General features: G+C 38.2%; 1 protein-coding gene across 16 annotated transcripts; it reads left to right on the top strand.

Moving 5' to 3' along the window:
• The first annotated feature begins 25,100 nt into the window (after nt 1-25,100).
• On the top strand, nt 25,101-64,562 carry LOC105034647 (uncharacterized). 16 transcript variants are annotated; one of them, XR_830187.4, is made up of 7 exons: nt 25,103-25,351; nt 25,437-25,519; nt 26,052-26,104; nt 33,027-33,203; nt 61,159-61,209; nt 64,067-64,210; nt 64,330-64,562. XR_830187.4 is itself a non-coding variant. In XM_010909872.4 (6 exons), the coding sequence occupies exons 1-6, from the start codon at nt 25,231-25,233 to the stop codon at nt 64,346-64,348; spliced, it is 504 nt and encodes a 167-aa protein (XP_010908174.1). In that variant the 5' UTR covers nt 25,103-25,230; the 3' UTR covers nt 64,349-64,562. The 16 variants fall into 16 exon arrangements, 8 of the variants coding, with proteins under 8 accessions (XP_010908174.1, XP_010908169.1, XP_010908173.1 ...); XR_830186.4 differs by having other exon boundaries at nt 64,067-64,232; XR_012142692.1 differs by lacking the exon at nt 64,067-64,210 and adding an exon at nt 60,290-60,408.
• Nucleotides 64,563-72,089: the final 7,527 nt, after the last annotated feature.

Here is a 72,089-nt window from a genome sequence, read left to right as displayed (position 1 = left end):
ATTTTCATATGTTGAAATATATGGTATGCTTCACTTGAAATCTTTGTAGAATAGTTCTATAAACTGAAACACACATTTCACACACTTAATTTTGAATTAAGTTTGAATGATCTAGAATTGAGAATAAAAGATCATTAAGACAGCACATAATATGATGAGCAAAGGGTTAGCATAAATCATATCCTTTTAATGGGTTAGATCTAGGGTTAGGAATACATATGGATCAAGTAGAGAAATTAATTAAATCTAATCAAGGATTGAATTAGATTAGGTCAGTATTTCTCTAAATCAATCTCAATAGTTAAAGTTTGATCAAGTCCATATGTTTGATCCTAATAAATAGACCATGATCATGGCTCCGTAGTTGCGCTTGAATTTTCTGGTGTGCCAAATCGAAACTAATTAACCAGTTGGTGTCTAAAGTAAGTTTGGCAGATTCGATCAAGTGGTTTTTAATTAGGAGCTATTCATCTAGATGCGTCTACGGTGAGTTAAGGGTAGATCCCTCCCACTGATCTCACTTACCTGGCCAACATGGTAGATTATGTTTTGATTAGGTCATTAGTCGATTCGTGCAGACCCATGCCATTAAGATAAATCAGTGTGACTGATTTAGGTATCTTTAGACCAGCTTGTGTTTAATCTATTACATGACTTGGTGAAGTCAGTGGAAGGATTTGCAGCTTGCAGGTCGACTTCTTCTCTTATTCTTAGGTCAATGAAATCAAATCTTCTAAATTATTAGGTCCATAAAGTGATAAAGTTATGAGATAACTTGATCATTGCCTCTCATTAAGGTGTGTCATAATAAGTTTAATATTCCAAATAGACATTAGAGGTGCCACATGCCTGGTGTCTATTACGTATTGAAATTATCATTCATCATATGACTATCATGATGTACCTTCAGATCAATGTTCAAGTTGGTCGAGTCATACTCGAGCTTGGACATCCATTTGTTGGATGCACTTGATGTGTCATATTAATGGTTAGACCTAACCATAATTTTTAGTGGAGGTGCCACACGCCTGCTGAAGAAAAGTTTGGGGCAAAACCCAATGCTAAAAGTTGTTTGGAGAAACAATTGATTATAAACCTACCCATAGATGCACTAGGGTTGGCCGAGCTACACTTGGGCCCGAATGCAGTCCGTATGGATTCTAGTACCTGCTAAGAAATTAATGTAATTCTTCGAGTTAGAGGTAGAGGCTACCAATTCGCAAAAAATAATGGGAGACCTTTAGACTAAAGTCTATATCTTCAAGATTAAAAAAATAATTCATATACCAATAGGCTAATATTTTCTCCTTTCAGTTATGGCCAACACACTATCCCTCCATTCGCTGTTGGATAGTGACAAGCTTATCGGACCCAACTTTGATAATTGGTATCGAAAGTTGAAGATTGTGTTGGAACATGAGAAGATTTTGTATGTCCTTACGGATCAGGCATCTGAAGAACTTTCAACCAATGCTCTTCATGTTGCGAGAGACACTTACATGAAGTGGCTCAATGATCGCACGATTGTGCATTGCGTGATGAGGACAGCTATGAACGATGAACTTAGTCATAAGTTCGAGGATACGCAGCCTGAGGAGATGATTCAAATATTGAATGAGTCCTTTGGCACTTTTGAGAATGCGAAGAGACATAAAATCTCCTGCACAGTGTTCAATGCCTGTATGCGAGAGGGAGCTTCAGTCACCGATCATGTATTATACATGATTAAGCAGATTGAATGCCTTAGCAAACTTAGCTTTCTATTGCATGAACAGTTAGGCAAGGATGTTATCCTCAATTCACTATCGAAATCCTACCTACCATTTCTCAGTCATTATAGAATGATGAAGCATGTAGTAAACTACTATGGTTTGCTAGAATTATTACAGACTTTTAAGAAGGATCACTAGTACAAAAAGAGTCGGTGAATTTAGTTGGAGGTTCATCTGCAAGGCATCGATCCTCTAGGAGAGAAAATAAAAAAAAGTACAAAAATCTCGTGCCACCGATCCCAAGCAGAGCAAACCGTCAAAAATTGATAAGAACCAGGCGGAATGCTTCTTCTGTAAGAAGCTGGATCATTGGAAAAGAAATTATCCTGCTTATATAGCCACCCTTGACCCAAACAGGCCTAAGAACAAGAGAAAGAGGCAAGTGGTTGCTTCACAAGGTATTTATATGATAACACCTTGTAATTTCTCTGTTTGTGATACTACTACCTAGGTATTGGATACCGAAAGTCTTATTAATATATGCAATTCATTGCAGAGACTGCAGGTAAGTAGAAAATTTTGAGAGGGCGCCTTGAGAACTTTACAGCTTGTCTTCGAATCTAGCAGTATCATGTTAGATGATTGTCATTATTATCTCTCTTTTACGATGAATGTCATCTCTGTAGGCCTTTTGGCTAAACTGGGTTACAAGTTTATAATAAAGGATGATTTTTATAATATCATTATGAATGATACTACAACTATGCATGGACAATTAAAACATGGCATATACATAATATTACGGCCTGTTAGTCTAATGTACACACCTAGTAAACGCTCCAAAATAGATAATGTCAGTGAATCCTACCTTTGATATTGTAGGCTTGGTCATGTGAACAAGAATAGGATTGACAGGTTGATCAAGAAATGTATCCTTGAGATAGATGATCATGAATTATTGCCTATCTGTGAATCTTATCTACTTAATAAGATGACTAAGTCAGCTTTTAAAGGAAAAGGTGAAAGAGCCAGTGATGTTCTAGGTCTAAAACATACTGATGTATGTGGGCCTATAAATATAAGTATTAGAGGAGGATATTACTACTTCATTACATTTACAGATGACCTATTGAGGTATGGGTATGTCTATCTTATGAAGCATAAGTCAGAATCATTTGAAATATTCAAATGATTCTATGCTGAAGTAGAGAAACAAACTGAAAAGAGTATTAAGATACTTCGATCAGATCGAAGAGATGAATACCTCACCAGTAAGTTTCTGACATATCTGAAAGAGAATGGGATTCTCTCACAATGGATCCCTCCTGAAACACCACAATATAATGGTGTGTCTGAGAGGAGGAATCGAACCTTGTTAGACATGGTTTGATCCATGATGGGTTTTTTTCAGTCTGTCAATATCTTTTTGGGGATATGCTCTAGAGACTGCCTGCTATATTTTGAATAAGGTGCCCAGCAAGTCTGTCGATAAAACTCCATATAAGATATGGACTGGACGTAAGTCGATGCTCTCACATCTTAGGGTCTGGGGGTGTCCAGCTTATGTCAAGTATTTAAAGACAGATAAGATTGGATCAAAGTTTGATAAATGATTGTTCGTAGGATATCCAAAGAAAACTAAAGGGTACTACTTCTACCTTGCTGTAGAATAAAGGTGTTTGTCAGCAGTCAGACAATCTTTTTGGAAAAAGTTCTTTGGTGAAGAAGCTAATGTTTGTAAAATTAAACTTAATGAAGTTCATGAGATGGAAGGACCAACAAATACAGAATTGGATTTGATTAGTGAATCGAATTCAAAGTCAGTAGAGGCATCATTAAGGAGATCTGATAGAATACCGCATCAGTCAGACAGATACTATGATTTTCTGATCCGAAATGATGATCCTATTGAACTTGATGAGAATGATGAGGATCTGATCACCTATATGAAGGCCATGCAAAGGTCTGACTCCTAAAAATAGCTTGAGGCCATAAAGTTTGAGATGGAGTCCATAGAGATCAATAATGTCTAGACACTAGTTGATCCGCCCGAAGGAATAAAATCCATAGGGTGTAAATAGATTTTCAAGAGAAAAAGAGGAGCAGACGGAAAGGTAGAGACCTATAAATCCCTTCTAGTTGCTAAGGGTTACCGTCAACATTATGGTATTGACTCTGACGAGATGTTCTCTCCTGTGGCAATGCTCAAGTCCATCCGGATTATGCTTGCTGTCGCTACACACTTAGATTATGAGATCTGACAGATGGATATCAAAATTGCTTTTCCTAATGGAGAGCTGGAAGAAGAGGTGTATATGATACAACCTGAAGGATTCACATCCACAAACGAGTCGAAAGTGTGCAAGCTGAAAAGGTCAATTTATGGATTTAAGTAGGTATCGAGGAGTTGGAACATGCATTTTGATAAAGTAATCAAAACATATGACTTCATTAGGAATGGAGAAGAGCCTTGCATCTACAAATGGACTTGCGATTTTGTGGTCATTTTTCTTGTGCTGTATGTGGATGACATACTATTACTAGGAAATGACATCCCAACTTTGCAGAGTATGAAGCTATGGTTATCATCACAGTTCTCCATGAAGGACTTGAGAGAAGCATCCTACATCTTAGGGATGAAGATCTATAGGGATAGATCTAGAAGATTGCTTAGATTGTCCCAATCCACGTATATTGACATCTTGTTGAAGCGGTTCAATATGAATAATTTCAAAAAAGGTTATCTTCTAATAGGCTATGGAATTACTCTTTCCAAGAAGGATTATCTGATAACTCCTAAGGAGAGAGAGCAGATGAGTAAAATATCATATACTTTAGCAGTGGGATCTATCATATATGCTATGACATATGCAAGACCGGATGTGGCCTATTCACTAGGGGTAGTGAGTAGGTACCAGTCAGATCCAGATGAGAAGCATTGGAAGATTGCAAAAATAATTCTTAAGTATTTGAGAAATACTAAAGACCAATAGCTTATCTATGGAGATTTTGATCTAAAATTTGTGGGATATACTGATTCTAATTTTTAATTAGATTGTGATGACAGCAAAAGCATGTCGAGCTACGTATTTACCTTGAATGAAGGAGCTATTTGCTAAAAAAATTTCAAGCAACATACTGTGATCGATTCTATATGCGAAGTGGAATACATTGCTGCATCGGATGCTGTAAAAGAGATGGTGTAGTTGTGAAAGTTTATTATTGAGCTGAGAGTTGTACCTTCCATTGATGGTCCTGTCCTGCTGTATTGTAACAGCTCCAATGCCATAGCTCAGGCGAAAGAACCTAAGTCGCACCATCGCACTAAACATATTCTGTGCCGCTATCACCTAGTGCGAGAGATCGTGAACCGAGGTGACATCAAGCTTCAGAAGATCAACGAAAAGGAGAACCTAGCCGACCCCTTCACTAAAACTCTCAGGATCAAAGAGTTCGATGACTTCAAATGGAAGATGGGTATAAGATACTGCTCTGAATGGCTTTAGTCTAAGTGAGAGCTATTGGAAATTGTATCCTAAAACCAATCATATAACGATTGAGTTCATCCTTGTATATGAATTATTGATTATTGAATAATAGTTGTTCTGATATTTTTCATCACAAAGTGACATCTTCCTTAAACTCTTGTACTGTGATGAAGTCCTTAGAACTATACCAGTGTACGATAAAGAGAGGATTTATCATATAGTTCTTAAACAAGCTCGCGACCAAATGATACATCATTACAAGATGATGACGTTTATCGAGTGAAGATCATTGTGTGCCATATGGGTTGGTTGTCCTCTTAACCAAAGAGTATGGTGATACTGGCATGGCATACAAGTGAGTGTAAGGGTACATCGTCATTGAACAAGTGACTCACCTGTTGAGCATTTTGCTATCAAGAGCTGCTCACAAAATACATGAGTATAAATATCCTTCAGACCTGAGATCATCATGGTGACTTGCAAGCAACTCACTGTACTTTGTGTTGAACTACCTAGATTTTTAATGCAGGAATGGAAGGCTACTGGATACAGTCAAATACTTGCGAAGTCTATGTGTGGATCAAAATGGGATTGATCCCTTCAGATTATTAAAGTTGATGTATCGCTGTATTTCAATTTAGTAAAGCCTTGACCAGGGTAATCCATGAGATGTATTTGAAAGGTTGAAATACAATGTGGATGAAACAATCTCGGTTGACAGTTAACCTCAGACCATCCTAGAGCATCCAGGGTCAAAAGGATGAATTATATGGTAACCATGAGTATAGGTTCTGAAATATTCTTTTTTGATAATTCAATCTATTTGGATGTCGAAAACTATTGCTAGATGGTATCTCGATTAGTGCAGAAATTGATTCCTATGCTATCGACTTAGTGTTTGAACCTATGGAGTCACACACACAAGTCAGACAAAGTAGGAAGGAATTGACCTATGTTTATATATCCAATCTGAAAGTACTTGACTTAATTGAACATATAAGCTAACTTGATTGAGAATTAAGTTATAGGTCAAATGGGATTGAAGAGTTGACTATGTCTAGCTAGCACTACATATGAGGTTCAGGGTCAATCTCGAGGATGAACAATTTCTATTTATGATCCATGGAACATATGAAAGATTGAATTTAAGTACTAATTAATTTTATATTAGATCTAAATTAATTATACTTAAATAGGTCTAAAATCTAAGTTAGACTTAGTATAAAAGTCCTAAAGAGTTTAGGATTGACAGTCTTTCAAAATTATTTCAAACCGGCTTCGAATCGGACTCAAATCGGATCTATTTTGGATGAGATATGAGTATTCCTACTTGCACTAAGAATATCGACTCATGAAGCATGACTAAAAATTAGTTTGCTGCTTATTAGAGGCATCCCAAGTACGTGTGGGAGTGGGTGCAAAATAGATGTCATAAGTGATGGCAATTATATCTCATGTAGGAGTTCTTCTTTCATGAGTATTGGATCAATTCAAATCAGATTTGAATAAAGAGTCCTTCTCTCATTGGGTCATGAGAATCATCTATAAATAGAGAGGGTCTTTCTTATGGATAGAGAAGAGAATAAAATAGCAAACAAATCAAATTGAGAGAAGAAAAAAAGAGAGAGAGATAGGTGTGTGAAGAGAGAGGTCCTTCATCTTCTACATCTCTCCTTTTGTTGCTGCCTCCTCTCCTTGGGTGTAGATCCCTTTTAGGCATCCTACCTACTGGTGTGAGATGTCACATCATCACATCTCATCCCTCGATTGATTGAGTTGTGAAGTCAATTGGATTGGAGTTCATTCTACTTTCCTACAGCATCTGATGTGCATACGAAGTAGAGGGTCTGCATATCCAGACCTTCACGAAGATTTATATCAGATAATTTGAGATTTGTTCCCTAGTTCTGCTATAATTCATGTAGGGATTTGATCCATAAATAAGTAGAATATTAGAAAAAAATTTAGATGCAACCTGGGCATTCTAGAGGGAAACTGTTCTCTTTCCTTCATAGTGTATCACTTAGGTATGAGTTTATTATTGAGAATGACAACACAACCCACATCATTGAAAATGATGAGCCTATGATCTATTCGAAAACTGTCATGAGTAATGACTCTGATAAGTGGCTCAATGTCATGAAATCCAAAATAGACTCTATGTATGCCAATCAAGTTTGGATGTTGGTTGATGCTTCTGAGGGTGTGACCCCAATAGGCTGCAAATGGGTCTTTAAAAAAAAATTAGAGCAGATAGCCAGGTAGAGATCTATAAGGCCAGATTTATAGCAAAAGATTTCAAACAAAACAAAGTGTTGATTATGAAAAAAATTTTCACTGGTAGCCATGCTCAAGTTTATTCGGATAATGCTTGCTATTACAGTATACCATAACTATGAGATCTGGCAGATAGATGTCAAGACTGTCTTCCTCAATGAAAACCTTGAGAAGAAGTCTATATGACTCAGCCAATGAGATTTATCTCAAGTGGGAGAGCAAATCAGGTATGCAAACTAAATAGATCCATGTATAGATTAAAGCAAGCATCGAGGAGCTGGAACATCCATTTTGAAGAGATAGTCAAATCGTTTGACTTCATCAAAAATATGGATGAACCTTATGTGCACAAGAAGAGTAGTGGGAGTGCTATTATCTTCTTGACCTTGTATGTGGATGACATACTTCTTATTGGGAATGATATCCCGATGTTGCAAACGGTCAAGACTTGGCTATCACAAAAGTTTTTCATGAAAGACTTGATGAAGCATCCTATATACTTGGTATAAAGAACATCACTGGCTCGTTTATCTTTTCCAATAAAAGATGACTTGATCATCTTTCCAAGCAAACAAGACTCACAGGTGGGTAATGATTTATAATCATATTCATCAAAAATTTATTCTTGAGCCAACTTATTCATCATGTTCTTGTTGATATGACCTAGTCTACAATGCCACAGGTAGGTATATGTGATATCATCTATTCTAGGATGTTTATTTGAAATATACATTATATTAGGCCTAGATACAATATAGATGCCATTGTTCAACTGTCATGTAAAATTGTAACACCATTCAAAATGATATCACAAATTTTTTTTATTAATATTTTATAATTTAAATTGGTCTAAAGGCTTATAGAAATAATATTTAAAAAAAAACTAGAATAGTAATAATACTCATTAAGAATAATATACTGAAACTCGAATATAAGCTTGATGATTCTTAAAGCTAGAACTGGAATTGATCTTCTATCTCCAACATTCATGAATCTCTCTCTTCTCTAAATCTTCTAGTAACCTGAAGACCCTGCAACGAATTATAAATATGAATAGAGCTTTCAGTATCCAATATCTAGGTCATTGTATCTATAAGAGAGAAGTTATAAGGTGTCATCACATAAGTATCTTATCCAGTAACTGATTGCTTCTTCTTCTTTGGCCTGTTCGAGTCAAGAAAAGCGATATACTGAGGAAATTCCTCTTCCAGTGATCCTGCTTTTTGCAAAAAAAGTACTCTGCTTGATTTTGATCAGCCTTAAACTTGGATTTCTGGGACTGACTCCCAGCACCAGGCACCTTCTTATTCTTTTTCTTTTTTTCTTTCTTAAAAGGACGACGACTACTCGAAGAAGATCCTCCCACTAGATTCACTGTCTCCTTATGGAGCTGGTGATCTTTCTCAAAAGTCTGTAGTAACCCCAATAGACCGTGATAGTTGACTACAGATTTGTCATTCTGAAATGACTGAGGAATGACAGGTAGGACTTGGGAAGAGAGTTCACGATTGCATCTCTTTCCATCTATTCATGTAAAGAAAAGCTGAGTTTGTCAATTTTCAATCTACTCGATCATGTACAATACATGATTGGTAACAGATGCACCCTCCCTCATCCGAATATTGAAAATGGTGTAACTAGTCTTGTGCCACTCAACATCGTCATGAGTACCAAAAAAATCTCTCAACACTTGAAGCATTTCTCTGGCTGAGCTTCTTCAAACTTTCGACTGAACTCAGCATTCATGGAGGCCCGCATGATGCAACGAACTATGGTGTGGTCGTTGAGCCACTTCAAATAAGTGTCTCGGACCACTCCTTGGGCGTTAGGAGCAGCTCCTCAGATATCGGATCTGTTATCATATAAAGGATCTGCTCGTGCTCCAGGACAATCTTTAATTTTCGATATCAATTATCAAAATTCGATCTGATAAGTTTTTCACTGTCCAATAATGATCGGAGTGACAAATTTAAGGCAATATCTGCACACACATAGAAAAAACAAAGCCTAATTAGTATATGAATTTATTAATTCTAAAAATTTAGACTTTAGTCTAAAGGTCCTCTCATTATTTTATATGAATTGGTAGCCTCTACCTCCAATTCGAAGAATTACCTTAATTTCTTAGCGGGTACTAGAATCTACACAGACTACATATAGATCCGAAGATGACTCGATCAACCCATATGCACCTATGGTAGTTCTTAATCAATTATTTCTTCAAATAACTTCTAGTATTTAATTTAGCCTCAGATTTTATTTCAGTAGGTGATGGGCCTCCACTGAAAGTTTCAGTTAGGTCAAACTATTAACATAAACCTACTCAATGATTTTACCTAATGAGTGATCAAGCCTGAGGATGGCTCGATCAATCCAACCATCATCAGATAGTTCATCAGAGTCATCATATGATGAATGATAATTCCATCATTCAGAGAGAACATCAGATGGATGGTGCCTGCAATGTCAATCAGAAATAATGAACCCATTATCACTCACCTTAATGGAGGTTATGATCTAGTTATCATCATAACCAGCTCATTTTAAAGACCTAATAATTTATAAGATTTAATCGATTTAGAGAAGAGAGAAGAGAAGAAAAGATCAATCAATAGATCATAATCCTTCCACTGACTTCACCAAATCACTGAATCGGATTAGGTCATGCTGATTGAACTGGTACCTAGATCAGTCACACTGATCCAGCTTAATGGCATGGACTAACTCGAATTACTTAACGATCTAATCAAAATCTAGTTCATCAAATTGATCAGGTAAGTGAGATCGATGGGAGGGTCTACTAAACTTGCCTTAGACGCCATCGAAATGACCAGATAAGCTGCTCCCAATTAAAAACCACCGATCGAAATGCCAAACTTATCTTAGACATCAATTGATTAATTAATTTTGATTGGACCAACTTAATGATTCGGATTCAACAACTGAGCCACAATCAAGATCCATTTGGTCTAATCAAAGATATGAACTTGACCATCTATAACTATTGTACTAAAAAATTCTGATTAATCTAATTCAATATTTGATTAGACTTACTCAATTTCTCTACATGATCAATTAATTCTTTGATTCTAACTTTAGGTCTAACCCAATTAGAGAGAAGGACCTGATTTGAGCTAACCCATGCCTCATTTTTATGCAATGTCATTAGATCTAAATTACAATTTTAAATTCGATTAGCTTAATACTTAATTAAGTTTTGCATCAACATGGTTAAGGTTTCGAAAATAATTTTTTATATAAATTTTTTACATCAAGTCATAAAATTTTTTAGATCAAATTTAAATTTTTTATGATTTTAGATCAAAATAATTTGGCTAAACAAGATTAGATGTAACTAACTATCTTTGCAACTTGCATCACATACAACAACACTTAGAGTTTCAAGATCTAAGATTTTACAAGAAAGTAATTTTTTTTTCACTTTATTCTTCATGGGACCTCACAATGGCACCCCTACATGTCATGAAGAGTATCCCATTGAATGGGAGGAGAGAGTCATGAAACCCTACTTACTCCTATGACCGGATGACCTGGTGATTACTCAATCCGAGTACTTTGCTATTCAGAACATCTAATCTAAATAAATAATAATCAGATTTAAAAATAAATTAATTTAGATCTAATCTAAATCATAAATAATCAGATCTAATAATAAAAAATTAGATCTAAAGTCATATTAATTTATATCAAAACAACCTTGCTCTGATACTAGTTGAAGAAAATTTGCGGTAGTACAGTACATGCAATTAAAAAATTTTGTACAGTAGAAATAATAGATTAAATAATTTAATCTTAATCACATGTATAAGATCTAATCTTAGACTATCACATCAGATCTTTGATATGAAAAATATGTACTTTAGATCTGAAAATAAAAATCACATCGATCTCATCGATGTTGAAATTCTAGATCTAACTATTAGATCTACCATAGGAATCAAAATAAGTTAGAGATCATTACCAAAAAATTTTGATCTTGATCTCCTTTGATCCAATGGTTGGAGAGGGTATTCCTCAGATCACTCATAGCTATACAAAGTTATCTAACCTCTATAGAAAAATTCATGTGAAGACTGGCGCAGATCAGGGGCTTGAAGATGCTAGTCTGTGAACAACTTCGACAGCTAACCTCTTCCTTCTTCTACAAGCATCTTGGATACTCCAAAGTGATAGAAGATCTGGAGGAGGAAGAGAGGAGGAGGAGAAGAGGCTCTGAAAATAAAAAATCTATAAGAGAATTGATTATGGGATGTCCAAGAGAGGGGTCCCCTTTTTATAGACTAGAAATTAGGAATTTCCAAGAAAGGATGCCATGAATCAATGCCAAAACCCCTTTTTAGCATCCTCAAAAATTTTAAAAAAATTATTAAGATATGGAGAAGAAATTTGGAGTCTCACATGCCAAAGATTCTTTAAGAAAAATAAGAAAAAAAATAATATGGCTTCAATAAGAAATTTGCATCTCATCTCTAATTCTGATCGTATTCGAATTAGACAAGAGATAATATTATGACTCATCAACTATAATCAACCACTCTTTTCGGAAGAGGTTTCTTCTTTTTGGAATTTTCGTCGGGGCGTGGCTCTAGGTACGCATAATAATGACTCTGTCAGCTGTCAGCCATTCCCAACAGTCTGTCGAGGTGAGTGGGACATGTGGTGAGTGCAGGCTAGCTAGAGGAGATCCGCAATCATTATTGCAGCGGATCCCGGGGTCTATTTAAATACATTCTCCTCCTTCAGGGGTTCCACCTTACTCGAGAGAATCCCTCGTTCTCCTCTTCTTCTCCGAGAGCTCCAGCTTCCTCTAGCATCCTTCCCGGCCTTAGGCATCCTCTGAGTCGACCTCCATCATCCTTGCCATCTCCTGCACTTCTGGGATCAATCTAGGTCAGTTCCGAAACTTCTGATATTTTTCCACCTTTTTTTTCATATTCTGTTCGTTTAGCTTTCTCGGGGACCTATTTGCTATTTTTCCCAATTTTTTGAGATTTTTGTGGCTTCCATTTGATCCAAAATGTCCTTCGATATCTCCTCTTCTAGCAGTTCTAGGAGTTCGTCAGCCCCAGTTTCCCATAGTACTAGTACCGTAGATGAATCCGTAGCTAGGACCAAATCCTGTCTGGCCTTTGCGCGAACACCATCCCCGGCTCCTTGACTCGGATGAACTCTCACTGATAAGGATTCAGTATGGAGTTCCTCGAAGTACGAGCTGGAGCTTCCTAGGCCATCTGATCGGACTAGCGCCCCTCCTCCTGGCCGCTTCTGCCTATACCAGGAGGCCTTCCGTACGAACTTCGGCTTCCGCTGCTGTCCTTTGTCGTTGCTCTCTTTTGTTTTCTGAATATTTCTCTAGTTTCCGTCGTGCCGAACTCCTTTAGGTTTTTGATAGGGTTTCTTTCTCTTTGTAGTTTAGCCGAAGTTCGGCCGACTCTTTCTTTGTTTAGAACTTCTACACCTTCAAGCGCCATCCTCGGTAAAGATTGGTGGTACTTCTCTCCCCAGTTCGTAGAAAGGGTTGCGAAAGGCGCCCCCTCTTCTGTCCATAATTGGAAGAAGAAGTTCTTCTATGTCCGATGCCCGACCTTGGAGCTAGGATTACCCCCTTGGGGCTTCTTGAGGGATTCCGTCTATCGGGCTTCTACCCTGGAAAGGGACGACCTCGAGGCCTCCAAAAAGCTCGAGGCCTATCAAGCCCCCCTCCTCCCTGACCTTCTGAGGGAACAACTTTTGTTCAACGTCGGCCTGAGCCCCCTTAACCCTACCGGTATCTCTCCCTCTCTCTCTCTTTTTTTTTTTTTTTTTGCTTCCCCTTTTCCTGTTCCATTTCGGAGCTATGCTGATTTTCTTTTATCGCAGACATGGATGCAAGCATGGCTCGGAGGTTAGCCCAGGGTCTCAAGACCTACAAGAGAAAAGATGCCTCAACTTCGGGGTCGGTGAAGAAAGCCAGGACAGAAGGGACAAGCTCGGCCGCACCTACTCTGATGCCCGTCGTCGTCGAAGCCCCTTCCGACGTCGAACCCGAAGTCTCCCGAGCCCCTTCACAGAGCCCCCCGGCTGAGGGTCCCATTTCGGAGGTTCGTCCCGAGGGGGCACCGAGGCTGAAGGGAGGAGGAGAAAGAAGACCCTGGTCGGAGGAGTCGCAATCACAAAGCTGCCGCGAGGGGGCCGACGGCTCCGAGGAAGACCTGGGGAAAAATCCTTCAATAATAAGACTTAATAAAGAGGCTCGTCGAAGGATGCATTCTGCCCGAGATAGTTGAGAGGATCATCCTCGTTGATCTTGAGCTGCGGGTCTGGGACTCTTTGGGATCTTTCCTCGAAGTAGGTTAACTCATCCTTTTCCTTCTTTCCCTTCTTTAATTTATTCTTCAGCCCTTATGTCGACTCTCCGACCCTTCTTGCAGATTGGGCACCAGCTCGTCGCCAACGTCAGGTGGCGAAGATCGCCAAAAAGGAGGTAGCTCAGACAGAAGAGGGTCGCCTAGCCGGGGCCGCCCGCCTTGAGGAGAAGATCGTCGAGGTCCTAAGCCTCAAGAGACACTGGAAAAGGAGGGACAAATCTCGTCTGATCTGAGGACCGTCTTGGAGGAGGAGAGAGGGAAGGCTGAGGTCGAGGTCTCCGCATTAAGGGCACAGGTCTCCGAGTTGAAGGAGCAGGTTTTTGAGTTGAAAGTGTGGATTCCGTCTCTGGTCTAGAGGCAAGGGCTCGAGCAGTGGAGGAGTTCAAAGCCTCCCCCGAGATGAAGGATCTGAAGGTCCAGTTCGGCCAAGATGCCTTCATCAAGGGATTCGAGCTCTGCCAAGAGAAGGTGGCTGGGAGGTTTTTCGAGTTGGATCTAGCTTCCTGGACGAGACGTCCGATGATCAATTCGGACCATCCAAAGTTGCTGCCGGTCCTCTTCCAGTCGGGACCTCATCGATTGCCGTGGCCACCGCTGATGATCTTCTGGGGACATTGACCCCCTTTACTTCTGCCCCAGAGGTCCGGAACCTCTAGTTTTGTATTTTTTTCTTTGTAGTGATTTTTTCCTCATTCTCTTTACTTGAAATTTATTTGATCAATGAAGCCGGATTCATCTTTACGGAGAGTCCCTCCTTTTTTTTGTATTCTTTTCCTTCTTTTTTCTCCTTGCATTAATTTGAGTCGTGGCGCTCTTGTCTTCCAACGACAGTGTCTTACCGAAGTCTTCCCCTGTCGAAGGATATTCCCTTGAAGTCGATAATACGAGACCTCCAAAAGGAAGTTCGTCAGTTGACAAGGAAATCTAAGAAGCTGAAAGACGAACTTTACCGGCTGAAGGAGAGCCATTCAGAGGCCACCACGGAGGCTACTCGCTTTCGGGACCTCCACAAGAAAAGTTTCATGGAATACACCAAAAGGAAAGCCGACTTCATTACGGAGCTTGAGGAACTCCGAAAATGCCAGCAACCAGTCTTAGACTCAGGCTTCCAAGATCAGCTCCCTTAAAGTCGAGCTGGCGGCCGCACGGAAGAAGATCGGTCGGTTGGAAGGAAGCTCATCCCGGCTCACAGTCCAGACTGACCGCGACCAAGACTGGTCAAAGAGGTTCTCCGACCTTCAAAAATAGCTGTAGGACGTCGAGGTGACTTATGATGCCTATCGAGTCGGTTGGAGCAGACAAGTAGAGGACTACCGAAGGAGGCTCCAGACGGCGACTGACGAAGTTGTCCGCCTTCAGAGGTGGCTGTCCGAGAGGGTCCGCCTGTCCCTGCACAAGGTTCTGATGAGCTTTGCTCCTTGAGGGAGACTATGGCAGAACTGTCTGTAGCCTTTGGATGGGAGAAAGCCGAATTACGGTGGCTGAAAGTTCAACTGGTCCACGAGCAGCAGGCAGTCAAGGATGCTGAGATGGAGTCTGAGGTCTTGAGGAGGAGGCTTCAAGAGTCAGAGGACGAGCGTCGGCGATTCCACCGGATGTTCCAGGATATGCTGCTGAAAAAGATGGAACTAGAAGAGGAAGTCGAAAATTTAAGGCAATCCATAGCAAGGGCCGGAATCGAGAGCTCGAAGTCGGAAGAAACTGGGCTTCCTTAGAGCCTCTTTTTCTTCTTTCTTTTTTTGCTTTTTGGCCTTTAAGGCTTTGTAACGTGTACTTCACCAACAAAATGAAAATGAAATTACCTATTACCTTGTCCATTCTAATATTAAATGGTTGTTTACCAAACTCCATCTGTCTTCCGTCTTGTTTGGCGTCGACGTAGTTTGAAGGTTTCTGATCGTCGTCGTGTCGATTTGCCCTTAGGGACTAGAGATTTTCGACAAGAGTTTTCTCTCTCGTCGGGACGAGGTCCCTTGTGCCTTTGATATAGTTCGTTTTTCACTTATCGTCAGTGTAGTTTGTCGCTTTTTCTTTTCGTCTCTCCTTTTCTTCTATGTTTGAGTGAGGGTCTTCCCTCTGCTCTTGATGGGGTCGTGAGAGTGTAGAAGAGTCATTGAGGAAGCTTTCCTCCTTGTCGATCAATCGAGTCTTTGTTTGCGTCGGGATGAGGTCCTCCCTTATTCCCGACGGTCGGTTTCAGTTCGTGTCAGGACGAGGTTCTCCTCTTATTTCTAACAAGACTGTCGGGGCACATAAGGGCCGTTGTGAGGGCCTTTCCCTCCATCCGATCTTTAGGAAATCGAGTCTTCGACTTTGCTCATGTTAGGATGAGGTTCTCCTCCTGTTCCTAACAAGACTGTGGGGGCACATAAGGCCGTTGTAAGGGCCTCTCCCCCATCCGATCTTTAAAAAATGAGCCTTCAGCTTTGCTCATGCTAGGACGAGGTTCTCCTCCTGTTCCTAACAAGACTGTAGGGGCACATAAGGGCCGTTGTAAGGGCCTCTCCCCCCATCCGTCTTTAAAAAATCGGATCTTCGGCTTTGCTCATGCTAGGACGAGGTTCTCCTCCTGTTCCTAACAAGGCTGTGGGGGCACATAAGGGCCATTGTAAGGGCCTCTCCCTCCATCCGATCTTTAAGAAATCGGGTCTTTGGCTTTGCTCATGCTAGGACGAGGTTCTCCTCCTGTTCCTAACAAGGCTGTGGGGGCACATAAGGGCCTCTCCCCCATCCGATCTTTAAGAAATCAGGCCTTCGGCTTTGCTCATATTAGGATGAGGTTCTCCTCCTATTCCTAACAAGGCTGTGAGGGCACATAAGGGCCGTTGTAAGGGCCTCTCCTCCCATCCGATCTTTAAAAAATCGAGCCTTAGGCTTTGCTCATGTTAGGACGAGGTTCTCCTCCTGTTCCTAACGTGCTTAATTTCGTTTGTATGGGGAGTTATCTCCCGTCGTTATAAGCTCATATCAAAAGAAAGAATGTGCAAATATGAAGAGAATTTTCATTCAGGGCAAAGTTATTGGTAATACATTCATAGATTTTTCGAACCTTATAACCGCAGAAGGTCTGCTCCCCACCAGGATCCCCCCGAGATGGAGTTGATAATCTTAATTGGAGGCCGATCTTCTGACTGCTCCTCCCTCCTTGGCGGTTCCGGCTGCGGCAGGGTCCTAGGCCGATCTTCCCTTCCTTTAGGTCGACGTCGAATGAATCTGTCAAGCCGACCTCATCTGATGAGCTCCTCGATCTTATCTCAGAGCTGAATACACTCCTCCGTATCATGGCCATGGTCATGATGATAGAGGCAGAATTTGTTCGGGTTGCACTTTCTGGGGTGCGAACGCATCCTCTTCGGCCTTGGGAGCTGCTTCCTAATCTCCATCAGCACTTGAGTTTTCGATGCATTGAGAGGGGCGTAGCTGTGGAATCTCCCGGGAGGAGAGCCTCATCGAACTCGACGGTTTGGGCTTCTCTGTTTATGAGCTCAGAGAGGAGTCCAGGTGTGCCTGTGCCCGGGAGGAGTTCGAGAGCGTGGCCGAGCTTCACTCGGCTCTTTTTCAACTGCGGGCTTGCTCGAGTCTCTCGCCTGTCACTCTCTCGCGGTTTCCTCGTCCTTCATCTTGAAGGCTTCTTCTGCTTGGGCATATCCTTCGGTCCGAGCCAGCAAATCGGCAAAATTCCTGGGTACTTCTTTTCCAAGGAGAACAGAAGGTCGTTCTTCTGAAAGCCACCTTTCAGAGCGGCCATCACGATCGATTGGTCCAAATTTCGGACCTCCAACGCAGCGACGTTGAAACGGTTGACGTAAGCCCGAATGGATTCCCCCTCCCTTTGCTTGATGTTGATGAGGGACTCCGAACCTCTCCGGGAATGCTGGCTGCTAATAAAATGAGCCACGAACTGGTGGCTCATCTGATCGAAGGAAAAGATGGTACCCGACTTCAACGTCGAGTATCAGTTTCTTGTTGCTCCCTTCAGGGTGGATGGAAAAGCTTGGCACAGAATGACGTCTGCGTGCCATGGAGCAGCATCATTGTCCGAAAGGCCTCCAGGTGGTCGATCGGGTCCGAGATCCCGTCATAGCTTTCGAATTGAGGGAGCTTGAAGTTTGGCGGGATCGTTCCTGCATGATCATTTGAGAAAAGGGAGGGTCAGTACAGATGTCCTCACCATAAGCAGGGGAGGTGGTGGAGTTCTTCGATCCGCCGGTTCATCTCTTGGAGCCTTCAATCCAGAAAGTCCTCTCAACTGCGGGTCTCAAGGGTCTTCGGGCAGAATGGAGGTAGAGATCCTCCGGGAGTAGAATCATGATCGGACTAAGGCTCTCCACCTTCGGATTTGTCTTTCCGGAAAAGACGGGGCGACTAGCCCAAGTGGCCCGCCCTACCGTCGGATTTTGGAATTTCGATGATGTTCTCTCCAACCGCACCGACGCCTGCAGCTGTTGTTGCTGTTGCATGGCCTGCACCGCTTCAGTGAGGCCTTTGACCTGCTGAACTAGCAGATCGAATTACTCCGCACCGACCACCGTTGCCGGAGGAGGAGGAGGAGCCTGAGAAACTGGAGGTGAGGCCAAGCTTAAGATCTGACCGTGGAGGCCGTGGATCGCCTAGTGGATACTTTGCGGGGAGGCATCGGGTGAAGATCTAGTAGAAGAAGGAGAAGAGGATATCGAAGAAGATGATTGGAATCAGTTCCGTTGAGCACTCCTTTAAGAACAAGGGTACTGCAAAGACACACACCCTCCTTCTAGCGTCAATTCTGTTGGTGCAGAATTCGTCGAAGTCGGAGAAGCCGGAGCTGGGATGATCGCGCCGCCATCGAGACCTGCAAAGAAAGTCTAAACCAGAGTTGGGGGTACTCCGGCAAGACCCTCCGACACTCAAGTCAGTACTCTGCTTCAACAGAAATGGAGTACTCGAGTAAAATTTTGACAAAGTTTTGAGATAGAGTTACCAGCCTCCGGAAGAACGTATCTGGGGGTCCTTATTTATAGATGGAGGGTGTAACTAACCGATAGCGACGTCTGTAACCGTCTGGTAGTGGATCGCTCAAAGCCGCATGGAGTTTGTTATGGAGAGTAGTGGCATCAGGGGTCGTTCAGGCCACGTGGAGCTTGTTGCGGAGAGTGGAGCGGTGTCCATTGTCGGGACTTGTCAGAGAGTGGTGGAGCTGCATAGAATCCGTTGCAGAGAATGGAGCAGGATGGCGGCTCTTGTCGTGGCTTGTCAGAGAGTGGTGGAACCGCATGGAATCCGTTACAGCGAGTGGGGTAAGGTAGTGGCCCTTGTTGTGGCTTGCCAGAGAATTTGGATCCGTCGGCTGAAGCTCGATTGGGATACCTGATGGAGCAAAATGGCTCTTTACATTGTCGTTTTAGGAGAGGCTCGGATGTTTCGAGGTCACTGACCTTTCAGGCAGGAGTCACCTACCGTAGGAGCTCGGATGGAGATTTTTTATTGACGAAGTTCGGAGAATCCGATCGCTAGGGAAGTCTGTCTGAATTTATCTGATGTGGAAGCTCATCCGAAGATCATCCATCGGGGAAGTCGATTTTATGGAGAGCTGGTAGGAGGTCGGCCGGCGATGGACTTCGGATAGCGCTGGGGAGGCTCGACAGACATCGGAGGCGATCGGCTATCACAAGGACCAGTTGCTGAAGCTCGTCCGTCATAGAAGCTCGTCTGGAATCCATCCGCTGGAGAAGTTTGAACGGGCTTCGGTTCTTACGAGAGGTCGAAAGGGGGCCGTTTATTGTAGGAGCTCGGCAAGGATCAGTTGTCGTGGAAGCTCGGAGTAGTTCCCGCTGTACAAGTTCGTCCAGAGCCCACTCGCTACGGAGTAGCTCGACTGGAGTCTACCTGTAACAGAAGTTTGGAAGAAATTTGCTTACAGTAGATATCTGGGGTAGACAGCTCGCTGTAGGAGTTCGGAGTAGACCGTTCGTAGAAGAAGTTCGGCTCTTACGGGAGCTCGATTAGGATTCGGGAGGCGGTCGATCACCGTAGAAACTTGGGTAGAGTCTGGTTACTATAGAAATCTCGTTGTCGGGGAAGCTCGGATGCTGACGAAGCCCGGAAGAAGTTCGGAGTAGGGTGTCCGTGGCGGAAGAAGTCCAGGAGAGACTCGGGGAATGGTTGGCTGCTGTAGGAGGTCGACTGTCAGTGAGGCCCAGAGGGCCTTTCGGCGCCCCGATGGGTGAACGCAGAAGTCCATTGTCGGAGAAGTTCGGACGGCCGAGAGAGTTTGGAGAGGTGCCACATACAAGGTCGGGAGCTGGAAAAGCCCCGAAGGATCGATCTTTTATAAACTTCGGCCGGGGGGGTATTTTATATCCAACAATCATATAAGCAAACCATCTATAAGAGGAATTGGATTTATCCAGGTGCTAGCAAGGTTAACATGAACCCAATAGGATTTCTCTAAATCCATATAAATTGGTGCTTCATAAGTCTAATTATAACTAATCCAAATCTTCTTTCTTTATGTGTACCCTATAAGTTTAATTTTGTCTGGTAATGAGACATATCATGATCTCTATTATAGATATCACTGAAATTCTTTTCAATAAATCAGAACAATTTTACTCTAATTCGATAAGGATCATTGATCTAAAATGATCCTATTGAGCTCTCACAATCTACCAGTGACATTTAGCAATATGTGGTGGTAATTCAGTAAAACTAAAATAAAATCTCTAGGTGTAGCTAATGTATAATACAGTCTTTTTATCGTGAGTTTTGATTAGATGTAAGTTATGGATAAATTGTCAAACCTCATCATCAGTCATATGATAGATCCAATCAGCTCAAGTTCAATAGTGATTCCAAATAAAAATTCTTTTTTATCAATCATACTGCTATGGTCATAGATTTGTGGACTCAGCTTCTCAAATCTTATAAGACTACTCCTCTCTATCAAGATCGATAGATCCCATCTAGATACATATATTGCTCCCATAGCTCAACCACCTAAAGCCAATATCTATCACAAAAACTCATAATTGAGTCAATACTTATATGTATTCAAACTACAATAATCTTACTATAAGTAACTGTGACACCGCAGATCAAAGGACCAGTTACACAACTACATTATCGAGATGATCACTGACGATTGGATAGAAATCCATATGATCTCTCGTATGGTCACACTCAGTACTAGTTGTTTTCTATCAACTATTCATACTTACCGCTCAATGTCTCTGCACTGTAGATTAGAGACTCATCTATCCCGAAGGAAACGAATCGTGCATCATCTATCTGAATCAATCACCATCTCCATAACTATCCTATGATCGAGAGTAATTTAGAAATCGATTATACATGCCTCTAATTCTCAACACTTGAGAATATGTATCATAATATCAATTTCAAGGATGATTCAAGGATACTTAATACTTGAATGAAAAAAGAAAACTTATCTTTTATTGATTAAATTAATAGTTTAAAGTATAAATTTGTGCCATATAATGAATAGTATGTCAACTAACAATTGACTTCTAGGACATATATCTAACACCTACGATTAGAAATATTTTAGACTGAGACTATCAAGATTTTTGGTCTCACTGTATGATGTCATTATGTCCTAAAATATTGTCCTAATCTATAGAGTTCGTCATAATTATAATAATATGATATAGCAAATAATGAAACATAATATCTCATATATATATAAAATAATTAATATCATACAAATGAATAGGAAGATGATACAGATTAGTCCCATCGCATCATCCATGTGATTGACTTGTAGGATACTATTCTTTCATGTGCATTAATTGAGTAAGCTTCCGAGGAAACATCCATAAACACCAAGTCTTTATTCACTTAAGCATCAAAGAAGAGAAGCTTATGCATTGAAAAGCAACTGCCTTGACTTCCACTATGCTTCAACAAGTTTTATTTTTAGCTCACGAAGGAACTTTTGTTTAAATTATTATTCCTTCTTATATATCTTTGTTTTATTTGTAATAAGTTTCAAGGTAGTGAAACTTGAGAGATAGATTCATCCAAACTTTGAATTGGATGTTGTATTAAAACTTCACTAAGAGGAGATTTAGTTGAAAAGATTTTGATTAATTTTTTGTGCAAAATCTATTGAATTGATTGTGAGCCTATATAAAATAATTGAAGAGTAATTAAGGTTGATTATAGTTGAATTTTCATGAAAAGATACTTGGGGAGTAGATATAGCTATGAGTTTAGCACCGAACCATCATAAAAATTATAGTATTTAATATGCTTGTCTTTTGTGCTCTTGCATTTATATATAGCTGCATATAATTATCTTCATATATTGCATTTCACTATACTTTTATTTAATAATTTTAAGTGATTAAAGTGCACATATCTGCTTTAAATTTTTAAAACCTAATTTATCTATCCCTCTCTTGGGTTACATATCTGGGCAATAGTCTTCATTCCTAATACTTCTGGTTAGTACCATCAATCATCTTTCCACTACGCATAAGCATAACCATTTTGCAACTATTAGACTAATAGTCATGCCTTATCAACTTTCAATTTATCCTTTTATAGCTTGTGTTGACTATCTCCCTTATTCACCTATAAGAAATCCTCTATTCTTGGAAATTTGAGACTGATGTGCTCACCTAAGTCTTTTGTCGGCCATCTTTTACATCCAAGACTTGACCTTTTAACTTATTTCTCCAAATTATGGCTGAATTCTATGTGTTTGGCCTAGGCTTCTACCTTAATTATGATTTCATAGCCAAATTTCATATAGGCTTAGCAAGAGCTGTATAATTCTTATCTACTTTGATTTAATCAACGTAATCCATAGGGCACTTGTTATTGGTTACTATCTAGATTGTTGAGATGTGGTGTAAATATATACTCAAAGAAAAGAAAAGACAAGGTATCATATTTTTTTTCTTTGATCTCTTCATACACGTGATGGACATCAATAAAAATATTGAAAGAGAAGACTTGGAATAAGAACAACTTTTGCAAATGTATAGCCCTTCTTTCTTAAGAAAAATTAAAATAAAGAAGTATTATAAGAGTAATGTTTCATTTGAAAAATCTATGCTTTATTTGTAGTGTAAGCCATTATAGCTTATTTAAATACTCATCCTCACAAACAACTGGATTGCCTAGTATCAAGTAAAATAAATGTTAAAATAAAATGACTAATATAAATATTAAACTTTTAAAAAGTCCAAATAAAATAATGCAAATATAAAAGATTATAACATTTTACTACTCTTTATCTGATAAATTGAATATATGGATGAAAAAAGATTGAATGTTATTGGATTTGTAAGTATTTCATGAATATAGTATATGTATATGGATATCAATTAGATGTCAAAATTTATATCCATATTTGTTTAAAGTGGATAGGATACAAAGATAATATGGATATAAATATATAGATAATTTTTTTAAGACTATCAAATCAAAGATATGAGTATATAAAAAATAAACATAGTTATAGACGAGTTAATATTGGACCTTATTTTCTTCTAAAATTTATAGGGGTTGTATTAAACTAAATGTGATTGCAAATTGTAAGTACAAGTATAAATATAAATATAAATATAAATACAAACATAAATATAATATAAATATAATATAGATATAAATATAAATATATTTATATGTATATAGATATAAATAGTAATCGGATACTTAAATTTATTTCCATATCTATATTAGACAAGAGTGATATTGGCATGATGTAGTTTTTCTAATATTTTTCTTCTAATTTTTTTAAATTTTGGAGAGAGATTGAGTTTTCTTTCTCCTACTCATTTAATATATACGGAGACAGGAATTCAAATTATTTTGATTTTTTTATTTTTCATGCATGGAATTAGTTAATTGAACTCTCAAATAACTCTAAATTCATATTTTTTTTTTGTGGGCAACATCTAAATAGCTAGTATTTGAATTTTTCTATCATTTTTTTCCTTTGCATGCATCAAGAAAAATATTTGTGAAAAGCTGCTGTATTCAATTTTTTTTATGCATGGGCTTTAAATGACCAATATTTTAAAAGAGTTAAGATGGGCCCTACTTAAATTTCAAGTTATTTCAAATATTTCAAAATCCTTTTTCTTTGCATGCGTGGAATTAGTCAATGGCTTTATAACATGACCCTAAATTTTATCTTTTTCTAGCATAATTAGGAGTCTCTCTATATACATAAATTTTTTTTTTTGAATTTATTTTTTTTGTGCATGAACTCTAAATGGTCAATAATTTTTTTAAAAATAATCTAAATTTAATTTCTTTCTTAAATTAGTTAAAAAAATATTATGATATTTATTTCAATATTTTTTTCACTTTGTGTATGGAAAGAAAATATTCCTAAATAGAACATGGTTTCCTTTTTTTTCCTAGACATCTTTTCATGCATTCTTTTTTATTTCTTTTTTATGGTGCATGGTTTCTAAATAATCAACATATATTGTCATTTTTTTTTTTCCCATGCATGCATGGAAAAAAATATTTTTTAAAGAGATAATTTTATTTTCCACGCATTTTAATTTCTCGCGTGGATGTTTTTAACATATTTGGATAACTTGTTAAATTATATGAGTATTTCAGATTTTTTAGATTTTTTTTTAATTTTTTTAAATTTCATTAGGATTGAGTTTTTTCTTTCTCTTTTTATTTAATTAAATTTTTTATAGAATTAAGAGAAATATTGGCTCTCTTTCTTTCCTGCTCCACGGTGATTTTTAATATATATAGATCAAAATTTTTTATCAATTTAATATTAATTTTAAAAAAATTATTATAATAATATTTTTTAAAATTATTTATCAAAATATTATTTAAAACAAAATCATCCTGTGATAGAATAATTTTTCATCCTGACTCATCACTCTTATCATCAACTAAGAACAGTTTGTAGGATGACTCTATAGGTCGTTCTATGATAGAACGATTCTATAAATAATGAAAAAAGAGAGATGACAGAGATCGAGAATCAATGAGGGAGAGAGAAGAGGGAGGGATGAGTTTGGGAGATAGGAGAGAGTAGGTCTATCATAAGATAGCTTTGTAAGTTATCTTATCATAATGTGCTATTGAGCTTGCACCTCTTTCCTTTCTACTTTAGCTTCTGGACGATCACATGCCAAATAAAATCACTCGGAGATAAAACGATTTTCTGGTCGGCAATATTTTTATAAATAATTACACAAAATATTATTTATATAAATATTTTTAAAATTAACAATATTTTTGTAAAATAGTCTATATATCACATTCACCCCCACCGGAACGCCGGAACCGCACTGTCACCGGAATACACCTCTTTGTCGAGATTTCTTGACCGCTTCGCTAGCCTCTCTTCTCTCCGCGCGAAGTCGAAGAGAAAAGAATAAAAGATTGGTCGATGATGCCATGGAGAGCAGGCGGGCGAAGCCCTTCCATTCCTCCCTCCTCATCGGCTCATCCGCCCCAACCAGCGGACGAGGAAGAGGAAGCCGCTTTCGCCACCTCCGATCAGAGGACTCTCTACCTCGTCTGTAACCCTAAATCCTGACCCGAGCCCTCTCTTTCTATTCTCAACTTCTTCTTCTCGTTCTCCTCTTAACAATCCTTTTTAGGTCAATATTTTCATTGGCAACACCGCACGCTTCCTCAACAACTTCGCCGACGTCTGTCAGGACAAGCTCGCCAACGTCCACAGGTACTCACTCCACTCATTCTCTCCGTCTCACCCGTTGATCGATTCAACTTTCTCTTCGTAATGTTGTACAACGATAATCTCGGAAATCCCTTTGCTATCCAGAGTTGGAACCACTGCAGTCCTGTAAGATAGGTCTAGTTCTCTCTGTACACGGTTTTTGGTTAAATTGTGATCTAATGGAGGGAAAAGATTAGGTTTTTCGGCACAAGATGACTTAGTGAGGGTAAAACAATCTCAGGGGTGTCCTTTCCTATCAAGTTATTGCGGAATAAGAATAATTGTGATCAGTTTGTAATATGATTTCGATAGAGTTCAAGAACGGATACAGAAGGATGAATTTTAGGAACTCATGTCTGAGAAAGGAGTAGTCCCGTGGATGTCTTTTCGTATTAAAATCTTCCCTTTTATTTTGCTTCTTCCTTTCTCTTGCTAATTTTTTACTCTGAGGATGTTTTTCCCCTTCATTCTAACGAAGTATGATTTTTCATCTTCTTCCTTACTAACTTGAACTGACACTCTGACCATACTGAAGTGTAATGCATGTTGGCGATTGGACCTACGAGTTGCAAAGTGCCTGCAGCAATGGTTAGCCTTAAGCCCATATCTCTTCATACTTGTCATTGATCTATTGACTGCAAAATGTTTAGCTTAGGTCCACTCTTCTGTATGATAGGACAAGATGATGAATTCTATATGACTGCATACGAATATTTTTAAGCATTCCAAAATTCAGTTAATAGAATAATAATCCATACCATATGGGATGCATGGATAGATTACATATGAAAATGATTTCCTTGACAAAATTTGGGCATGAAGTGCAGTCGAACAATTGTCTTTTGTGCTTTCAAAAATATAACACAGTTGGTCAGGGGATAGGTAAAGGCATGTCTGCAAAAACAAGGTGGGATGGATAGAGCTTGGCAAAATCATGGCGCAACGATATAAGCAGGGGAAGATTATACATGACAATGATATATTTGGCAGTGTTTTATGGTTCAAAATGTTGGGTATTGAAGGATATTTTGTCACATAAAATTAGCATTTTCAAGCGAAGCATATATTAGTGGACAAAATAGCCAATTTCTTACGTTTATGTAGAATAACATCCTTAAAGGAAATAGCATACTCTAACTAAATATTGTAACATGAACATTGATAAGATCCATCACTAAATCATTGTTCAAATTTATAAACAACCAATAATACTCCATGCCAATGTTTTAAAACTTGGACTATTCATGGAAATATTTTAATGACTGCTCATGTCAGCTGGAAATGAACCTGACATCATCATGATAATATATACACACACATATACACATACTTGATAGTATAAGCAAACTAAATCTGTAGATATATATAATTGTTTAAAAAATATTTTATAAAGATTAACACCATCCTTTGTGCTTTTTCACCACTATAATCAAGGCGTGATGGTTCAACCAGATCAAAAGTTAATTGGGATTTTCCTCTCAAGTTTGTCTACTAATGATGTTATGTGCTTGCCACTTTACCATGACATTAGGAAATTGTAGAACCATGAAATGAAATAAACAAGAAATGGAAAGATTATTTCAATGTAACTCTTTGAATCTCCAGTTCTCAATTTCAATGAAAGGTTTTCTTAAGAAAAAAGGAAAAAGGATGGTAGGAGTGCATGGGTTGGGCTGTGTTTAAGGTATATTTCTCCTTTTATTGAATCCTAGCTAGAGGGTCTTATCAAAATGTTAAATAGAAAAGGAAATAAGAAAAACCCTACTAGAGTATAATAGATTAGAATGGACTCTTGAATTTGATCTCCAATTATATCACATCAATCCATTTTTTCAGGAGAGAGATAACCAAAGGACTGGAGTCCAGAGCGTCAGAGTTGGAGGTTGAAGGAATTAAGGGAGAGCTGCTGCATGGTTTTTATGACCCTCACTAAAGGAAGAAAGGATGTTTGGGAGGAACATGGTGTGTGAAGTGTCAAATGCTGGGGAGAAGTGTGGTGTGAAGTGTCAAACCCTTAGTTGTTTTGGAAAAACCCTAGGTGCTGCGGCAATGTGGCGAATGAAAGGGGCTTTTGTAATGTGGAAAACCAGCTGGATCATGAAAACCTAGGATGGTTCACATGGCCTGTCATTTTAATTGATGGTGCAGATGCTTTTACATTTAAAAAGGTGGCACAGTGCATGAGGATCTTACCACTACAAGGTCTGGAAGTGTCAAATGTATGCAGTCTTACTCCTCTATGTAGAGAGGTTGTCTACGTTATACACTTTTTTTTGGCTTAACAGCTTTAGAAGTCTATCCAAACTATAGACTTGACCAATTGATGATCCCACCAGTTGGTCTGATCTAATTTCTAAAATGTTACTCCATATATTGGTATCAATGCTCCACTTTGTAATTGAATATCCATTATGTCCATCATTAAGAGCTCAACTTTAACAAAAAAAGAAAGTCCTCCTTAACTTTGGGAAGTACCTTGGACTTATTTGAGAAGTATTAGGATTTTTGATAATTCAAAAATCGGATATCTAAAATGTATCTTTATGTATTCAAGTCATATCTGACTAGTGTTGGCATCAAGGATTGCCACTCGGAATCGGACTTCATGTCGGTAGATCGATGGTATGAGTCGGTACATCCCTGTATCAGATCCTATTAGGTTTGAACCGACATAAAAATGAGGGATGAATCGAGGAGAAAAAGAGAGAGAAAGAGAGAGCGGGAGGGAGGGAACGAAAAGGAGGCTAGCAGAGATACTGGCGGTGGCTATCGGAGGGCCATGGAGGCCTTCGGAGGGCCGCTAAAGCCTTCTAGGCTTCATGGTCCTCTGCGAGAGGAAATGAGAGTAGAGAGAGGAAAAGAGAGAGAAGAGGAGTGAGGGGAAGGCGGCAGGGAGGCCATCGTGGCTATTGAATGGCCCAAATCTGCCTCACGGTTGCCATGGATTTGAAACATGGGTGTTCCTGTTTCATCGTTTGTTTCTAAAAATGCGATAAATAGTGAAGCTAGCAATGAATTTTTATCACGTTTTAAAAAAATCCATTGCCGGCTTCATTATTTATCATATTTTTTTAAAAGAAAACGTGATGGCATAGGGAACGCTCTTGTTTTGCACCCATAGCAACCGTGGGGTGGATTTGGGCTGTTTGACGGCCACCTGATGGTCCTCCCACGGCCCTCCCACTGCCTTCCCTCACTCCTCTTCTCTTCCTTCCGTCCTTTATTTGTCTCTCTCTCTCTCTTCTTTCATCTTGCAGAGGATCGCGGAGCTCCGGAGTCCTCGGCGGGCCATTGCCAGCCTTTCCCTCTCCTTCTCTCCCCTCCTCTCTCTCTTCTTTTCTTTTCTTCTTCTTTGTTTCGTTTTCGCTAGTGTTTCGAATCGAACTCCCGAACCATGCTAGTTAGCGATCGCTATGGTTTGGTATTCCCCGAATTGCTCGATTTGGAGCAGTTTGCAAACCATGGTTGGCATCCTATACGTATGACATATATGCATGACATGCAATTTGAAGTATGTGTATACTAGGTAAAGCTATAAAAGATAGGGCATCATAAGCTTTAGATCGCACCAAGAAGTTTGTGTGACTGAGAGTCATTTAAATGTTGGGACACATGCAATAAAAATTTCAAATTTTTCGGTGAGGTCTCATAGAGAGATGGGAAACTCAGTTTGAGTTTTGGCAGGGTCTATGGGGTTTTTATTTTAGTATTTTTAGTGGTTTTAGAAGCTTGACTTCAAGATTTTTGAGTTTCAGTCAAACAATCAGAAAAATCAAAAGAAAAGAAATAATAGAAGAAAAACAAAAGAAGCCAAGATGACTATTCATAGCATTTTATAGTGTTCCATATCACATTGATTCTTTGTTTGTAGCTGTGATAATGTTATGCAGAACTTAATATTGCATGTAAGTGATCCTTGTTAAGTATTTCAGCACTTTGTAGGGTGAATATGAACTTCTGCTATTTGAAAACTCATAATATTTATCAATTTTTGAGTTTTCTGAAGTGCTAAGTGCATCTAATTTTTTTCACCATTATTTAGTACAACGCACTAATACATTGAATTTGGGCATTTCTTTCTTATCACTTTTGATGTTAATTGACTATCTAACTGGATGATTCTATTGTAGTTGTATTTATGGTTTTGTTTCTTTAAAAATTAGTAAAATACCACGTGGAGATTGATGTTGAAGATAGCATTTTCATAGTGCTACTCTTCCTTGCTTTTATTTTCACTCTTTTGGAAAAACTTTGCTATCAAAAGTTCTAAAGATTTTACAAACAATTAAAACAACTAAAGGATTTCATTATATATATTATTCAATTTGCTTAAATTTTCCTCTCAGGTTTTTGAAAACAAAAAGAGAACCAAATTGATATCAAATGGTTCTAATTAAATGTCTGTAATTATAGAATATTTAATGTATATAAAAGAGATGTAACTCTTGCAAAATATCTTGTCTATAGTCATTCACATTAGTTTCTTCTATAGTTCTACAGTAAGAGCCTTCTTGGAGGCTTTGGCACCTCAAGGTTTTGATTAATATCTATCTCCTTTAACTCCAGATTAAAAAAAAAAAAAATTATTGGAAATTGACACTTTATAGCTTATGTAGTTAATGATTTCAGCTGAAACTAATCAAAATCCAAAACTAAGTGGTTGCTTGTTTGATCATAGTTGAAAGCATTCGTCGAATCATCCCGAATCGGATGGTTCAGGTTGTGTTGACCGTATTGGTGGGATACCGGTCCGGTTCCAGCGTACAAAACATCACAGTAGCCATCTTGGAGGGAGGGAGAAGAAAGAGAGGAAGAGAGAGAGAGGGGGAGAGAAGGAGAGGGAGAGGAAGAAAGGGCCTCCGACGACTGTCGCAGGCCAATCCAAGCTCTTGTCTAGCTCGGCAAGGATGGATGGAGGGAAGGAGAGAGACAGAGAGATGCTTACTGGGCTATTGGAGGCCTCCGGATGGATGGCAATGTTGTCGTGACCTCTCCTACGGATGTCGAGCCAGTGCCAAGGGGAGCTGAGGGCGGCCAAGGTCGGAGAAGCGCTTCCATCCCCTTCAGTTTGAAATAGGGGTTCACCTCTGTTTCATTTTTTTTCGTTTTTATTGGGTGAAGTCATTGCCGACTTGATCGTATTTTGTTTTTTTATAATTTTGGGAGAAGTCGGCAAATGGCAAACCGTTTGCCGACTTCTCTCGAAATTATAAAAAAATAAAAAAAATAAAATAGGGGCGAACCTTTATTTCAAATTGGAGGAGGGCGGAGGTCCTCATCCGGCCTTGGCCGCCTCAACCCCCCTCGGTGTTAGCACGCTGGCTATCGAAGAGGTCACGGTGGCTTTGCCATCCGTTTGGAGGCCTTTGAGGGCCTCCGATGATCCAGTAAGTATCTCCATCTCTCTATCCTTCTCTTTCTTCGCTCTTATCGAGCTCGATAAGAGCTTGGATGGCCTTCAATGGCCTTTGATGGCTCCTCTCCCTCTCCTTCTATCCCGCTCTCTCTCTTCCTCTCTTTCTTCTCTCTCTCTCCCCTTCTTTGCCCTATTGATTCGGCCTAGCAAGGAGTGGTATGGATCCATACCAAATTGTACCATCGGTCAGCTAGCATGGGTTCCGGTTTCGGTTCCGGTTCGGCAGTCCTTGGTTGAAACTGCTCCATTTAGGCAAACTTAAGACTTTTGTCTGAGATAAATTTTTGACATGTGGTAATAGATGAGGGAAAGTAGGATATGAGAGTGCTTGTGGTTACCATAACTCATACTTTGGAAAATAAAGATGTGCAAAAAAGTCTAGAAAACTCGATGTGGAATAGTTGAGACATTGATATGGTCATTGACTTTTTTATGAAGAAAGTTAAAGTCCTATAAGGCTTTTAGTGGCTCTAGATTAAGAATTTAGGCCTGCAAATGGGTTGGTCTTGAACCGACCTTGTGAGGCTCAGTTTGGCTCGACCGTTTAGAATCCATGAGTTAGTTTTGGGCTTGAAACGTGACCTATTTGAAAGTCCCTGTCAAGTCTAGATCATTTCTCTAACTTGACTGGTCTGACCAGAATCATGTATCAATTGGGATAAAACTGATCAAGTATTTGATGACTTGACCAACCGTGTTTGGCTCTTTCTAACTCAGCTCCAAAACCCATGAGTTTGAAATCCCTACCGGCCTAGCCTCTATCACTCACCCTATTGTACTGTTTAGTTTGTAGGCTAGGTATTAGGACCGTTATTTGTTGATTGAATGCTCAATTAAATTTGAACCCTGTATTTGTCTCAGCACTAGTGGTAGCATTTGGCATCTATACCCTTTTATTTTTCTCTTCACTTGTCATCTATTTTATTTTTCATTTTTTCTTTATACATAAAATACATATCATACTTCTCCTTTATCTTGTAGTGAGCCTGGACCTACAGCAAGATCTGATCTGGATCCAACTGCAATGTATTGGGTTTGTGACATGCTTGATGCTGCCTGACCTGATGGAACTGATTAGTTTAAAAATTTCCATGGAGCCAACCAGCCTGATCTGGCTAGCCTTAGGCTAATGGTTTGGGTCCTGGTTTAAAATCATGAGCTGAATGGAAATAGAGTCAGGTCTCATCATGCTTTCCCCAGTGCGTACGTGGCCCAGTTGCAGGCCTAGCTAATATTAATCATCATGATGAATATGTGTTTCTGCAACTTTTTTTTTTCAATATCTTTTAGAGTTGTGATTAAAATGAAAAAAATACAAAAGTTCCATCAAAATGATTCAACAACAAATACATATATACTTAGTGCAGCAGCTGCCCTGGTATTAAAATAGATACTGAACCTTAGATATCCACAAATCATCAAAGCAAAAGCCCAAGATCTTATAAGGTGGACTCTTTCAAATTTTGTTGGTATTTTGGGGATATTGGGAATATAAATAGGCCAACCAGTCAGCCTTAGAACACTCTTTCCTTTTGTGTTTAACCATCTCAGTTGAAAATATTCTTTGGCAAGAGCATTATTCCTTTGGTGTTGATTGACAAGAATACATGTGACTCTGAGTTCATAGTGTAAATCTCATCTCACTCATAGTGTAAACATTTCCGATTAATAATGAGAGAATATAATATGGTAACTGTTGCTTCTTTTGAAGTCTCTGTGTTGATCTTTGGGAAAACCCATTCTATCCAAAATTGACATTCAACTACATTTCAACCTATGCAAGTATCTGTTGCATTGCCATTTTCTTTGCACATGATTGACAGCATAATCACATTGCACTTGCTAAGATAATTGAAGCCCTCCAAAGTTGGCTGGCACTAGGTTCTGCTTGCAGATTCCATCAGATTATATCATTTCCTTGTAATGTAGGCAGCTAGTCTCATTTTACATTGTTGGATAATATTCTTGAATATATGACATACCTATGACACTGCTATTGACCTAATTGAATTTCATGGCACTTGTTCTAGTTTTTTGTTTTATGTTTTTGATTGAGTCTGCTGATGCCTATCAATTTCAATATGGTATGTTCAGGAGAATCTTGCGGTTAGATGCAAGTCTTACTCTTTTAGAAGCAAAGTTAAGGAGCACATGTCCCAAGCAAGAGTTTGAGGATGACAGTGGCTTCAAAACCATGGGTTCTATTCTTTCTAACCTGTTGCCACTTGATAATTCATTATATTCACCTCGTGTATCCAGTGAATCTTTAAGGTTAGTGTATCTTGTTACATGTACCATCTTTTCCCCTTCTCTCTATTGTTGTGATATTATCCCATTCCTTGCTTTTACTTGTTTTTAGGGGGGCTACTTGACCTGATCTTGATTGAGCCTAGGACCAATCAAGTTTGGCTTGAAATATTTTTGGGCCTGAATTTTGATATCATCATCCATAGTTCAATTGAACCTGACTCAACCATAAATTCACATTGAGTTGAACATTAGGCTAATTGATCAGCTTGATAACCTCAAATGGAGCTCAAATTAGTTCAGGATTGTATTTAGCTTGAATGAAACTTGATTCAAATTCTATTCAAAAGTTGAATTAAAGATTTATTTGATATTGAAATGTAGCAAAAAATTAGTATTTAATTTAAAAAATAAAGTTAGAAAAATTATCAAATATACTAATGAAATATATTATCAGTTATCACTCCATTAGACATAATATTAACTAAGCCATCAAGCATGACTTGTATATGGTAGTATATTATATAAAATATGTTATTCTGTTTGTTTTCAAGCTTTATTGTGCTGGATTGATTTTTGGCTTGGCTTGAAATTAATTTCCAGCCTATGAGTCACGTTCAATCTTTGTTCAATTAAATTTTAGCCAAGCTTGATTCAAGCCTTATTTAGTCTGAGCTTTCACTTCTCAAATCAATTGACAACCATATATGTGTTTTATTTGTATTGTATATATTTCTAGATTGCATGCATTTTTTTGTACCCCTTTGAGGTATTGCAAGTGATTGCTTCTCCATAACTACGATTCATAACCTCTATCATAAGGAACGATAAGCAATAAGCATTGTTCCAATTACATGCTCTTAACTTTATAAAAGATCTTCATTTCCAATGACACTGTGAGGATGACATCCCAACACCCTCTCACAGTGCGAGGCTTTTGGAAACTTCGCACAACTCCCATCTATTTCTGTTCTTCCTTGAACACTTGGTACAAGTATTATCATGTAAATCTAATGGAGACATTGAGGTTGGCACATTTGCTTTATTGTTCTGCTTCCTTTTTTTTCTTTTACTTTGTTATTAATGCTTAATTACTCCTTTCTGTTTTTTGGATTGGTTCTTGTATAGATTACAAGAATTATAAACAATTTACTTATAATCATTTTGCTGGACATTTTTACCATAACTGATAACTTCTACTGTTATTCTAGTGATTATTAATTAGTTTTATAAAAAAGAGTTTGCCTATGGGTTTTTAAATACTTCATTTCCTACGTTCTTACAGAGCTGCTTTCTGTGTCAATGCAAAGTGAATAAATCCTTTGAACATCCAAGTTATCTTTATTCTGCTTCATTCTCTTAAAATTTTCTATATAATCTGGCTTTTACTTTTCATGCATTTTTAAAGGCTTGACACATATTGCACATGGCCACAATGTGACGTTTTTTTTTGTTTTTTTTAATTTAATTTTTATTTTTTTTTAAAATTCGGTGTCAACTGATACAATTAGTGTCTTCATTTCAAACTTCTGACTTAGTTTTTATCACAATCCTTGGAAACATTTTTCATCACTTTGTTTCTTTAAGTATGTGCAAGCCTTCTCTTATTGGACAACATTTTGAATATATATCATGTTAGGAAATCCATCACATGGGTTTTCAGTTGCACACAGAAATTTCAAAAATTTAAAACCTAGCGGAATAGAAATTTCAAAAACTATTTCAATACTTTCAACATTGTTCTAGGACAACCATATAACATAACGTTTCAATATTATACGAGAGCAACTTTATGTCAGAACGATGTTAAAATTAATCTTTAATTAGATCTAATTTAATCTAGCATGTATAGAGGTCATATCTCAACATAAATTCAGACATCATCATATGTACAAGATTAAGATCTACGCAAAAATAAAAATCTGATTTTTACCTTTACGCAGATAGATATTCACCGCAATCCGATTATCCGTGGATATCTTCAAGATCCGTTGAAGCCGCAGTCTGATGATCTGTGGATGTTTTCAAGGTCCGTTGAAGCCGCACAAGTGTCTGACTTCTACAGATATCCATTCGAGGTTGATCTGATCAGGAGATCTCGATCTCATCGGAGTGCTAGCTCCCTTGCAGAGATCGCTCTTTGGATTATCGAATCTTTTCTCCTTTTTAATTCTCTTCTCAAGGAAACCAAAGATCTGTAGAAGGAACAAGAAATCAGATCTAAATCTGATTTCTTTTTCTCTATTCTCTTCTCGAGAGAAGAAAAAAATCTAGATAAAGAGGAAGATGAGAGATCGAATCTCTTTTCTTTTTGATTTGTTCAACACTTGGACTGAATCTGGAGGAGATGAAGATGGCTTGTCCAACTCTTGGACCAAAGAAAGAGGAAGAGGAAAGGAAAGGGGTCCAACTCTTTGGACGTTTGGAAGAGCAAGAGGGAGAGAGATGAAAGGGGAGAGGCGTCCAGCTCTTGTAGCGCCCCATGTGTATGCTAATTTGATTTTTTCTCTCATGATTCCTCACGGATGCCCTCTTTTTCTCTCTTTTCTTCATGCCACACCTCACATAATTTGCTATATGGAGGTGCCTTCCTTATCCCCTTTTAAACCATAACACTTAGGGTTAGTTAGGGTTGTTAGCATAGAGTCCATTCTCTAGTTGCTGCCCCTCTTTTGCGTGCCATTCTTTCTCCACGCACAAAAATAATTTGGCATGATGTTTTATGGGGTGAGGCTCTCTTGAGGCATGGAAAAGGAAAGAGAGTCCCAGTCTAATGGGACTCTAAATCCTAACCCAATTCTAATGCGATTCGAATCCAATTCGAATCTAATTGGAGTCAAATCCAATTAGGGATTAAGTCCAAATTTTATTTGGACTAGAAATCAAATTAAATCAGATCCAATCAGATTAAATCTAATTTCTCTTGAGGCGTGATTTCTCTTGGATCAAGTCAAACACTTGGTCCAAGTCTTATTGGCTTCAGGTCCAAATCCTAATTGGTTTAGGTTTCATAATGAGTCAACAATTGATCTAGTCTAAACCCTTTAGACCAATGAAACCCAATTCGATTCAAAATCAAATCAAGTCCAATCAAATTAAATCTGAATTTAGTTTGATTAGGACTCGACCCCATTATTTGATCAAATCAAATAATCTAGCAACAATTACAAACCAGTCATCCTTTAACTTACTAACTCTTAGCAAGTCCTCTATATAACTTTTACATAATCATCCAATCATCAATCAAATTGATAATTGAATCTTTTTGCGATTCTAAATCGCAATTCAACAATCTGACAAGTCAGGATCTCTTTTGTATGTGATCCCTTAGATTCTATTTTGTCTGCTAGTGAGATATATTTGATCTTCATCAAAATATCATCGAAATTTTTTTTAATAGATTGGAATAATTCCAACTCACCAATTGAGAATTATTAACCATCAAAATGATTCTCTTTAGTTTCACAATTCATCAGTGACACCTAGCAGTATGTAGTGGCAATCCAGCAGAACAGAAGGAATGAACCTCTAGGTGTAGTTACCGTGTGATTCAGTTTTTTTATTGTGAGTCCCGACAAGATGGAGATTATGAAAAATTTGTCAAATCTCATCATGTGTCATATGTAAGATTTATTCGACTTGAGTTCTTATGTGAAAACTATGGAAATACTTTTTCATCATTCACTCTACCCTGACCAAGGTCTTCTGAACTCAGTCTCATAAATCACATAGGACTTCTTATCTATTGATGTCGATAGATTCCATCTAGGTGCACATCCTACAACAAAAAATCTACTGCAGTTAATCTGTACCGCAAGTATCCGAATGGTTAGGGACTAAGTGTATGTACAGTCAAACTATAGCAACCTCATTGTGAATAATCGAGGCACCGCAGGTCAAAGAACTAGTCATGCCACTGCAGCATCGAGAGAGTCATTGATGAGTGAGTAGACATCCAAGTGACTCGTGTTGGTCATGCTCGATACATTTGTTCTCTAACAAACATCTGCACTTTTATTTCAGTGTTTCAGACTGTAGACTTGAGACTCGTCTATTCAAAGGAAAGTTATCTGTGCATCAATCTAACTGGATCAATCATTGTTCCCGTGATGATCCATCGATCGAAAGCAATTTAGGAATTAACTACCGATGACACATGTCTCAAATTCTCAACTTTTAAGAATATGTGTCATCATCTTATTAATTTTTTTGATGATTTATGGACATATACACTACATGAATAGAAATTAATTATCCTAATTAATTAGGTGAAGTACAAAATTATGTCTTAGAAAGAATTAATGTGTCAGTCTAATTGGCTTCTAGGGCATACATTTAACAATCTCCCACTTGTATTAAAACTAATCTGCCATAGATCTAAGCCCTATCTTCTCAAGATGAGTTTTGGTCCTCTACTGGCAAGATGGTTTAGTCTATGGACTTGCCACATTTTCGTGGGGTCTACTCTCTGATCCTCGAAGTCTTATTTTTCGAAATAGCCGTGAATAGTTAAAAATTATCGTACTTATGTATTAAGAATTCTGGTGAGATCTAAGCTCCTTAGCTAGAGCTATGGTGCTTATGTTGTCGCAGTACAGTATTGTACCATCTGATGACATTACACCCACCTCTGCAAAAAATCTTTTTGAACCAGAAGGCTTTCCTAGTTTCATCATAAGCAGCGACATATATGGCTTCTAGAATTTGTAATGATTGGTTGTTTGGAACTTTTTCAATTTATCGAATCTTCATTATATAAGGAAACACATCTTGATGTAGACTCTTTACCATCAACATCAGATATGAAGTCTAAATCTGTAAATCCTAGTAGTATCCTCAATTTTTCTTCTCTAAAGACTATGAACATATCCTAAGTACTTCTCAAGTACTTAAAAATATTTTCACAGCTATTTAGTATTCTTAGTCTGAATTTAATCGATATTTGCTCGTAATACTCACAGCAATAGATATATCAGTCTGTGTATATAGGATGGCATACATGAGGCCCTCTATAGCTGAAGCATAAGGGATCCAGCTCATGTGCTGTATTTTCACAAATGTGTCAGGATACATCTTTTGGGGATATTAATCTCATGCCTGAAGGATAGAAATCTCTCTTGGAGTTTTCATGCTGAACCTCTTCAGCACCTTTATGTGCATCTTCTATGAAAGATCTAGTATCCTTTTAGATCTATCTCATAGACCTTTATAGAGTGTTTTCCAAAGGTCTCTTATGGAGAATATCTTTAGACAATCAAAATTTTTAACCAAAGTCAGCATAGGAACACAATTTCTAATTAGGAGGATGTTATTCACGTACAATATGAGGAACATGACAGCGCTCCCACTGATCCTTTTACAAAGATATGTTTTCTCGTTCTTGGTGAGATCAAACTATTTGATCACATCAAGTATTCCAATTCTGAGATACTTGCTTTAAAGGTCTCGACCTTTACATCTCTTCCTTTTGTGGATCCATTTGAATTCAATAGGTAGTTTACCTACCGGTGGATCTATTAAGGTCTAGATTTGGTTGGAATGCATCGAGTCAACTTTTGACTTTATTGCATTCTATCACTTCTCGGAATTGATGTTTGACATTACCTTATAGTAGTTTTTCGAGATCATCTTTATGTTTCCTATCTTCCATGAGGAATATTTTCTCTACATCCTCTATTAGAATACTTAAGTATCTTTCAATAGGATGAGAGATCCTACTCGACCTATGAGGTGGAGGAGGTACTACATGTACTGGCCTAATATGAATAGGTTCTTTAGGTTCTATTGCTCTTAGAGACTTTTTCCTTGAGCTCAAATTTTCTCCCATTATCTCCATTTTGGATAAATTATTTCTCCAAGAATATAGCATGTTGGGTCACAATCATATTGTAATCCTTTGAAAAGTAAAAGTAGTATCTTCTAAACTCTTTAAGATACCTTAGAAACGAGTTCTCATAGATCTAACCTCTAATTTGTTCGTCTGTTGTTGCTTGACATGGATCTGACATCCTTATCATGTCTCACATCTCATACGGTGTGATAGAAATAGACTTAGAAGGAACTATTCAGTAGTAAAGTTTATCCCCAAAGAAATAAGGAAAGATTAGTGATGTTTATCATGGATTAGACTATATCAAATAGGATCCCTTTCTTTCTTTTTGACATCTCGTTGAATTGAGGTGCACCAAGAAGAGTCCATTGTGTGGCTATGCAGTTTTTCTTGAGATGGGTTAGGAACTTTCACTAAGATATATACCTCCTCGATCTCATCGAAGAACCTTCAGGGTTTTCTAATTTACTTCTTTATCTCATATATGAATTCTTTGAATTTTTCAAGATTTCAAATGTGTCTTACATATATATCCATATCGTGAAAAGGCATCGGTAAAAGTAACGAAGTAAAGATAACTACCTTTGACTTGCACATCAAATGGGCTACACAGATCAATGTATATCAGGGCAAGTATCTTAGTGATTCTCTCTCCTTGTCCTACAAAGGGTAGTTTGGTCATTTTTTCTTGAAGATAGAATTTACAAACCGAAAATGACTCGAGAGTCGATGAACTTAAAAGCTCATACCATTTCAATTTATTTATCCTGTTCTCTCCAAGATCAAACCTGAGGTGCCACAAATACTTTGGGTTTATCTCATCTCTGGATCTCTCAGATCCTACGGCATTCACTATCTACTCAAATATCATATCGAGTAGATCGAACATATCTTCTGAAGGCATGTCACCTTTTTCTTTTTTTTAGGCTCTCTAGGTATAAGGATAGTTTCTTTTAATAGTTGTCAACATTACAGAGTCAGGAGCCTTCTTAGGAGCTTCCTTCTCTGGCTTGCTCTCGGACTTATGTTTCTTCACGGATTTCTTCTTCTTCCAAGTAGACCTTCTCTTGAAAGTAGAAGCCTGCTTCATAGTGCCTCTTGAATTTTCAAGGTTCCATTGGTAGTCACCAACATATTCAAAAATTTAACCAAGGTGCAATCGATCTAATTCATGTGGTAGTTTACTATAAACTGTCCATATGAATTAGTAAGGAATTGCAGGATCAAATCCATTCGTAATTTCTTGTGCATGGTCGAGCTTCTCAAGCTCATCCAAATCTTTGATCATTGTTGAACAATGATCATGAACTAATTGCTCTTTGGTCAATTATCGGACGGTTTGGTAACATAGGGATATTCTGGTCATGAAATTAGCTTAATTTTTTAGAACCTAAAACTTCTTTTTTTGGTTCTTAAGCCAGTCTTTATAACTTGTTCGGTTAATCAATTGGTTGATGAGCTAGAGGATTGGAAGCCGATATCTTATGCTTTCAGAGAGTAGGGATTCTAGTTAGATATCCGTACTTAATTTTAAAAATTTATTCTAAGATCTTTTAAAACAAATATGCCTCCCACTATTTTTTTGAATCTCTTACACTCAAATAGAGAGACGAAAGCCCTTCACGACGAGGATTTCAGGTGGGTACTGCGGTCCCACTGATATACGTGCACCTCATCTGTCAGATATTGGTAACTCGTAAACAATGAGCGGATAACTTTTATCCAATGCTTCTCAAGCAAGTTGCAGCGATTCGGTCTCTAAATCATGTAGGCCTTACCTGACAGATATTGGCTCCATTTCTTAATTAAGTCAGACCTACCGTTCAATGCAAGAGCAAAGCCATTATTGGATCCTCACCTGATAGATATTGGATCTAACTCCATCTTTACCCCACAGCATCTCATGCTAATAGAGTGGTTGCATCTTTTCGATACAATTCAATCATTGTATCTAGCTAAGAACAGTCAACGCCAGTAAGACGTCCGCATATCTACAACGGGGGGAGATCGCTCGACTTAATATGTGAGAGGAGATTTAATTTAGGTCTCTTCTTTTAATTGTTTTAATTTACATCTTATGTAAATCTATAATTATCAAAGATCCAATTGAAAGATCCTCACTTGGTTCACCAAGATTGGAACCATGGTGCAAATGCAACATGTATAGTGAATTCAACACTAGGCACCCAAAAAAAACTTAATCGACCAAATTGATCAGGTAAGTTCAAGATTGGTGGGAGGCTCCCTGTGCATAAGCAACGGTTCTAATTAAGTAACCACCGTTCTATCACTTCTTTTAGACACCAATCGATCAATTAGTTCCAAATTGGTTCAGCCCATTGGTTTCTGCCACCACAGATTGCAAAATTGCAAATTAATTAGACATGTATTCATGATACAACTCTACTTCTAGAGTTTGTAGTGATTCATGGAGATCACTACATGTATCCATGAAAAACACTTGTATAACTATCATATAGTTCTTATATTCATGCTAAATTTCTAATGATGTTTTATATATTAATCTCTTTTCATCTTAAGACAATTTTAGATATTCGTACTTAATTTTAAAAATTTATTCTAAGATCTTTTAAAACAAATATGCCTCCCACTATTTTCTTGAATCTCTTACACTCAAATAGAGAGACGAAAGCCCTTCATGATTAGGATTTAGGTGGGTACTGCGGTCCTACTGATATACGTGCACCTCATCTGTTAGATATTGGTAACTCGTAAATCAATGAGCGGACAACTCTTATCCAATACTTCTCAAGCAAGTTGCAGCGATTCGGTCTCTAAATCATGTAGGCCTTACCTGACAGATATTGGCTCCATTTCTTAGTTAAGTCAGACCCACCGTTCAATGCAAGAGCAAAGTCATCATTGGATCCCTCACCTGATAGATATTGGATCCAACTCCATCTATACCCCACAGCATCTCATGCTAATAGAGTGGGCATCTTTCCGATGCAATTCAATCATTGTATCTAGCTAAGAACAGTCAACGCCAATAGGACGTCCGCACATCTACAATGGGGGAAGACCGCTCGACTTAATATGTGCGAGGAGATTTAATTTAGGTCTCTTCTTTTAATTGTTTTAATTTACATCTTATGTAAATCTACAATTATCAAGGATCCAATTGAAAGATCCTCACTTGGTTCACCAAGATTGGAACCATGGTGCAGATGCAACATGTATAGTGAATTCAACACTAGGCACCCAAAAAAAACTTAATCGACCAAATTGATCAGGTAAGTTCAAGATTGGTGGGAGGCTCCCTGTGCATAAGCAACAGTCCTAATTAAGTAACCATCGTTCTATCACTTGTTTTAGACACCAATCGATTAATTAGTTTCAAATTGGTTTAGCCCATTGGTTTTTGCCACCACAGATTGCAAAATTGCAAATTAATTAGACATGTATTCATGATACAACTCTACTTCTAGAGTTTGTAGTGATTCATGGAGATCACTATATGTATCCATGAAAAACACTCGTATAACTATCACATAGTTCTTATATTCATGCTAAATTTCTTATGATGTTTTATATATTAATCTCTTTTCATCTTAGGACAATCTTAGATATTCGTACTTAATTTTAAAAATTTATTCTAAGATCTTTTAAAACAAATATGCCTCCCACTATTTTCTTGAATCTCTTACACTCAAATAGAGAGACGAAAGCCCTTCACGACTAGGATTTCAGATGGGTACTGCGGTCCCACTGATATACGTGCACCTCATCTATCAGATATTAGTAACTCGTAAATCAATGAGCGGACAACTTTTATCCAATGCTTCTCAAGCAAGTTGTAACGATTCGATTTCTAAATCATATAGGCCTTATCTGACAGATATTGGCTCCATTTCTTAGTTAAGTCAGACCCATCGTTCAATGCAAGAGTAAAGCCATCATTGGATCCCTCACCTGATAGATATTGGATCCAACTCCATCTTTACCCCACAGCATCTCATGCTAATAGAGTGGTTGCATCTTTTCGATGCAATTCAATCATTGTATCTAGCTAAGAACAGTCAACGCCAGTAGGACGTCGCACATCTACAATGGGGGAAGACCGCTCGACTTAATATGTGCAAGGAGATTTAATTTAGGTCTCTTCTTTTAATTGTTTTAATTTACATCTTATGTAAATCTACAATTATCAAGGATTCAATTGAAAGATCCTCACTTGGTTCACCAAGATTGGAACTATGGTGCAGATGCAACATGTATAGTGAATTCAACACTAGGCATCCAAAAAAAACTTAATCGACCAAATTGATCAGGTAAGTTTAAGATTGGTGGGAGGCTCCCTGTGCATAAGCAACGATTCTAATTAAGTAACCACCGTTCTATCATTTGTCTTAGACACCAATCGATCAATTAGTTTCAAATTGGTTCAGTCCATTGGTTTCTGCCACCACAGATTGCAAAATTGCAAATTAATTAGACATGTATTCATGATACAACTCTACTTCTAGAGTTTGTAGTGATTCATGGAGATCACTATATGTATCCATGAAAAACACTCGTATAACTATCATATAGTTCTAATATTCATGCTAAATTTCTTATGATATTTTATATATTAATCTCTTTTCATCTTAGGACAATCTTATAGTATAACGATCCTCATTATGCCAGGCAATCTTATGTCAGGATGATCCAAGATTGAGTTATAAAACCTAATCTTACGTTCAATCAAATTACATTAATTTGAAAGCATCCATATCATCACAGATCACATTAAGATGAATCTCTATCTATGAACGTCATCTCATGCATGAACATATAATAAAGATAAAATTCAGATTTAATAAAATTCAGATCATATGAAAATCAGATACAGAATTTTAGATGCATGAACATAAGAAATCAGATTTTCAGATCTAAAAATAAATTTTCAGATCATGAAATCCATCGCATGAATTTCAACTATTCAGATTTTAGATCATGAAAACAGATTTTCAGATCTGGAAATCTATCTTCTTTCCTCAAGCATTTGTAATTTCAGATTTGAAAATAATTTTTGGATCTGAAATCTAGATCTTAATCTTGCAATTATGAGATGGCTCTGATACCACTGTTAGAAATCCATCACTTGGGTTTTCGGTTGCATGCAGAAAGTTCAAAAATTTAAAATGCAGTAGAATAGAAATTTCAAAAATTATTTTCAAAACTTTTAACATCGTTTTAGGATAACCATATAACATAACGTTTCAACGTTATGCCAAAGCAACCTTATGTCAGAACGATATTAAAATTATCTTTAATTAGATCTAATTTAATTTAGCATGTATAGAGATCATATCTCGACATAAATTCAGGCATCATCATATGTATAAGATTAATATCTACGCAGAAATAAAAATCTGATTTTTATCTTTGCACGGCTAGATTTTTACCGCAATCCGATGATCCGCAGATGTCTTCAAGGTCTGTTGAAGCTGTGATCCGATAAGCTGTGGATATCTTCAAAGTCCATTGAAGTCGCACAAGCATCCGATCTCTATCGGTAACCACTTGAGGTTGATCTGATTAGGAGATTCCGATCTTATCGAGGTGCTAGCTCCTTTGTAGAGATCGCCTTTTGGATTGTCGAATCTTTTTTTTTTTGATTCTCTTCTCAAGAGAGCTAAATAGATCTATAAGAGGAACAAGAAATCAGAACTAATCTGATTATTTTTCCTTTTTTCTTCTCAAGAGAAAAGAAGATCTAGATAAGGAGGAAGAGAGAGATCAAATCTTTCTTTTTTTTGATTGGTCCAACACTTGGACTGAATCTAGAGGAGAAGGAGATGAAGATGGCTTGTCCAACTCTTGGACCAAAGAAAGAGGAAGAGGAAGGGAAAGGCATCCAACTCTTTGGACGTTTGGAAGAGCAAGAGGGAGAGAGATGAAAGGAGAGAGGCGTCTAACTCTTGGAGCGTCCCATGTGTACGCTAATATGATTTTTCCTCTCATGATTCCTCATGCACTCCCTCTTTTTCTCTCTTTTCTTCACGTCACACCTCACATAATTTGCTATATGGAGACACCCTCCTTATCTCCTTTTAAACCATAATAATTAGGGTTAGTTAGGGTTGTTAGGATAGAGTTCGTAAAGAGGACTCTAATTGCCGCCCCTCCTCTTTTGCGCGCCATTCTTTCTCCATGCACAAAAATAATTTGGTGTGATGTTTTATGGGGCGTGAGGCTCTCTTTAGGCATGAATAAGGAAAGAGAGTCCCAGTCTAATAGGATTTTGAAATTCTAACCCAATTTCAATGTGATCGAGTTCAATTCAAATCTGATTTGAGTTAAATCCAATTAGGGATTAAGTCTAAATCCTATTTAGATTAGGAAACCAAATTAAATCAGATCCAATCAGATTAAATCTGATTTTCCTTGAGGCGTGATCTCCCTTGGATTAAGTCAAACACTTGGTCCAAGTCCTATTGGCTTTAGGTCCAAATCTTAATTGGTTTAGGTTTCATAATGAGTCAACAATTGATTTAGTCTAAACCTTTTAGACCAATGAAACCCAATCTGATTCAAAATCAAATCAAGTCCAATCAAATTAATCTGAATTTAATTTGATTACAACTCAACTTCATTATTTGATCAAACCAAATAATTTAGCAACAATTGCAAATTAGTCATCCTTTAACTTACTAACTCTTGGCTAAGTCCTTCACGTAACTTTTACATAATCATCCATTCATCAATCAAATTGATAATTGAATCATTTTGCGATTCTAAATCGCAATTCAATAATCTGATCAGTCAGGACCTCTTCTATGTGTGACTCTATAGGTTTTATTCTGTCTGGTAGTGAAATATATTTGATCTCCATCAATATTATCGAAACTCCTTCAATGGATTGAAACAATTCCAACTCATCAATTGAGAATTATTAACTATCAAAATAATTTTTTTTGATCCCACAATCCACTAATGATACCTAGCAGTATATAGTAGCAATCCAGTAGAACAGAAGGAATGAACTTCTAGGTGTAGTTACCGTGTGATTCAGTTCTTCTATTGTGAGTTTCGACAAGATGGAGGTTATGAAAAACTCGTCAAATTTCATCATCTGTTATATATAAGATTTATTCAATTTGAGTTCTTATGTAAAAATTATGGAAACATTTTTTCATCGTTTACTCTGTCTTGGTCAGAGTCTTCTAAACTCAGTCTTATAAATCACATAGGACTTTTCCTTATCTACCAAGGTCGATAGATCCTATCTAGGTGCATACCCTACTCCTATAACATACCTACTGTAGCCAATCTATACCGCAAGGATCTGAATGGCTAGGGATCAAGTGTGTGTACAGTTAAACTACAGCAATTTCATTGTGAATAATCAGGCATCGCAGGTTAAAGAATTAGTCATACCACTACAGCATCGAGAGAGTCATTGACGAGTGAGTAGACATCCAGATAACTTCTCATGTTGGTCATGCTCGGTATTTTTATTCTTTAACAAACACTTGCACTTTCGTTTCAGTGTCTCCATACTGTAGACTCGAGATTCGTCTATTCAAAGGAAAGCGATCCATATACCAATCTAACCGGATCAATCACCGTCTCCGTGATGATCAATCGATTGGGAGCAATTTAGGAATTAACAACCAATGATAAATGTCTCAAGTTTTCAACTCTTGAGAATATGTATCATCATCTTATTATTTTTCTAGACGATTCACGGACACATACACTACATGAATGAAAATTAACTGTTCTAATTAATTAGGTCAAGTATGAAATTATGTCCTAAAAAGAATTAATGTGTCAGTCCGATTGACTTTTAGGGCATACATCTAACACATCATTGCTCGCTCTTGCGATCTTGTATTTTTTTTTTCTTTATTGACCTTTATCCACTAAATAATGAATAACAAGCCTTACAATTCAAAAACTATATGAACACCTTGTAAGATCCAAATGCTTTGGTTTACAATCCAATATTTAGATTGTGATGGATGAACTCTGTTTATAAACTATATTTTGTTCCTTTCTGGTTTGTTGATTTTGGTTTCTAATATGTCATTTTGGAAGCAATGTGCAGTACTTAAAGTTATTTGTTATATAATAAATTTGATAATATGCATGTAGATGCATTGATGAACATTCAAAGTATATATTACCAAATTGTTGACTTCTACTTCACAAGAACCATATAAACTAAAGCTAGAGGTGATTGGGCATGAGAAATTATGAGGGATCAAAGAATTAAAGAAAAAATGTGGACCTACATCATTACTTATCCTCTCCATAGCACTGTTCTAGAAAAAATTTACATTCTATTGGATCCCCATAATTGTGACTCTGAGGGTGGGACTATATCTCACATAACTCAGATTTCAATTTCTCTTAGTTTTGCAACAAGACTCTACTTTCTATGTTCCTAAAAGCCATTGTTTAAGCAGAGTTAATTTTGGAGCCAATCATATCAAGTCATTTAACATCCCTCATCCACTGAGCTAATGACTTCCAGCAATATGGGGATTTTTGTCTTGAAGAAAACAATTTCAATTCTCAGACAGTCTTCACTTATTGAGGTTTTGTGCACCTATTAACCACCCTTCTCTCTCACACACGTACGGTTGTCATCTCTTTAGGAGTCCCATCCCTTCATTGTGAAATAGTGACTCAATTACAAATATCAACTTAAAAAAGAAAAATCCCTTGAGCTTTAATCTGTGAATCCGTGCTCATGCATTTTGATCTCCTACTCATGCAGAATCCTTTTGTTTGCTCATTCCATTATGAAACAAAGCCATTGGACATGTATATGCCCCAATGGATTCTATTTCACATAAGCCTCATCATTTTGCTCACTTCATCATGAAATCATAGCCATTTCACATCTCCCACCCTATCAATTCTATCTTGCAACAATCTCAAAATTTCGGTCTCAAGTATCCACTTCATTGCAAACATCACAAAATCACAAACTTTTCTGTTGGTTCTCTTGCATAAAAGAGTTGGTTTAGGGCTGTTGAATCACAATTGAGTAGCCATAGCTATTGGGCCACATCTTAATGTCTTGCATCCATCCTATTGAACCCTATCATAACTCATCACCTAATGAGAATGATGAATAATGCTCCATGCTAGCAAAGTTCATTCATGGCAAACCTTTGAAAATACATAACTATGATAGAACCTAAGGTAAATGCTGGAGAGAGTTAAGAACATTGAGTATAGGTTCACTATATTATGATAGACATAAAGTACTGAATATTAGAATATCTACAACATATTAAAATGTATCCAGCATATTGAAATATTTACAGCATTGTTGTTTTCATTGTTCTTTGCCTTGTGATAAGAAAGTTTTTTTGCATATATATGCTGCCCAAGACTCACTGTCTTGGTATCGGACCAGTACTATGCTAGTATAGCATTGGTTCACTTGGTATAGGGTTCAATTTAGCTTACCAAGACTCGATACGCCTCCTATATTGAATCTCGATTTGGTATTGATAAGGTATGGTATTGCCTGCTACAGAGCTGTATGCATCAGTGCGGTGAACCTTTTATTGCCATTTCAAACATCACAAATGTGATGGTTGTTATGACAAAAGAAATAATATAATTCAAAAAATAATCCTTGAAGAAAAAATTAGGTTAATATTGGTTTTTTTCAATGTCATAATAATGCATGACACTTTGGGTTATTGACAATTATAAGGGTATATAACAATGTTTACTAAAGCCATAAATTAGACTCCCATGCAGGATAGTTCCATTGGCTTTCTCAAAGTATTATTTTATTAAAGAATGTCATGTGAATTACAATAGTGGTTTGGTAAAGTCGATTTGTATATATACTAATGGATTCAAATCCCATTGGAGTGAGACAGTATTGGTAGTACGATGTTGTTTTGACACAAAACCAGCATCGCTACAAGGGTCACTTTGCTGAAATCAAGTGGTACCCACTATTAATGAGTACTTGGAGGAGTATGCATTAATACCAGCATTGGTTCGACCAATATTGAACCAATAGTTAATGGGGTAGTAGAAGTGACAATCTATTGTGTGTATATATATTTCTGTCAGGAGATCGATGACATGGTGCAAACCCTTAATTGCTGAAATGGATTCTCACTTGAGATGATGATGGTTTTCGATCGGTCCTCCGATGGGTTTTGCAAGGTGACGATGACGGAGGAGGTGTCCAGGAGGGAGATGGATGCATTGGGGAGGTAGAAGGGAGGTGGGCATGGGCGGAAGATGCACATAGTGACGTGGTCTTTGGATCCTTATAGAATTCAGGGAATGTTGAAGAGATATTTATGGGTAGAGTGCATGGTGGTCTAGTTTGGGTATTGATCAGGGCTTTTGGATCCGCATTAAGATGCATGTTCACCTCCTGCAATTAACAATGCTATTATTCTTTTCGGTCGTATTGAAAGTTCTTAAGACTCTAAAAGCCATCTTATTTCTTTCTTTTTTTGTAAGCTTAGCATCCCAAAGCCATGGCATTTGCACCCACCAATGCCATCCTCCCTCTTTTACTGCCATGGTTGAGCTCCTTGGCCTCCTTCATCTTCCTAACTCCGCCTCCCTTGTCTCCTTCAAGCCGTTGTGGTCTCCATCATAGCTTCATGTCTTTTTTTGATGGACTTGATCTTGGTTTCTTGACTTGAGATTCCATGTGGACACCAAGATCTCATCTTTGCATGGAGTAGAGGGATCTCCAAATTAAAGAAATGGTGGTATATGGGCCAAGATCAATGGTGTTCCTGGAAGAGAAGCTAGGGTTGGAGGGGTTGGAGATGCTATAGGGTCCATGTACTTGGACTGCGTGCAGTGGCAGGATGTCCCTCATATTGTGAGTTAAGAATGATGGATTTTAGGTATTTTGCATGCAGATTTCAAAATAATTTTAAATTTAAGTAGCAGAAGTCAAGATTAAAACAATTTTAATTATACGCATGCATAGATCAAAATCTTATACCTATTGATTTAGTTCATATGATGATAAATAAGACATAAAACATCTGATTTCAGAGGTTAAAAATTTATTTATGATCGAATCACATACATGAATCGCAGAATTTCTTTTTGAATCCGGATCTGTGGATGCCTTCAGTTTCTGACGTAGCCGCGCACATGTTCGGCCTTTACAGATATCCATACGAGGCCTGATGTGATTAGAGGTTTTATATTTTTTTCGGAGTGCTAGCTTCCTTATGGAGAATGCTTTCTTGATGGTTGAACAAAATCTCCTTCAATCTCCAAGATAATCTTAAGAAGGAAGAAGACAATGTGTAGGAGGAAGAAAATTTGGAGAAGAGAGAACCTTTCTCTCTCTCATTAGAATTTTCCCATGCTCTCAAAAAGAACTCACACCCAAAAGAAGGTTTTCATATGCTTCTCCACGTCCCAATGCTCTTTTATTTAAATAGGAAGCATCCAAGGGTGATAAGGCTAGAGTTTGTATAAGACTAGGTTTGACAGGATCAAATCCAAGCAAATTGAGAGTCCTGTTTTGATCCAATCAAAATTAGATCAAATCAGATTTGATCTCAAACAAAAATGGACATAAGAGAGGTGGTGTGGAGGTGCTTGGGTTGGTCCAACCACACGCCAAATCAAATTTGGCGTTGGGCTTAGGTGGCGCAAAAAGAGAGGTGGCGCCAAGGAGAAATCGTAGTCTAATTAGGATTCATTTGTTTGCTGATTTAAATCCAATTTAAATCTGATTTAATCCTAACCAATTTAGGATTAGTTAGCAGCCAAATTAAGTTAATTCTTTGTCCAATTAGGAACTCAATTAAATCTGGATTAAATCCTAATCTAATTAGAAAATGGATTCAATCAAGTCCTAGTTAAAGTAGGAATTGTTCTTATGCAATTGGGTTATCTCATAAATCAATTAGGTTTGATCTAATCAAATCCAAATCAATCTAAATTGAATCTAATTCAATTAGATTAGATTTGAATCCCATAGTTCAATCAGATTGAGCCAGATAGCAATTTAATTGCTAATTGATCCTTTTATAATTTACTAACACTTAATGAATGTTTCAATTATAACTTTTGCAATCATCAATCACATTGATAATTAAATTTTATTGTGATTTATATTCGCAACTCAATCATCTGATCAGTCAGAAATCTCTATTGTAGGTGACTCCATATGTTCTATTTTGTCTGGTAGTGAGATATATCATGATCTCTATCATAGTATCATTGAAACTCTTTTCAATGGATCGGAACGATTTCACTCATTAAGGATTGTCGATCTAAAATAATCTTAGTGAGCTTTCACAATCCATTAGTGATACCTAGCAGTATGTAGTAGCAGTCCAGTAGAATAAAAGTGATGAACCTTTAGGTATAGTTACCATGTGATTCAGTCCATCTATCGTGAGTTTCAATCAGATGGCAGATCATGGATAAATCATCAAATCTCAACATCGTTCATATGATAAGTTCAATTAGCTCGAGTCTAACGGTGATTTTCGTAAAAACTCTTCCTATCAATTACACTACTATGGTCATAGATTTAAGGACAGCCTCTCAAATCTCATAGGATTATTTTTTTCTGCTAAGGTCGATAGATCCTATCTGGATGTGCATCCTGCTCGCATAGTGGACCAACTGTCGTCTACAGCCACTACAAGGACTCATTGAGGTAATGTTTCTGTGTAGTCAAACTCCAGCACCTCACTGTGAGTAGACATTTATGTGACTTCTCGTGTTGGTCACACTCAGTGCTAGTTCTCTAATAATCATCTATACTTTCATTCCAGTGTCTCTACACTGCAGACTCGAGACTCATCTGTTCGAAGGAAGCGATTCGTGCATCAATCTATCCGGATCAATCACCATCCTCATGATGATCTTACGTCCGAGAGTAATTGAAGAATTAACCATTAATGATACATGCCTCAAATTCTTAACTCTTTGAGAATGTCTTCATCTTGTTAATTTCTTAGATGATTCATGGACACGTACAACATGAATGGAAATAAACTATCCGTCAAGTACAAAATCATGTCCTAAAAATAAGATATGCGTCAGTCAAGATTAGCTTATAGGACATACATCCAATAATCTCCCATTTGTACTAAAGCCAATCTGCCATGTACCTAAGTCCTATCTATTCTAGATAAGCTTCGGTCTTCGGCCGGCTAAATGACTTAATCAGTGGGTCTACCACATCCCACGTGGAGTCTACTCTCTCAACCTCTATGTATTTCTACTCGAGATAGTCGTGTATACAACCACTCTGTGCTTGGACTTCTGGTGAGATCTTGGCTCCTTAGCAAGGACTATGCCATCATTATCTTTGCAGTACAATGTCATGATATCTGATGGTATGATATCAGGTCTGCAACTAATATTAGAACCATAATGCATCCTACACATCTATAGCATATTCAATTTTCATTGATCGGTTTACTTGGAATCCTTCCAACATATCGAACCAATCATTGCACAAGAATACACTCTGATGTAGATATTCTATCAGCAGCATTCGTGTATCCTCCTACTCTTAGCTTTAATCTTCTCTAAAGATCAGGAACAAATCTTTGGTGCTTGTAAAGTACTTAAGGATGTTTTCACAGCAATCCATCGCTCCCAATCTAAATTCGATTGATATCTGCTTTTGACATTCATAGTAATAGTTATATCAGATCGAGTACATAGCATGGCATACTCTTATGCAGGTAGTAGATCTCTCTTAGAGTTTTCTATGTTGAACTTTTTCAGCATCTCCTTTATGTACTTTTCTGTGAAAATCCAAGCATCCACTTGGATCTATCTCTATAGATTTTTATATTCTCAGGATATGGGATGCGTGTCCTAGGTTTTTCATGAAAAATTTATATACAATCATATTTTAACCGATGTCAGTATGGGACACTCTCAATCAGGAGGATGTCATCCACGTACATCATGGAGAACATGAAGCACTCCCACTGACCTTTATGTAAACACATAATTTCTCTTTATTCTTGATGAAATCAACCAATTTGATCATATCATTGAAATGAGTGTTCCAACTTCGGGATGCTTGCAAATTTTGTGATCTCCATCACAGAAAGTGAAATCCATTGGCTATTCCATACAGATATCTTCTCAAGATATCCAATCAGAAAAGTTATTTCACATTTTTTTCTCGGAGTCAATGTTCAACATCGTCTTATTGTAGATATTGGGATCATCTCTATGTTCTTTATCTCCCATGAGAAACATTTCTCTGCATTTTTTGTAAGTATACCTGAGTATCTTTCATGAGGATGGGAGATCCTACTAGATCATTGAGGTGGAAGAGGTACTACATGTACTGGCTCATTATGAATAGGTTCTATAGATCCTATGATTCATTGCTCTTCAGACTCTCTTCGAGTTTAACTTTTCTTCTACTGCTTCATTTTGGATAAACTATTTTTCGAAAATAGCATGACAGCTCACAATCACATTGTGATTCTATGAGAAGAGAAAGTAGTATCCCAAACTCTTTAAGATACTATATCAAATGAGCTCTCATAGATCTAGTCTTTAACGTGTCTGCCTACTGTTCTTGACATGAGCTGGACATAGCTAAATCTTGAGATGATCAAGATTGATTTCTTACCATGCCATATCTCATATGGTATGATAAGAACAGATTTAGAAAGAATCCTATTTAATAGATAAATTTTAAAAAGTAAAGCATGTTCCTAAACAAATAAAGATAAATCAGTGAAGTTCATTATGGACCGGTCCATATCTCGTACGGTCCTTATCCTCCTCTCAGATATCTCATTGATATGAGGTGTACTAGGAGGGGTCTATTATAAAACTATGCCATTTTCATCAGATAATCGAGAAATTTCTTTGATATTGCATTCTCGATCTGATCGAAGTACATTTAGGATTTTTTCGATTTGCTTCTCTACTTCACATCTGAATTCTTTGAACTTTTCAAAGGGTTAAGATTTGTATCTCATACACATACATGTACCGTGAAGGATCACTGGTAAAGATAATGAAGTAGAGATAATCTTCTTTGATTGGCACATCAAATGGGCTGTACACATGAAATGTGTACTAAGTATTTCAGTGGTCCTTTTTTCTTGTCCACGAGCAATTTGGTCATTTTTCCTCAAAGAGATGATACACTGACTAGATATGATTCAGCAATCAATGAGTTTAAAAATCCATATTTTTCTAATCTGTTAATCATTTTTTCTTCTATATGACCTAGCCTAAGGTGTTATATATACTTCAGATTTATCTCAACTCTGGATCTCTCAGATCCAATGGCATTTACTGCATACTCAAATAAGTTCATAGATGCATTACCATGCAAATGATAGAGACTGTCTTTAAGAACTAAATCCAGATGGTAGTCGTAGAGGATAGGTACCCACGGCCACAGCAGCAACTCTTACCCTATTGTCGACTGGAAGGATTACTTCACCTTCCTTCAGTCCTCTATATTTTCTTAGACCCTATAATGAAGTGCATAAATAGGCACTAGAGTCTAATACTCAACTGGGAGGATGTAATCGTAAGATAAGTTTTGAGCAATTTTGACATGCTTTTTAAGACGTGTCTTTGTTTCTTTAAGCTCTTCAGGTATGTACTCCTTGAACTTTTCAAGGTCCCTACGACAGTTACTAATAAATTGACCAATTCAGATTTGGCGCTATCATGGTCATTCATATGTAGTTTACCATAAACTGTCCATACAAACTAAGAAGGGATCGCAGGATCAAATCCACTAGCAATTTTTTGTGCATGGTCATGTGGAGCTTTTCAAGCTTTTCAATATTCTTGATCATTATCAAATAGTGATCATCGATAACTTATCCATCGTGCATCTCATGCGCTATGTGACTTGATCACTTCACAACACTTGTAGATGAGTCAGTATATCCTTGGCAGTGTACATGTGCTCATGCATGTGTTGGAATTCATTTGACATGGACGTCAATATATAGCACCTATCCTTATTGTCATCGTTCATCCACTTATCAAATATAGCTCATTGATCATGTATCGAACGAACTGATAACGTAGGGATATTCTGATCGAGAATATGGTTTATTTTTTCTAAAAAATTAAGAATGATTCTTAGATTTCTGAGCCAGTTTATGTAATTGGTTTCGATTAAATAGTTGATATTTAGGATTTAAGCTCGAGGGTTGGAAGCAGGCATAATAACCACAGAGTAAAGATTCTAGTTAGATGTTTGTACTTGATTTAATATTTTTGCTCTATAGACTTTTAAAAGCAAATAGGCTCCCACTATTTTTTCGGATTCCTACACCTCAGGTGGAGAAGCGAAAATCTTAACATGACAAATGGGTTTCTAGTGGGTGCTGCAGTTCTACTGATGCTGTGTACCTCATCTGACAGATATTGGTAACATGTATATCGATGCATGGACAATCGTTGTTCAGATGTTTCTCTAAGTATGTTGCAGCGATCTGGTCTCTAAGTCATGTGGAGTCACCTGACAGATATTGACCACACTCCTTAGTTAAGTCCGACTCATTGTTCACAAGCAGATGCAAAACCGTCATTGGATCCCTCACCTGACAGATATTGGACACAACCCTATCCTTGTCTAGGAGCAATTTTTTGCTAATAGAGTGGTATATTTTTGGTGCAACTGAACCACTGTAATCAGTCGAGAACAATCAACACCAGTAGCATACCTGCACTTCTACAATAGTGGAAGACTTCTCGACTTAATATGTATGGAGAGGTTTAGGTTCAGATCTCATTTAATCAGTTATCACATGGTTGATTTAATTGGCATGAGCCAAACCAAACTGCCAAGCAACCACATTCAAGACTCAATCTTTCAAATTGATCAGGTAAGTGGAGATCGATGGGAGGCTCCCCTTGATGGATCAAGGGTCCTAATTAAGCACCTCTCAATTACTTGTCTAAGACACCAATTGATCCAAATAGGTTAGTTTAGATGAATCAGACTTGAGCCACAGAGCTGAATTAGGTCTTTAGGTTAATCAATTCTACATATGGATGTCAATCAATTCGATCAACAATGATTGTATGATCTTAAGCTCTATTGATCTAATTCTAATTAACATTTGACTCGGTTTGAGCAATTGCTAAATCGATTTAGACCCATTATGTTCAAATTAAAGACCCTAGGTGTAATCTAATTATAAGACCTAATTTGACCTATCCATGACTAATTCCCCATGCGCAAACACAAATTTCAGATCTTATATCTAAATTTTTTGCATGAAAAGTAAGTTTTGGATCTCGAAATAATTTTCGGATCTCGAAATAATTTTCGGATCATGCATACAACCATATGTCACATATATGAATAAAATTCAGGTCATGGAAACTAATTTCAGACCTAAGTATGCTTTCATATATCATATATACAAATCAAATTAGATCTCGAAACTCTTTTCAGATCTAAACATAAAATCATACCTCTTATGTACGGATTAAAAATCAGATTTTGAAAATTCTTTTCAAATCATGCATGTTATGGTATTGAAATTAGTTTTCGATTTTTTAGATGTATGAAACAATTTCAGATCTAAGCCACTACATATATCTCATATATGACAAATAATCAGATCTAAAAAGTAATTTTTTCGATCTAAATTGACAATCACATATCTTATACATGATTTAAAATCAGATCTAAAAATGTTTAGTATTGATATAGGACAACCATTTCAACATAAGGGGTAATCCGTATGCCAGGACAACCTTGTTTCATACCGATGTCTGATCTATATCAGATTAATTTCAGATCTGATTTAGAAATTAGATATCATCTTATTCTCATGCATATGAATTCGTGGCTCTGATACTACTGATGGATTTTAGGTATTTTGCAGATAGATTTCAAAACAATTTTGAATTTAAGCAGCGGAAGTCAAGATTAAAACAGTTTTAATCCTACGCATGTATAGATCAAAATTTTATACCTATTGATCTAGTTCATATGATAATAAATAAGATATAAAATATCTGATTTTAGAGATTAAAAATTTATTTATGATCGAATCACATATCTGAATCGCAAAACTTGAATCCGGATCTGTAGATGTCTTCAGATTCTGATGTAGCCGTGCATATGTCCGGCCTCTACGGGTATCCACAGTGGCCTGATCTGATCAGAGGCTCTATGTTCTTCCCGAGGTGCTAGCTTTCTTGCAGAGAATATTTCCTTGATGGTTGAACAAGATCTCCTTCAATCTCCAAGACAATCTTAAGAAAGTAGAAGACAATGTGTAGGAGGAAGAAGACTTGGAGAAGAGAGAACCTTTCTCTCTCTCCCTAGAATTTTTTCATGCCCTCAAAGAGAACCCACGCCCAAAAGAAGGTTTTCAGATGTTTCTCCACATCCCAAAACCCCTCTATTTAAATAGCATGCGTCCAAGGGTGATAAGGCTAGAGTTTGTGTAAGACTAGGTTTGACAGGATCAAACCCAATCAAACTGGGAGTCCTGTTTTAATCAATCAAAATCAGATCAAACCCAATCAAAAATAGACGTAAAAGAGGTAGTATGGAGGTGCTTGGGCTAGTCCAACCACACGCCAAATCAGATTTGGCGCTAGACTTAGATGGTGCAAAAAGAGAGGTGGCACCAAGGAGAAATCTTAGTCCAACTAGAATTCATTTGTTTGCTGATTTAAATCCAATTTAAATTTGATTTAATCCTAACCAATTTAGGCTTAGTTAGCAATCAAATTAAATTAATTTCTAGTCTAATTAGGAGCTTAATTAAATTTGGATTAAATCCTAATCTAGTTAAACAATTGATTCAATTAAGTTCTAGTCAAAAGAGGAATTGTTGTTCTTACGCAATTGGATTATCTTATAAACTAATTAGGCTTGATATAATCAAATCCAAATCAATCTAAAGTGAATTTAATTCAATTAGATTTGATTTGAATCTCATAGCTCAATCAGATGGAGTCAGATAGCAATCTAATTGCTAATTGATTCTCCTACAATTTACTAACACTTATTGAATCTTTCAATTGTAATTTTTGCATTGGATTAATCATCAATCACATTAATAATTAAATCTTATTGCGATTGATAATCGCAACTCAACCATTTGATCAATTAGAAATCTCTATTGTTTGTGACCCCATAGGTTCTATTGTCTGGTAGTGAGATATACCATGATTTCTGTCATAGTATCATTAAAATTTTTTCAATGGGTCGGAACGATTCCATTCTCATTCATCAAGAATTGTCGATCCAGAACAATCCTAGTGAGCTTTCACAATCTACCAGCGACACCTAGCAGTATATAGTGGCAATCCAGCAGAATGAAAATGATGAACCTCTAGGTGCAGTTATCGTGTGATTCAGTTTCTCTATCGTGAGTCTCGAGCAGATGGCGGGTCATGGATAAATCGTCAAACTTTAATATCGGTCATATAATAGATTCAATTAGCTCGAGTCCATCTATGATTCTCATGAAAATTTTTCATCAATCATACTGTTATGGCCATAGCTTTAAGGATTCAGCCTCTCAAATTTCATAGGACTATTCCTTTCTGCTAAGATCGATAGATCCCATCTAAATGTGTACCCTGCTCCCACAATGAACCAACTGTCGCTAACATCCACTATAAGGACTTGTTGAGGCAAAGTTTGTGTAGTCAAACTCCAACAGCCTTACTATAAATAGACATCCATGTGATTTCTCGTGTTGGTCATGTCAGTGCTAGTTGTTCTCTTACAACCTGCACTATCGCTCCAGTATTCCTACACTGCAGACTCGAGATTCATTTGTCCAAAGGTAGCGATCCATGTACTAGTCTATCCGAATTAATCACCATCCCCATGATGATCCCATGATCAGAAGCAATTTAGGAATTAACCATCAATGACACATGTCTCAAATTCTCAACTCTGAGAATATGTGTCATCATCTTGTTAATCCCTTGGACGATTCATGAACACATATACAACATGAATGAAAATAAACTACTCGTTAAGTACAAAATCATATCCTAGAAATAGGATATGCATCAGTCAAGATTGGCTTCTTGGGCATACATCCAATAGAGAAAGATTGGACCAGTACGATACCAGTCAGACAGAAAATTGTTACCACCACTGGTACTGGTTTTTAAATCATTGATATTAATGTTTGACTCTTCCACAAATGATGTTGCAATCAATAGTATTGTGTTGCATGCATAGAGATTGATAACATGTTGCCATCCTGATTCATTGAATCAATTCATCCTTGCTTTGCCTTAATCCTACTATTGCTCCTTGAACAAACTTTGAGCTTGCAATCTCATCATTGACTGCACTCATATAATTTCTTTTTGCCTCTCCACCAAGCGACCAGGCATCTTCAATTTCCATTAGTGACTAAGGTAGTCTACCAAACCAATCAGTTTCTTCAAATTTTTTCTCATCTGAATTGGCATATCATTTGGTCACAATGCTGCATTTTCTTGCATTCTGTTCAAAGTCACCTCATTTCCTCAAGAATTTTTCGATTGTTATGTTCTAGCCTTCTAGATGTTATAGAGAATAGACATTTTACTCTGTTTATACTGCCAGTAGAGTTTTTCATTCAGAAATTTTGTATTCTATGACCATGAGTACCAGAACATCTACATCCACTTGAAAGAGAAAATATAAGAAGGCCGAGTGTAGAAAATAATATAATATTGAGTGAAAAATGATGGTGAAAGACTGTTCACCATGGGCACCGTGTGCCATAGGTGAGCTATGACAATTTTTACAGTAGGGCTGTTGAGGTCATGATTTTGATTGATATCAGGCACTTCTCATTAAGATTTTTGATTGTTGAAATGCCAGAAGTATGTAACAACTACTGAAAAAAGCTTTTCATATCAGCTGCTACATAGAACTTTTAAAATCTTATGCATCCAAAAGGACCTGAATCTTGGCTAACGTTGAAACATGTAATTAGCAGGCGTTTAATGCTTTAATAGGCTAACTTTATGATGTGCATGCTTGGACTGGACTTAAGCGGGTATGCTGATATGTTTTGTGCGGTACTTATAGTCATGATGCCACAAAATGTGCCTAGAGGAAAGGACCTATACAGCACTGTAAAAACTTGATAATTTTCTGTAGAGTAAAATATATAGAAAAAAAGAAGATTCAAGCATAAAGGCCATACTAAGTGTAGATCTAGGAGAAGAGGTCATCTTTATTTATTTGCACAAATTTATGCTCTGAGACAGTCCACATTTGAGGTAACAAGATTTGCACCAGTATTGGTCTTTTTCTTGTCTTTGCATCCTTGGCTGCTGACATGTATCATCCACGCAGGCTACAGTCTTGTCTCAGCTAAAGTCTCTGTTTAGTCTTCTTTCATGGAGTCCCTATATATCTAATGAGGATTATATGACTAAGGGATTCAGATTAAATAACCATCATCCCCATTAAAGGTGAGCTCTCATTGTTCACCACATCAATGGCCATGTTAGTATCCTCATGTGTTTATATCTTCATCCTATTGCTCCACGGTGACTTCAAACAGCAATCTTGTTTTGATATCTAACCTGACATGCTGGTATAGTACGTCCTTTAATTTGCTTTTCCTGTAACCTGTATTTACTGGTAAGTTGAACTCCTGATAATGCCACCACTTTTACATATCTGGAATGAATTTGTTCTTCATGGGAACTCAGGTCATCTCTGCTTGATGTCCATTCTTCACAAGAAATTCAGGCCTTTAGGCTGTGTTTCATTACGATGGAAGTGAGAACAAAAATATAGTAAATGGGGGAGTATTATGCTTAGATTAATGCCTCACTTTGAAGCAATGTTTAACCATTGCCTCTACAGCTTTATGGTCTGATAAACAGCATAAAATCTTTGTAGACGAGGTACTGATGTTGATATTCAAATGCTTGAACCATGATTAAGGCTCTAGTTCATAAATGTGCAGTGTTAATCTGTGGATTTTCTTTTAGTGTTGTGTAGTAGTTTGAGTATGGTGTCCTCTAAGATGGGATTAGGCTCTATTTAGGGATCAGGATAATCTAAGCCTTCTGTAAGGATTTTTCTTCTTTTTGTAATAGAAAAGCCAATTTTAATCTTATTTACGATCACCTACTTTACTCAAGTCCAAGTCATTTGGGCTGTTGTGTCTAATCTACTTGCTAACATTTTCTCAATGGCTTATCTATTGCCAGGGCTTCTACCGATGTTCAGCAGATAAGTTCAGCATTATCATTCTCTGAAAGGTCCCAGAGCCAAACTTCATCAGAGTAGTTATATTAGCGGTATCTATTAGTCGGTTCATGTTCTTTTTTTTTTTTCTATATACCTATTTGTCGATTCCCAACTTTTTCTTGAATTTCAAATGTGTGATTATTTGAATATTTTGTGAAGGTTCACTTATTTTCCAACCAATGCTTACTACCACTTCATTGATTCTTCATTGGATATTTCAATTTTGTACTTGACACCCATACATTCTTTCTTTGTAAATAGTAATTTTGTATATGGTTTTATGCTTGTACCTTATTAGTTTTAAATTCTAAATTTTAAGGCATAAATGTTTGTTATCTTGAGATGACATGTGGAAGTAGTCTACAGTGCATTTCTCCCTGGCCTATGGAATATGGACACAATTGAACTTGATTTTCTTTTCATTTTCTTCTTAATTGTAGGACCTTAGCCCCTCACCAACTTCCCAATAGGCAATTGCCTGAGAGAAGGCGGGGTTTATTAGTCTTTATTAAGAGTATAGAACCTCATGATAAGCATGCGGGTGAGTTTGAGGAGTTTCGCACGTGAGTTGATCTGCATCAAGCCAGATCAATCTCAAGTGGCATGTTGGGCGGTCAGTCCTATTTAATCCATACCAAGAAGGGGTAGGTCGACCCTTTGAGTTGAGTCCCGAGGACATTGCCAACTTACACAGCCACCGCCCAGCCAGTAACCCCTTCTTGGGTTGCACTAGATGGGTGTTGAAATTTGGCCAACAATCCCCAATCATTCTCTCTCTTAAATGTTTTGTAATCATCAAAATCAATTTTGGATTAATATTTTTTTTGATAGAAGAGGAAGTAGGCAATGAGCTTTGCAACTAGCTGCCCTCTCCCACCTACTATAAGCATGCACCATGGGCGGCCCCCAAACAAAACTCACCCATAAAGGTAGAATTTTATCCTAGAATCTACATCTGTCATTACTTATTTTAGGATGTGTAATAGAATCTTTTTTTTTTTTTTTGTATCAAAAGAGGTTCCAATGTTTTGAGACATGGGTGGTGCATCCACAAGTGTTTGGATCTCTTGGTAATTTATCCTGGATGACTCTTCCCTACCACAAACTCTCTTTATCTCTTTATCTTGGATGACTCTTCCTCTGTCTCTCTCTCTCTCCCCCCCAGAAGAAAGGAAAAGAAGGATCAATTTGTGTTTATCATATGAGATTGAATGGGAGAGCCACATATGGTTTTTTAGTAAAAGAAGGCACATAGATGCAGAGATGGGTGTGCTTGCATATGGAGAGATCTTCCAGAGGTGGGATGGGTAGAGGGGTAAAGAGAAGGGGAACTTGCATGACTATTGAGGCAAAGAATGAAATACTTTATTTTATTTTTTTCTTTTGGGTGGGGGGGGGAGGATAGCTAGGTGGATTCAATTGTGAGCATACATTAGGGATGCAATGAGTTGAAGTACTTGCGAGCTACTCAAGTTCGAGTTGGCTTAGCTTTTATCGAGCTTTAGTGGCTTGAATAATTTTTTAAGTTGAGCTAAAGTAGTAGAATATTCGCTCAAAAGCTCACAAACTTATTTGAGTTTATATATATTTTTTATTTATAATATATATTCTTTTTATTATTATTATTAGGTTGAGTTCGAACCCAAGCTCAAGTATGGTTTGATATATATTCGAGTCGAGTCGAGTCGATCTTGAGTTTTTTTTTTCTTTTTTTCATCGAGTTGAGCTCGAGCTTTGGGATATCAAGGCTCGATCAATCGTCAGTCGAGTTTCGAGTTTGAATATTTTGAATCGAATCGAACTTGAGCTTCTAATTACTCGGTTCGGCTCGGCTCGATTGCACTCTTAGTGTACTTTGCTATAATGTCTTGTAAATCAATATATACATGACATGATTTACCCACAAGTGGTCATTCATTCACAAGAATAAGCTGAGGTTATATAGATGATCATATTAATTTGTGACAACCACTTGGGTGAGTAATATTGTCGGTTGGTTGGGTAAAACAGCTCCCAATGGCTCCACAACCTAGCATACAAATGCTCAGTTGGTCAAATGAAGATATTCAATCCAACAGTGATCAAACAAAATAGGGACAGAGAGCTAGTTGACATGCAAAATGTATTGTATTTAGAAAATCCAACCTTACACCGCTGCCACCAATTATATCCATTTATGCTCTAGAAGCTCAGGAACTCAAAAAATGATGGCTGAGCTGTGATACCTAGTATGAAACAATTATCAGTAAGTGTCTGGACGCATAAGCGTTGATCCTCTTATATTTGTTGGTTGACAGGAATTATAATTATCCACCATGACATCCATGCTAGCTTCTTATGGGACAGGTTTTCAGATGGTTACATTGCAAAGTGAAATAAAATCGGAAGTTGTCACCCATCGACAATCCCATTCAGCTTAGCTTTGTCCCCAAAACTTGTATATTTTCCAACACTCCATTATTTAATTTATTTTTTCCTTGTTTTTTTCCTGTCCTCTTTAGAATATTACGAATCCTTGTTTAAATACAGGTGATACCTAGTAAATATATTAATGCACGTCATTTCTCTATCTGTATTTATGTTCAATAGGTTGCCCATGTCCATGGCTACAATCATGGCTATCAAAGTTAGTTTTCTTTGTTTTCCTTATTCTATGTGAATCTTGTATGCAATAACCATCGTCAGTATTCCATCGTTTCACTCGTAACTTCTTGTGATGCCATGCATGCTAGCCAATTCATTTTTGTCACAAGTTTGTTGATTCTTTCTCCCTCACGACATGTTTATTTGATCTTATATGGCGCATCATTGTGCCTCTTCCTGGTAGTTCAACAGTAACTTATCCTTTCTCATGATCCCTTCTTATAGGTACTATCATGTCAAATACTGCTATTTTGGAGCGAAAAACAATCCATTTCTAATAAGCTTGACGTGCTCTACATGAACCAGCATGGGCCCTATTAGTTGGAGATCGTCTCCATGTTATGCCATTTTCAGTTCTCACAAAACTTGGTCTGCCAAACTTGAAATTATTGTTAGTAAATATTAGCATTTTTGGCTGCCAGCTGGCTGGCTGGGTTGCTTGGTTTTCTTGTTAATGAGTGATACTACTGAGGATTGATTTGACTCAGGTCGATGAGATGGAGCTGATGATGGAAAGCTGAGGTTGGCGGCTCAGGACTCTAGATGCTGATTAGAGAGCTCATTGCAGTTGGAGAGAATCGGTTCTTCGCTCCAACCTCTAAAAAGTCATGAGGTGTAACAAATTAGAGAAGTCTTTTTATCAGGGATTTTCTGGTGGAAGATCTTCCAAAGCCTAAGTTAGTTTACCTCATGAAATAAAAAAAATCTTTTTGATTCTAAACCAGTTCCTATAATTTACAAAATTCAAATAAATCATGTGTTTATGTTCTCACAATGAAAACCCTAGAAATTAGCACCATGCTTTAGAAATTTATCTGAATATAAGGTCAGAGGAGGGAGAAATTGACATCTATTCTTCAAAAACTTATGTAGGAAGATACTCTTTGTCAACCTACACAATAATCTCTGTATCATTGTACGCTGCAAATTAAGAATCATAAGTTGAGTTCCTAGGACACTGAGATGGTAAAGGGGAAAAAAAAATATCTCACAGAAATGCACTAGCATCCAGTTTGTGTGCATTCTAGTCACGGGCCATCAGTTCTTGTACAATTACCACTTTGATACATGGGCAACTCTAATCAAATAAGGTATAATTTACATATATATCAATAGGCCTTGAGCTTGTAGTAGAATTTGGTGAGGATTCGAGCAACAATGTACAGAAACTCAGGAAATGACCATAGAGCGATCACAAAATATCACAATACTTACGGATGCAAAGTTTTTAGTAGTGCCACAACAATAAAAAAGTTTCAAAGACGGTTACATTACTCAGAATGAGAAGGTTACATTAGCAAACAAAGGTCTACCTCCTCTCCTGATAAGATTGCTAGCTCCGTAGCAATGTACCTCTACAAAAAATGTTATATAAAGGTTAATTATGTTTTCTTCTCAACAACTAATAAGATAAAAACCAATAATATGTGTTGTAGCTGGGAATTGGCGTGACTCAGATGTCAAGTTGGCTGATTTGTTGGAGGGCTCGGACAATCAGATGAACAAACCAGAGGGATTTGCACGAGATCACATTGTACCTTCGAGGTGATGTAGTGGTCGTGGTGCTTGGGTACTGATGGCTTCAATGCTTGCTGCTATTGAGGTGATGCTGGAAAAAGGAGATGCTTGAACCTTCACATCAATGTTGGATCCTACTTGAAATAGCATAAATGAAGAAGTCCTCTTATTGAAAAGTATCGAGCAGAGAATTATTCGATGCCCAAGTCAGACAAACTCTTAGGGAACAATGAAAATATCATAAAAAGTAGAGTGATGGCACAAGTGTATAGGGCTCAAGCACATTTATCTGGAGAGTCCTGCAAGAATGGGTCGTAAAGCTAAGGATTAGCACCCATCATTGAGGAATTTGGGTGGGTAGATTAGCCATTTTTGATAGCTGATTGATGTTCCCAGGTCTTGCATAGATGTTTTGCCTATGCCCTATACTCTATGTATGTCAACCTCGTGATTATGGAAACTGATCATGGTGATTATGGAAATCGCTCATGATCATGGTTGAGAGGTCGCTAGGGAGGGGGAGAATTTGAATTCTTCACATGCCTCTGGACTGGCAACATGGCAGATTTTGACCGGTTGATTGGAGGCTTCATGGAGAATTTTGATTGGTCAGTCTATCATGTGGGCTATGGTTAGTTTGAAGGTGTATCACTTACCCTTCACTTTCGAGGTTGAAGTAACTTGTTGGCTCAAATGAAGGAAATAGACTTATTGGTGAGGACGATCAGCTGAGGCAAGTTATGAAGTCAGGCTATGGAGTTAAACGATAAAGCCGAGCCATGGAGTTAATCCATGAAACTGAGTCATCACAGCTATTCTTTCAGTAGCATTGCAAAGGTCTTTCGAATACTGCATTTATGAAGGACATGCCAATGTGTGCCCTTCCCAAGTGGTATAATGAGTGATGGGATTTCTAGGACGGCGATTGGATGCTTTGTTGATAGTGATCATAGTGATGGTTTAGAGTCTAACTCTCGGCCAACACACGATGGAGATTGTAATACCTAACCTAATTTCACCCAGCCCATTTTGAATAGGGCCCAACAAGGCTTTTGCACAGATTTTGAAGCATTAAAAAAAAGAGAAGAAACAATAGGAAGAAGACTCCTGATGGGAGTCCTCTTCTCCGATGAAAGGGAGTTTGAACCAAACTCTAGGGCTCCTCTATAAGAGGAGACCCTCATTCCTTTCCTTCCATGAGCATCCACCGCTAAGAAGATGTCGAGATCCCTCTCTCCCTCATTGATTTTTGTCTCATTTTTTTTTTATTGATTTCGGATGAATCTCTTCATGCCGATGGAATCAAGGCCTTAAATACCACCAAGAGCAAAGTAATTCCTTAAGGAAACCCTTTCTTTGAATTCTTCTTAGGATTTAGCCGAGATTATTGGATTTTTATTTGTGATTTTTTTGGAAGAAAAAAATAGAATTTTGAAAACCCTATTTGTGGCCATTCAGTTCATGGTTTTTTGTCACCATCTGGTGCCACCCGTCGCTGTCGGGTGCTAGTCAGGGAGCCACAGCCACGCCGCCCTATGCCGCAGTTTTGGTCGTCAATCCTGGGCAAGCCTCTTATGGAATCGGGAAGGAGAAGAAGGGGACGGCCACGGTCCCCTGTTTCGTGTAAACTAGAGAAGAAAAAGAAGAAGAAGAAAAAAGGAAAAAAAAAGAAAAGAGAGAAAAAAAAGAAAAAAAAGAAGAAAAAGAGAGAGTTTCTCTCTCTTCCCTCTCTCCCATCTTTAATCTTGAGTCTCTCTCTAGAATCTGACTCTCTTGCTAGAAGATTCTTTTTCTCTCTACCTTCTCTTTACTTTCACTCTTTTGCTAGTGTATAATAAAGAGAGAATTTATCGTATAGCTCTTAAATAAATTCGCGATTATGACATCATCCTTGTTATTACGAGACGATGATGTTTATCGAGTGAAGGTCGTTGTGTGACATATGAGTTGGTTGTCCTCTTAACCAAGGAGTGTGGTGACACTAGTATGGAATACAGGTGAGATGTAAGGGTACATCGTCACTGAATAAGTGATTTACCTGCTGAGCATTCTGCTGTCAAGAGCTGCTCGCGAAACACATGGGTATAAATATCCTTCAGACCTGAGATCACCATAGTGATTTGCAAGCAACTCACTATATTTTGGTATCGAACTACCTAGATTTTTAATGCAGTGACAGAAAGCTACTGGGTATAGTCAAGTACTTGCGAAGTTTGTGTGTGGATTAAGATGGGATTGACCTCTCCGAATTATTAGAGTTGATGTATCACTGTATTTCAATTTAGTAAAGCCTGGACCAGGATAATCTATGAGATGGATTTGAAAGGTTGAAATACAATGTGGATAAAGCAATCTCGCTTGACAGTTAACCTGAGATCATCCTAGAGCATTCAGGGTCAAGAGGATGAATTATGAGGTAACCATGAGTATGGGTTCTAAAATATTTTTTTGTGATAATTCGACATATCTGAACATCAGGAACTATTGCTAGATGGTATCTCGATTAGTGCAGAAATTAGTTCCTGTGCTATCGGCTTAGTGTTTGAACCTATGGAGTCACGCACACAAGTCAAACAAAGTAGGAAGGAATTGACCTATATTTATATGCCCAATCTGAAAGTACTTGACTTGATTGAATATATAAGCTAACTTGATTGAAAATTGAGTTATGGATCAAACAGGATTGAAGAGTTGATTATATCTAGCTAGCACTACACATGAGATTCAGATTCAATCCCAGGGATGAATAATTTTTATCTATGATCCATAGAACATATGAAAGATTAGATTTAGTACTAATTAATTTTAGATTAGATCTAAATTAATTAGACTTAAATAGGTCCAAAATCTAAGTTAGACTTAGTATAAAAGTTTTAAAGAATTTAGGATTGACAGTCTTTCAAAATTATTTCAAACCGACTTTGAATCGGACTCAAATTGGATCTATTTTGGATGAGATATGAGTATTCCTACTTGCATTGAAAATATCCACTCATAAAGCACGACCAAAAATTGGTTTGATGCTTATTTGGGGTGTCCCAAGTGGGTGTGGAGTGGATGCAAAGTTGATGTCATAAGTGATGGCAATTATATCTCATGTAAGAGTCCTTTTTTCATGAGTATTAGATCAATTCAAATCAGATTTGAATAAAGAGTCCTTCTCTTATTGGGTCATAAGAATCATCTATAAATAGAGAGGATCTCTACCGATGGATGAAAGAAGAGAATAACAAGCAAACAAATCAAATTGAGAGAAGAGAATAGAATAGCGAACAAATCAAATTGAGAAAAGAGAAAAAGAGAGAGAGACAGGCATGTGAAGAGAGAGGTCCTTCATCTTCTATATCTCTCCTTTTGTTGCCGCCTCTTCTCCTTACGAGTGGATCCTTCTTGGGCATCCTACCTGCTGTATGAGGTGTCACATCATCACATCTTATACTTTGATTGATTATGTATGCGAAGCCAATTGGATTCATCCTGCTTTCCTGTAGCATCTGACGTGCATGCGAAGTAGAGGATCTGCACGAAAGTTTATATCAGATAATTTAAGATTTGATCTCTGGTTCCGCTCCGATTCAAGTAAGGATTTGATCCTTAAACAAGTAGAACATTAGAGAAAATTTTTAGATGCAACCTGGGCATTCTGGAGGAAAACTATTCCCTTCCCTTCAATATGGGTATAAGTGTCCCTTTGACTTGAGATCACCACGGTGATTTGCAAGCAACTCACTATACTTTGATGCCAGATTTTCTGAGTTTATAATTTAGTGATAGAAAATTTTTGAGTACAGTCAAGTACTTATTAAGTCAGTGTGTGAGTCAAAATGGAATTGACCCCTCCAAATTAGTAGGAGTTAATGTATCAATGTATTTCAATTTAGCAAAATCTGAGCTCGAATAATCTATATGATGGATTTGAAAGATTGAAATACAATGTGGATGACTTATCTAGGATTGGCAGTTAAATCTTAGGTCATCTTTGTTGGGTGGATGTCTGGCCAGGACACCACCTTCCAAGATCTTTTCAGTACCACGCGATGCAGCAGAAGAAAGAAGAAACAAAAAAAAGAAAAACAATCAAAATACGTGGATTAGCCACAAAAGGGCTCGCCTCCATGGGGCATGCAAACTTCACTATGAAAAAGAAATTTTACAAGAGGAGACCTCACCCTCAACTCTTGTACACCCAATTCTCTCTCACTAGAAGTTTCCCTCACAAAAGCTCTCTCTCTCTTGGAGACCCCCTTGAACCCCTGAAGTGCCTGGCGACCGCTGTCCAGGAGCCTCCTGCTTCTTCTCTCTCAGCGCTATCGCCTCTCTCTCTCTTCTCGGGTTCGTACGGTGCGAGAAAACCAACCACACCCCTCTCTGTTACCAATCAGCCCTATTTAAAGGGTTAAACAGGGTTTAAAACCTAATTAGAGAAGGATTAGGAGTCCTAAACAAAGCCAGATAACCCCTGGACCGTCGGATCAAGATCGGGAGCCACCCACGCCCTCAGATCGCACTCCGGTCCATGGAATAGTGCCGTGGACCACGAGAAATGCGTGAAAAATACCCACGCGGTCCACAGGCCCAGTTGTGGACCGCCCGGTCCACGGTGGACCGGTGCAAAGGGCCAGCAGGCCGCTGGCCTGGGCCGGCCCGCTCCCGCGCGCGGGCCTGCACGCGCCTGGGCCGCATGCCCGGCTGGGCCGCGCGCTCACCTGGGCTGCGCGCCCGCTGGGCTACCCGCCCGCATGAGTCGCGAGTCCCGCGCGGGCCTGGGTCCGCGTCCCGCGCGCCGTCGCCTGCGGCCGCACCGCTGCCGCCCGCCGCCGCCCGCCGCCGGTCGCCGGTGGTCCTCCGCCACCTCGAATATCGTATCGACTTCAAAAGTTCGTATCTCCTCTATCTGAGCTCCGTTTCAGGTGATCTTAGTCTCGTTGGACTTCATTTTTCGCCGCGAACCTCGCTGTGGGCTCAATGTGAGCTGAATCTTGAGGTGTCAAATCCTAACAATCTCCACCTCGACTCGATATTCGATCTCCTCCAAACTTCGAGAGCTTCTGAATCTCCTCGCCCCCATGCCCTGGGGCAATCGCCTGCTGATCATGGATGGGCAAATATGGGAGTCGAGCCAGGCTGCTCGATCCCATCTCCGTCGTATGCTGTGCTCCTCCTGACCTGAGACCTGCTCGGGGCATCATCCTGCGGCAATAGGAATCTCACCTTGCGATGTCGCCTCTCGTCCTCTCGAGTCTCCTGTCTCGTGCCCGATCCATCTCCTGGAGCTCCACCTCACTCTGGGCTCCACCTGGCTCTCAAAGCTCCACCTCGCACTAGCTCCCTGTCAGGTAATAATGTCCTCTGCTCCCCTTCTTCCCCTCCAGCACAATCCTATCGCCGCGTAGCACCCTCAGGATTCCTCCACAGCTACCGTCCTGTAGCCTCTTGAATCCAGTCTGCTAAGTGAGATAAGATTCCGCCTGAAATCGGATATGTATCGGTCCTCCCCCAACTCCTCACTGCACCATCATATGTCCTCCAGCTGACCGTCCCAATGCCTCTGATCGCACAGCTCGATCCATCCGCAGATATACAGTGCCCTCACTGTTTCCAGGGAGTCAAACTGCTCCTCTCTGTAACATACATGATAGGGGCATGCAGAATCTAATATCCACTGTTGGGAAGAAGTAGATACCTCGTCAGATATCTCCAGGACATCTCCATCTAAATCACTGCCAGCCGTCGCTACAGCAGCCACCGTCCGATTTTAAGTTGAGGGCAATCTCTGGCTAGATGCCCCAACTCCTCACACCGGTAACACCTGATTTTGCTCAAGTCCCTCCTGACTTAGACCGCCTCGTTGCAATCTCTTGTCGCTTCGTCTACTGCCTCCTGCTCTTCCAGAAGCCACCAAAGCTGAGCTACCGCCACCTGAGCTCGAAGCTGGTTCTCCCTCCTGAGAACCTCGTTCTGGAGTATCGCCTGGTGACCTCGTCCATCTTGATAGTGCTCTTCCCCACTAGAAGAGCAGTCACCAAGAACTCGTACGAAGGGAAAGCGACGCCAGCAAAACCAGCGCCCTGATCTTCTCCTCAACGTTCTCGCCAATGCTGAGGAGGTCGGTGAGGATCTTCTGGAAGTGGCTCAGATGCTCCTGCATGCTCTGTCCCTCAATCATCCGCAGTTGGTAAAACTGCCTCCAGAGGAAAACAGTGTTGGTGAGAGACTTCGCCATGTACAACTCCTCGAGCTTCGACCACAGCACCGTCGGGAAGTCTCGCTCAGCATATGGATCACCACCTCATTCGCCAGGTATATGCGGATGGTACTCACCCCTGCATCTGTAGCTGCTTCCAATCCCTCACCTCATGGTGGTCGGCTTCTCATCGCACAAGAGAGCATCGATAACCCCTGTTGGATGAGCACGTCCTTCATCCTTGCCTGCCACAAGGAGAAATTGCTTTTACCATCGAACTTGTTGATCTCCATCTTGATTATTCTGTCTTCTCCATCTTCAGTCTTGCTCACCACCACTGCAATCTGCGTCCTTGTACCGCCTTACTCTGATACCACTTATTGAGTGGATGTCTAGCCAGGACACCACCTCCCAAGATCTTTTCAGTATCACGCGATGCAGCAGGAAGAAAGAAGAAACAAAACAAAAGAAAAATAATCAAAATATGGATCAGCCACAAAAGGACTCGCCTCCACGGGGCATGCAACTTCACTATGAAAAAAAATT

Source organism: Elaeis guineensis, chromosome 7, assembly GCF_000442705.2.
Source record: "Elaeis guineensis isolate ETL-2024a chromosome 7, EG11, whole genome shotgun sequence".
In the NCBI taxonomy this organism is placed as follows: Eukaryota; Viridiplantae; Streptophyta; class Magnoliopsida; order Arecales; family Arecaceae; genus Elaeis; species Elaeis guineensis.
This window is presented reverse-complemented; position numbering and strand designations above follow the sequence as displayed.

What these genes read in the sequence shown, in the direction of transcription:
- LOC105034647 (XM_010909867.4), top strand. Translation starts at nt 25,231, where the DNA reads ATGGAGAGCAGGCGGGCGAAGCCCTTCCATTCCTCCCTCCTCATCGGC. An exon ending in AAGCTCGCCAACGTCCACAG is followed by an intron (nt 25,520 to 26,051) that starts GTACTCACTCCA and finishes ACCATACTGAAG; the next exon opens with TGTAATGCATGTTGGCGATT. An exon ending in GTATCCAGTGAATCTTTAAG is followed by an intron (nt 33,204 to 61,158) that starts GTTAGTGTATCT and finishes ATCTATTGCCAG; the next exon opens with GGCTTCTACCGATGTTCAGC.